Source organism: Lolium rigidum, chromosome 2 (genome assembly GCF_022539505.1).
Source record: "Lolium rigidum isolate FL_2022 chromosome 2, APGP_CSIRO_Lrig_0.1, whole genome shotgun sequence".
Lineage (NCBI taxonomy): Eukaryota > Viridiplantae > Streptophyta > Magnoliopsida > Poales > Poaceae > Lolium > Lolium rigidum.
The window spans coordinates 159,229,166-159,300,824 of record NC_061509.1 but is presented as its reverse complement, the minus strand read 5'-3'; the positions used below and the strand labels follow the sequence as shown (position 1 = coordinate 159,300,824).

Here is a 71,659-nt window from a genome sequence, read left to right as displayed (position 1 = left end):
TTACCACGCGCCTCGTAACTAGAAACCACGCGCGCACGACCTGAGGCGTCGCGGCTGCATGAAACACCGGAATGGCAACGGCCGCCCTCTACCATTACCGCGTTGCCTTGCATACAAGTACGGTGCCAACGCTAGCGATTCGCATATCTTCCAGACCCGCTCCCCACCATCGTCAAACACCCGCGGCGCGACCATGAGTGACGTTTCCTGGCCGTCCGACTCCGACAGCGACGGAAAGCCGCCTGGGTGGCGCCACTGGTGGGAAAGGGAACCACCGCGGAGCGCCGATCAGTCGGACGGTGCTGACGAGGAGGAGGACGCCGCGGACGGCTCGGAGCCCGACGGCTCGGAGCCCGACGACTCGGAGCCCGACGACGCCGACGAAGCGGACGAGGAGGAGGGCGCCGCCGACGACGCGGACGAGGAGGAGGGCGCCGCCGACGACGCGGACGCGGAGGAACATGCCGTGGACGACGCGGAAGAGGACGAGGACTCCGACGCGAAGTGGGCGCGGCTGGAGGAGGCCTTGGCCGCCGATGAGAAGGCGGCCGCGAAAAAGAAGGCTCGCGCGAAGAAGGCAGCCGTGGCGCGGGCGCGGGCGCGGGCCGAGGTGACGGACGAGGAGGAGGAGTACAACGGCTCTTCGGAGTACTCCTCGTCGAAGATGACTCGTCGGAGTCCACCTCGTCGGACGACAGCTCCTCGTCGGAGAAGGCTTCTCGCAAACGGGGCGCCGGACGACGACGAGGCGAGTCGTCGTACAAACGTTCCAAGTAGACGACGAGGCATGTCCTCTATATTTTTATCTGCATTTTTATCTGCATTTGTAGTATTGTGTGCGGACCTTATATTTTCTGCATTTTAATTATTTTAAGAGGTAATTATGCTATGTACTTCTCCTCATCAGCTTTTCACTGTCGAAAAAGAAATTTTTATTTCTGGACATGATCACATTACAGAATTGACTGTTCCCAACCATAACATCTAGGCCGAGCATTTTAAAAGCCCTGACATCGCGATTATAACAGCTACTAGAATAATTATAGCACACAAGGCGTACTGAAGACACAATTCCCGTTGGAGAGCATATTTTTTGACCTTATTTATCTTCAACCTTGTTGTCGCCTTTGTTTCGTTTTTACTAATGTTGTGTTCATCGATGATATCAGCCATCATCAACTCGATTCGGCCTTTCTCTTCCGAAGTGTTTCTATTTTTTTGTTGGTAGTCATCAATGCTTGTTCCATCTTCCGAATTGTCTCATGAGCCACCCCGAGCTTCTCTTTGACAATCCTCAATTCTTCATCAATCTTCATTTTCTCCTCTCTTTTAAAATTTAGTTCTTCTAGGAGAACAATTTTTGCTTGTAGACAATGTTGAAACTGGGCACAGACCATCCCGAATACCACACTCACAGATTGATTCCTACAATAAAACGTGAAAACATATTAAATTCGACATAACTTATGAACTGCACATACCGATGACTCTTCAAGATATTTAGAATCCCATGAGATGAAGACGTTAACTTAGAATCATACCTCATCCGATGAGTTGTGCATGGGTTCGACGCGGTCGATGTCGTCCATAGCCGAAATCACCATGGCGGCGGCGACCTGTAGGTGGAGGCAGGATGGAGATGCTCGATGAGATAACGGGCCGAGGGATCCATCTTTTCGTTTGTGGTATGCTTCTTTATGCTCCTCGTGGGCCGCAATTGAGGCCCATCCTGGCCCAGCCTTTTATTTAGGTATTTAACTGCCGTACTAATTAATCCTCAAATCTAATTCCCAAACGATCTATCCTCCTCCTCAACGCCTCCTCTGATCTACGACTGGACGCCGACTGCGTCCTCGAAGACGTTGGTTACGAGCTGACTCGGATCTCATCGCCATGGATGTAAGTATAGTTCGCTCACCTCGTGCCATGCACCTAATTTTTTTTATGAACTCTTGCCTGACAACATATGTAGACGCGGTAGATCGTCTTTACTTTGATCTGCCCAAGTTAGATCTGGTCGTCTAATCTTACTTCCCTTGGTTGGTTCGCTTGGGAAAAAAATATCGGCCGACTTAATTAGATCTAGTGGTTAATTTGATCGTACGTATATGACATATGAGAACATTGACATTGATCAGCCATTCCTTGCTACGCCTGCCCAGCTTCGTGCTTTACCGAATTGGAGGAAAAGGCCTATTATAAGGGGTAAGTCTGTTTATGGCACTCAATGAGAACACAGTGTTATGAACAACTTAATTTAGAATTAATTGATGTCCCTTATGTTTTTTAATATTACATGTAGGTCCTGGAGAAGAGGAAGAGTATGATTTTGAAGCTTTCATAGAGTATGCAAATCGAGTTAAGATGAATTATGACGATTTTGATGCACTCGAACGACTAGTTGCGAAAACCCTACCAGTAATTCCATTGTACGTGTGCACCATCAAGAAATCACACATCGTGAAGAATAAAGCAAAGATGGTAATTAATTTTGATTTCCATCATTTCTTACTACTAACCAAGATATGCCGATAATTGACTGTCAAATTTATGTGTAGTACTTCTCAAGGAGGTTCACCCTCAAGCACATTCCGCCCAATATTCAGCTACCAGCAACCATAAAGCTTTACTCTCCAGGTGCCAATGTTACAGAAGTTACGATGGTGATGAACATGTCAACGGTGAAAGGAGTACCAAAAGGAGGTGCCATGATAACATCACACTGGATGGATGTGGTGCCATGATAACATTCTGCAATATAGGTACTTTCTCATGTCTGTGCAGTAATATATTTGTTGTTTCGTAGATTGGGCAAATTTCACAGGACATACAAGAAGCAAACAATACTTGTGACACAGAACATCCGGATGTCGAAGAATGGCCTATTAAAAGATATGACATCCCTAAGCAAACCGATGAGTAAGTACCTATATTGCATTACACATAAAGAAAGTCGGTTTTGTATATGCGGACACTTTTAAATTTTGTCACATTATATACCAAGCAATTCATGCGGATTATGGGTATTGCAATGTATGGAGCACTCGGGACGGAGATCAGATGACTTGCCCGGTTTCTCAGGTTGGCTATACTATGTTCCATGCACTCGGTTAATTTTAACAATGTTAACAACCCATGTGTATAACACCTTATAATGTTTTGGCAGGCCACAGTCGATGAATCGAGAGAAAGTACAGTTGCAAACATTGTTTTATCACCACACAACATTCTTGAGAAGGTGAAAAACAAAGTGAGATTGCTAGCAAAGACCAAGAAAATATAAATTTGATAGTGTGATCTGTTCGGTTTGCTCCGACGAAGGTTTCCGGACACATGTAATATTGAATTTTTAATTGTCTTCGGTTGTAAACAATATTTATTCGGTTAAGATTATCTACAAAATTTTGTAACATTGATTTTATTTCCCATTATCGAAAGTATGCAATTATTTTTATCTTTGTACATGCATGCTATGATGATTATAAGGAAATGCCTACTTCACAATATATAATGTCTTTTGCCATTTTTACAAAAGAACACCGAGAGAATTAAGAACATCAGTACAAAATAAAAACATCAATGACGTTGCAAACATTAACAACTCCATCAAATACAAAGCTATAGTCGTCTCATTCATAATTAAGGAAATTTACCGCCCTTTAGATAACTATGAAAGAACTACCCTTCCTGCTGCAGCACATTCCTGCATATGTTTAAATTACACAACAACTCATATGAATCTTTTAAAATATATGAAACAAAATGGCAGAAAAACTTACTTCGGATGAAATATGCATATTGGGTTTCTTCTGTTATGCCCTTCTCCTTGGCATGCCCCGCACACCTGCACCCTGCGTTCCTTGTGTCCTAGTGGTCTTCCATTTTTAGTCATTGGAGATTTCTGCGCTTCTTGCCTAGGTGCACCCTTAGTGGACACTTTCAAAGGATCACCAACAACAATATCGCATGGTCCACTAGCATCTTCATTTTCATGCACCGACCCGAGGGGACCATATGCTTTACCTTTAGCATACCCCTCTCTTCTAGAAATTATGCCATCAATGGTACTGTTCAGCAGATCATATTCCTCCGAATTGTTTAATGCAATATGCATAGCCTCGTGATACCTTAATATTCATCCTGCTGTATTTCATCCGCTCCTCTGCCCCAGACCAACCCCACCCAAACATGTCGCTGGTGCGTTTAGATGGCAACCCTAACCTGGCATTTTTTGTGAATCGTCGTAGAGCACAACATTGTGGAATTTCAGTAAATTTCAAGAAATGCAGCACATGCAGTATGTGCTTGCAAGGGATCCCCTTCCTAATCATCCTTTGACAGCTGCACCTTATAATTTCTGCCTCCTTGGGTCTATATTCCACGTAGAACCTGGTCCTTACATGATTCCTCCATGCCACAATGAAGATGTTTGAGTCTCCCGCCCGCATTTTTTCTAAGATCTCTATGCCGCCAATCTTTGAAAGCTCACCTTGAATAATATAGAACACAAGCAGGAGTGAAGATTTTTGCAGCGAAGCAACCTCTAGTTCTCCGAAATTAGTAATTGCCACTGGTGTAGTCTGTGAAGCCGTGCAGTCGTCGTGGGCTTCGTTCTCACGGAGACGGACAATTGCGTTGTCGTAGTGCATAATCATATCAACAATTGTCATTTCCCCATCTAGGTGCAGGTGCAGACAAGAGTTTAAACTTTCACTCCGCCGGTTACTTTTCATACCCAGCCGGAATCCTTGAGCGAGATACGCCGCAGCCCAAAGTTTCCTCTTGGTGTACATCCTCTTCATCCATGTTCCGGTTTTTGGGGATTGCCATTTTCTGTAAAATGCATGCCATCGCTCCTCAAATACTTGCTCCGAGGTGGTTTAATACAAAAGAGTCCTGAACTCGTTCAGTGACTTGTTAGGTAGATGCATCTCCATATTTTTTTCAATGTGGAAGCTGCAGATGCGATGCGGCACACCGTAAAATACTTCGCCGATTGCGGCGATCATCGCGGCATCCGCATCCGTGATTATCGCCTTTGGCTTCGTTGACACATCGCTTTGAGGAAAGTCTTTAGAAGCCAAACATATGTTTGTTCATTCTCACTTGAAAGGATGGCACACCCAAAAACCGTTGTCCTACGGTGGTTGTTCAAGCCCACAAAAGGAACAAATGGCATCTTATATTTATTCATCTTGTATGTGCTATCAAACACCAGCACATCTCCGTAGTCCCGGTAATCCCTACGTGACTCGGGAATCACACCGTAACATGTGCTTCGTACGGCCTTTTTCATCAACGTCATATTCAAAGAAAAATTCAGGGTCCCTCTTTTTCCTCTTTGACATAATGCGGATGGTCGTGGTAGCGTCACCGTCGAAAAGCAGCCTCCTCCTCTCCCTAGAGCACATGTTGTACAAATCCTTTCTTGTGAATCCAACACCGAGCAAATGAACCGGAGCCTCGCAATGAATTTTCTCATAATGAGGTGCTTCCTGATTCCCATGGATCCCATTGATAATATCTCCGATCTCTGCGCGTCGTTGATCGTCCTATGGGACCGAAGAAACGGAGTCTGACATGGTTCAGCTGGGTCATGGTTATCTTTGTCACGAAAATCTTCAACAACCCGAAACCAGTTCTTCCATCAAACTTGACCACCAAACGTGCCTTGCAGCCGCAGCGAGACTCAGTGTCTGTGCCTATATACACGGCCTTCCGTGGTCAGTTGGTTTTTGGGACGTCTGCCCTGTCTGGAACACACAAAACGCCTTAACCGAATTACTCCATCATCAAACCGCTTAACCTGGTCAAGCCGGATGCTGAACCCATAATCTTTAGCATATCTGTTGTAGAAAGAATATGCTGCTCGCTTCGAAATAAAAAGTCATCTCTTTTATCATCCAAGTATAAATCCCGATCACTATCGGGATATTCATTGCCATTGCTACCTTTGTGTGGTTTCTCAGGCTGACTAGCGCTCGGCGTCGCTCGCAAGTAGAAAACGTAGGCATTAATTAAAACTATAAATTTATGTGTTCCAGCTATATAAGACCGATAAAAAAGAGATAACAACCTGGCTCATGTCAACAGAATCCTCGGGAACCGATGCACCTTCCACATCATCGGTGTGGCCCGTGTCCAAGTCAGATTCACCGTAATAGTCGTACTCAAGCTGCGTGTCAAATTGTTCCTGAAATTTATTAATGCATTTCGAAATTTAGTAACCGTAAATTTTACAGCTTGCCATCATTTCATGCATCATTTTATGTCACTGTATGAGTCACTACACATACCTCACTAGTATTTAGACTCGTTCGTGTGTTCACCATGGTTCTCATCATTTTGATCGTCCGTGTGTTCGCTATGGTTGTCAACATTATCAAATTCATCGTACGCAATCTGCATAAATTATGACATGAGGAACCATATATAATTTGATGATGCTCGGACTGCTGGTAATCGAAATGAAAAATAGTGGCTCACATCAAACTCATCTTCGCTCCAGCCGGCTTCGTGCTGCAAATTATCCTCCATTTCAGAGTCATCGGAATTATAGCCGACGTACTCGTTTTGTTCCTCAATCATACCAGCTATAGAGTTCTCCATATTTTGTAGTATTGGACCATAATTAGAATTGAAAAACCGGCAGAATTGCGTCCTCTTACTATGCTACAAGATGAAGTCATGGTACCTGTAATTTTAAACCCTAGCGGGGAAGATGCCGAGCCGGTGGCGCGCCTTTCCAAGGTCGTCGATCTGCGGGGGCTTCGCGCGCGGTCGGCGGCGTCGACGTGCGAAACAACCACCGGCGGCGACGGACGTGCCGGCAACAACCGCCGACGGCCGGGCCGGCAACAACCGCTTGCGTTCAACCTAGCGACGGCGTGGAACAGCTCGATCAGATCTCCAAGTACGTGCCGATGAAAACGATGCATGCAATGGGAGCTAATCACGGTGATTAGCTTAGCACGTGGGACCCACCCACGTGGGGTCGTCCGTATAGATACGCCCAGGCCCTGTATACCCATACGAGTCTTGCACTGGGCTTGGATATGGGTTTCGGCGGGCAGCACAAACAAAACAAAATCGGGACCACCGTACCCCTTCGGCGATAAGTCGCGAGTTTGGAGAGGGTGCGCACCGAAGCACACCTCTTTTCAGGATAGAAAATTATCTTTTTTACACAAGTCACAAAAATGTCATTTTTTCGCCAAATGTTGTGTGCAGAAATATAATGTCCAGATGTACACTTAGATTTTTTTTTCGATTTTTTAACATTTTGAAATATATTTTTCAAACAATGGGTGCATCTAGACCTATGAGCCAAAAGTGATATCCGCTCATCTGGATCATTAGCTTATTTCATATCTTATTACAAGAAACAAACTTGAGCATTAATTCTTTCAACAAAAACACAATGCTACTGTAGCATGGACAACCTTACGTGCGTACACGCTACTCCAAACAAATGGATGGATCACTCCATTGAGATGTGGTGGGACTTCATGACAAGTCACCCTACTCGAAAATGCAAAGCTACCACCTCCCTCTTGTTACTTATTACATAGGAAATTTAGAATGAACGGAATGCTAGGATATTTCACAACAAACATGCTCCACCCTTTGTCATTGAGAAAATAAAGAGATAAGCCCGTTTATGGGTGTTCGCTGGTGCAAAGCACTTAGGGAAATAATGCAGAAAGAGTAGTCTTTTGTAAATTCGTTTGTAAGAACTATTTTATCCAAAATAAGTTTTAGTTAATTAATAGAATAAGGAAAAACTTTTGCCGCCATTTAAAAAAGGTTTAGCCTATCAGCAAAGATCATGGATGAGTTTGGACAATTGACTATAGCTAGGGCAGGAGGTACTGGCGTTTTAGTTAACTGTGAAAAATTATTCCTCAGATTTCTTTTAGGAGCCTGGTAGTTCTCTGCCCCGTATGGTCCGCGATAGGGACATAATTTTGTAAACTGCATCTCTCTACCTTCTTTAAAAAATAATAGCTCGCATTTTGCGTGCTCTAAAGAAATGTTGCGGTATACCATATAAACACCTTTTTTTTCAAACTGTAATTAGTTTATTCACTGTTTGCTTGTTCCAATGTTGACATTTCTCAAATCAGGTTCTATAAATATGTGCTCAGAACCTATTGTTCAGAGCATCCTTGGCAACCTACACACACACACACACACACACAAAAAAAAGCAATGAAAGGAAGCCTTTGCCACGAGCTCGAGACTGGCCTCCCCGCAGCCGATGTGTGGGAGGTCTATGGAAGCCTTCTCCTTCCGGAGCTGATTCCTCAGGTGCTTCCCACCATTGTTGCCAAGGTCGAGGTTTCAGGAGATGGTGGGGTCGGAACAATCCTGCATGTCACCTTCTGTCCTGGTAATTAAGAATCTAAACTCAGGCACTTTGATCGGTTTTAATGTTGGCTTTTGTATCTTATATATTGGTGATTTTTGTTGCAAGGCCTCCCATTGAAATACCAAAAGGAAAAGTTCATCAAGGTCGACCATGAGAACCTCGTCAAGGAAGCAATCGTCGTGGAAGGAACCGTCCTGGATTTGGGATTTCTGAAGTATCTGATGCGGTTCGAGATCGTAGGGAGCGCAGACAATAATTGCGTAATAAGATCAACCCTGGAATATGAAGTTGCCGACGGGGATACAAACACTGCATCCCTCGCCAGCACCGATACTTTAGCTAGTCTGGCCGAGGCCATCACAAGGCACCTCAAGGAGCAGAAGAGCGCTAACCAAGCTTCATAAGAACAACGAGTCCCACCAGATTTATGTTTAAAATAAGCTCCATCGAACTTCCTTTGTAATTTATTATTCACTTTATTTTCTTGTATGAACTTGGAGACGAGGGTACATGCAGCGCATTCTTTATCAGTTCCTGAGGCATCACAAAGTATATCAAGGTGCAGAAAAGCGCTGAGTAAACTCCCAAGTGAGCTTCATAAGAACAAAGCACCCTGACAGAATGTATCAAATAAGTTAAGAGTGACTACCTTTGTAATTTACTATTCATCTATTTCTCGTATGAACTGTTCGAGGGAGTGGAACCTGGCATAGCAAGATGCCACATCGATTTCTTGTATGTTTTCAAGCTATTTTTGCAATTTATATCATCAATAGTCGACTATTGCCTATGATTTTGATGTTTTCAATCACTTCTAACCCGGTGCTCCTCACCTGAAACTTTTTTGGGCATGTCAAACACAACAACTGTGAAGATCTTTTCATAGTTGTTTGTAAGCGGGGGCATAATTGTAATTTCAGTATAGGTCCACCGTCCGTACAACTATGTACATACCCATATGGCTCGCGTTGTGTTATACCTCGTTTTTGCATGTATGTACGGTCACGTGTGTGTACCAGGTTTTGTTCAAAACAAGACATGCACGACGGGGGTGGTACTTAGGCGGATGAGATCGTTAATTAGTGACCTTTTTTTTCTTATGCAACATACACATACCGTATTGATACATACGGGTATACATGGGTTGGATATGGATTTCGGCGTACCCAACATAGAAAAAAAATAACTATAACTCTTCAACATGATTTAGGGGGGAGCACGGTAGCAGGCCTCGTTTTCAATAGGGTGCAGCTTTGGGGACACAATAATGACACCACAAATGCATTCGACAATTTTCACACATATATAAGAAAAATATGTGTAATAAGAAAGAAAAGTTATTTTACAACACGATAGTAGCATCTATTATATCTATATCTATACCTAACAATAAAAGCAAAAGATATTCTTGTTGGTCCATCTATTATTATCCTTTCTTGTTTGTAAAAAATACACGGACTGCCACCCTAAATGAAAAAACTGCTCGCAACGGTTCGGATATTTTCTTCCCCATCCCGAAGGAACACACCCCCTATCCACCCGAACAGAACCGACATGGCCACCAAGCACCTCAGGCCGCCACCCCTTGATCTCCGACAACCGGCGACCTCCTCCTTTTAAGCCGGTGGAACGGTGCCACGGAAGCCCCAAACTTCTCCACCCCTGAGATATAGGCCCTCTCGTGGCCGAGTAGCCGTCGCTTCTTTCATTTCCCAGCTCCACATCGACCTTGGCCGCAAAGAACACATCGGTCGAGCACCGCCGCTAGCCATCCCTGCCAGAAAACCCTCTCTCCCGGTGTCCGTCCGACCACAACGGCCTCTCGATCTCTTTTTTCCTCAGCAGCGGTACGACCGCTAACTCCATCGAGCAGCAGAACATGGCATGCCTCCACCCCGGTTTTGTAAATTGAAATTGGAACTGAGTGTGGTGGTGGGGAAAAGGTGGGTGTTCGTCTACGTGTGGGCGAGCTGCAAGCGGCTTGTGGTCTTAGAGCATCTCCACCGGCGCTTCTGATAGCGGTTCTGATAGCATTTTACGGGGCGACATCAAAAATAGGCTCACACCAGCGCGCCCCAAAAAGCACCAATGCGTTTTCGAGCCCAATAGAAGCGTCGGCAACCCCGTGTCGACCCCTTCGCGAAGGGTAGAAAACGGGTGCGCTGGCGCCTCACGCAGCGAATAATTTAGTGCATGGGAGCCGCCTATCAGCCACACATCCCAAAATTATACATCCTTCCCCCTAAAACCCCTTCCCCTCCGCCGCTCATTTATCCCGCCCGTCGCTCCATCTCCCATCCAGACTCCAACCCGAAAAACGCTCGCGCCGCCATGTTGCCGAAGAAAAAGGCTCCGGTGAAGGCAGCGAAGGCGCCGCAGAAGCTGCGCACCGTGGCGCCGAAAGGAGAAGCCAGCGAACATGTCGCAGGAGGTTTGGGACGAGGAGAAACGCCGCTGCTCCATGGTGATGGCCGACCGCAAAATACGTCACATCGCCGCTCTCGAAGCCGCGAAAGCGGTGGCTGCCGCCGAAGTGTGCCTCAGCTTGGGCGGCGGTCAGCCCAAAGGGAGCCATCAACTTACCGGCCGCAACTTGGGCGGTGGGTTCTTGAGCTCACTCTCGTCGTTGGGGTACTACGCGGAGGGGCAGTCGCTCTCGTAGATGTGTCTGTCGTAGATGGACGGCCGCGCCTTCTACTCCCCCAAGTACGCCGACAACGACATGACCTTTGACCCCAACGCGCCGTTCTCGCCGGGAAGCACCGACGGCCACGTGACTGACGGCACTGGCCTCCCCCACACCCTTTTCGCTGACGAGAGCAGGAGCACCCACCAGGTGTTCGGTAGCGCGTCCGGCATGTCCAAGGGCGACGATGACGTGAGTTTTCCTTCTCTTTATGTGATATGTGCATTGTAGACACCGCCGACGGCTCAAAGTACGTTATTTGTTGCGTAGATTGCCGGCGGCACCAAAATCCTTAGCGGCTTCATATGCCATGTCCATGGCCACGGCTACGAACCCCCCATCGACGAGTATGAAGAAGAGGCCGACGAGGACGAAGATGAGGAGGAGGAGGAGGAGGTCGAGGAGGAGTTGATCGACGCTGACACCGGCGTGACCACGACGACGACGAGGAATAGGCGGACCGAGGTGGAAGTCTTTGGAGGATGAATGCCTCATCGACGCGTAGAAGCACGTGAGTTTTTGCCCCATAACCTGCACCAATCAATCATCCGACAAGTACTACAAGCGCATCCTTGATTCATTCAACGAGAAGAACTATGGTGAGTACGCCACCATGCACATGATCCGGAACAAGGGCGCCGTCTCTCACCGTTGGAACATCATCAAGGCGGTGGGTAGCAAGTTCCATGGCTACTATGAGAAGATTAAGAACTGGAAGGAGAGCGGCAAGACGATGGTGGATTGGGTATGCTTGATAAGTCTCAAACGTATCTATAATTTTTGATGATTCATGCTTGTTTTACACTAATTCATATATGTTTTGCTTACACTTCGTTGCACTTTTACATGATTTCTGGCACTAACCTATTAACAAGATACCACAATGCCAGTTCCATGTTTTCTGCTGTTTTTGTATTTCAGAAAAGTTGTACAGGAAATATACTCGGAATTGGACGAAACAAAATACCGAAGTCAATATTTTACCGTAACGAAGACGAAGTTCGAAGGGGGGTCGAACAGGCACTAGGCACCCCACCGACCTAAATCCTCTGCCTATTTATACATCTTCTCGGGAAAACCCTGGATACCCGAGCCTCCATCCACGAAAAATTATGTCGCGGCCGCCATCGCCGAACCCATCTCGGGGGGTTCTGAAGCTCTTCCTAGCACCCTGCCGGAGGGGGAAATCATCGCCGGAGGCATCTACATCGCCATGCCCGCCTCCGAAGTGATGCCTGAGTAGTTCATCCCTGGACTATGGGTCCATATCAGTAGCTAGATGGTTGTCTTCTCCACTTTGTGCTTCATGTATATCTTGTGAGCTGCCCTACGTGATCAAGATCATCTTTATGTAATCATATATGTTGTGTTTGTTGGGATCCGATGAATATTGTATACTATGTTGAGATTGATTATCTATTCATGTCATATGTTATTTGTGATCTTACATGCTCTCCGTTGCTACTAGAAACTCTGTCAAGTGGACATTTGTGACTCCAAGAGGGGGTATTTATGCTCGATAGTAGGTTCATGCCTCTAGTTTTCTAGGAGAGTGAATTTAAACTTCTAAGATTGTAGATGTGCTATTGCTACTAGGGAGAAAACAACAATGTTTTATTCGAGGGTAATTCTATATATTGTTTACTTTACACATATTGCTTAATGCGATAGTATGTTGCTTGCAACTTAATACTGAAAGGAGTTTAGACGATAACCTGAAGGTGGGTTATTAGTCATAGACGCAGTTGGATTACGGTCTATGTATTATGTTGTGATACCCATATAAAATCTCATAGTAATCATCTTGTCATGTATGGTCAGTATTCTGTCAATTGCCCAGCTATAATTTGTTCACCCAACATGTTATTTATCTTTATGGAGAGACACCTCTAGTGAACTGTGAACCCCGGTCCTATTTCCTTTACTGATAAATTCTACTGCAATCTTGTTCTGTTTACTTTCTGCAAACATATCTTTCCACTCGATACGTCTAATCCTTTGTGTTCAGCAAACCGGTGAGATGGACAACCTCACTGCAAGTTGGGGCACAGTACTTTGGTTGTGTTGTGTGCAAATTCCATGTTGTTGCTGACGTCGGTAGTGCTCACTGCCACTAGTCAGCTAGCAACACCTTCAGAAGTCACGCCTTTATCCTATTGGTTGATTAAACCTTGGTTTCGTACCGAGGAAAAACTTGCTGTTGTGCTCATCACAACTTTCTCTTGGGGTTTCCCAACCGCTTCCACAACCGCCAACAAGATTGTCTGGCGCCATCACCGGAGCACCATAAAGATTTTCTGGCGCCGTTGCCGGTGAGAAAGAGGATTTCTGCAAGGGGAGTCTCTCATCTCCAATCTCATTACTTTGTTATAGTTTGCTTAGTTTACTTTATTTTGTTTTGTTTGCTTTATTATATCAAAAACACACAAAAAAGTTTCTTTTCATTGTTGTCTTTATATCGAAAACACACAAAAAAATAGTTTCTTACATAATTGTTGTTTTGTTTCTAGTTCATCATGTTGATGTTTCTTGTTTTTCGCTAGTTAGGCCTAATGGAAAACAACAACAAAAAAATAGAGAGCTCTATAGTATCTATCTTGACCTAGGACATGAATTGTTCAAAGAGAAAATTAAAAAACCTATGGAACTTTATTTGCATGCTAGTAGCAATGATATTAGTATGAATTCTTTGAACACCATTATTGCTAATGCTATGGAAAAGCCTAAGCTTGGGGAAGCTAGTTTTTATGAAAATGATCGTTTTACTTCCCTAGCTTTAGAGGAGAAAATTAATTATGATTACAATATGTCTCCTATATCTGATGATTATGGTAATAATGATAGGTATTTTGTTGAATTTGCTCCCACTACAATTAATAAGAATGACTATGCTTATGTGGAGAGTAATAATTATATTATGCATGTGGCTCATGATAAGAATGTGTTATGTGATAGTTATATTGTTGAGTTTATCTATGATGCTACTGAAAATTATTATGAGAAAGGAAAATATGGTTGTAGAAGTTTTCATGGTACTAAAACATCTCTCTATGTGCTGAAAATTTTGAAGTTACTCTTGTTTTATCTTCCTATGCTTGTCACTTTGTTCTTTATGAATTTATTTATGTACAATATTCCTATGCATATGAAGTGGGTTAGACTTAAATTTGTTTTATAGTTGCTTCTTGATGTTCTCTTTTACTTCAATGCATATTTCTTATCTGAGCATCTTCTCAAACTATCAAGCCTAGATAAAAGGCGTTAAAGAAAAACACTCTTGGAAGATAACCCATGTTATTTTCTGTAATTTTTTTTGTTGAGTCTTGGAAGTTATTATCTCTGTAATAACCTCTCTTTATCATTTTATTTCGTTTTTGTGCCAAGAATATCCTCTAATAGGATGAAAGTAAGATTTGTGGAACTTGCTGTCCAGAAACAGATTCTATGCCGTTATCGTAAAAATTCATAAAATTAGCCAGTACGGAATTTTGATCTGTCATTTTTATGCACATTCCCCAGGTTATTACCTAACTTTCGTTAGTTGACCATTTCTCGAGATAAGCAAGAGCGTATTTTCGAAAAAATCGATCTTTACATGTTGTTCTGTTTTAACAAATTTCTGCACTATTTGCATTTTCTTCTTAAATCTCTTTCTTTTTGAGTTCTTCTGATCAAAGAGCTGTTTGAAAGGTTGTTGCAATAGCTTATGATTTAATATATGTTTGATATATATTATTACTGAACCCAAGTGGATTTCTTTATTTTGATTGTACTAATGCTGCTAATGAAGAATTGTGTGAAGTTGTATGAAGGAAGTTTTCAAGTGTAGGGAGAGAAGAATGATGTGAAGAATGGACAAAAGCTCAAGCTTGGGGATGCCCCTGCACCCCAAGACATATTCAATAGGTACAAATGTCAAAACTTGGGGATGTCCAATGCATCCCATCTTCATCAACAAAATAAGAGGTCATCTCTCTATACGCTATATTTTTATTGCTTCATACGCTATATGTTGTTTTTGGAGCGTCTTTATTTTTTTTGGTTTTCTTTTGTTTTTTTTACTGTACAATAATGTTGGATCCCGGCACATTTTTTTAGGAGAAAGATCCGCTTCATTTTAATTGCATAGAACACTCTATTTTTTTTTGTTGTTTTTGTTCTGTGAGTGTTCTAGTTTTCTAGTACTGCGTTTAGCTCTTGTTCTTTCACTTGAATTTTATTCAGAGCTCATTAGTATTATTTGTTTATGTATGATTAGCTCTCTGGTCCATAATGTATTTCATATCTGATAGTTATTTCAAATAAGTTGTTTGGTGTTGGATACGAGTAAAATATTTCATGACTATAGTGATGCAAAAGGAAGCTTGTCTAGACTGTGGGATAGGCTTTGGCATGTCATGTTGGATGTTATTCTTGTCATATTCTTAGTATTTATTGTTGTAGCATGACTTGTCTCAAATGGCTGAGAGTGCATAATGTGCCATTGAAAGAATCATGTGTTGTTTCCATCATAAAAGCATAATATTGTGGTATTCTCCTTGATACTTTATTGGGTTGACTTGGCCCATTTTTACACCATGTTATGACTATAACCAGTCAACTAAAGCCACTATGATCATTTAGTTTTTTACTTGTAATATCACTATATGATTTGTTTGATAATGTTTTGTCGCTATGCATGATTATAGCCATTATTGCTCTCTTAGTTGGCCGCTCCCAGTTTTTTGCTAGCCTCCGCATGTACTGAGTATGATCTCTACTCGTGCATCCAACCACAATGAAATAAAGTTTGTCAATTGTGTCCACCATATCTACCTAGTAGCATTATTGCTATTCCAAGTAATTCAACATGTTTTTATTTATCTTCCAAATTAAATTTTGGCATGAGAAAATTAGTCAGCAAAGCTCTCACGAACTTCATGGCACATTTATTTTCTTGTACTTAATTAATTTGATCATTGTGCTTATCTTATGAAGTTTATATGGTTGCAAATTGCGAGTTGGGAGTTAGTATAACCATGCTTTCATGGGGAACACTTTTAGCATTGCACTTATATTTAGTTGATGTCATGTTATTTTGTTTATGGATGCCTAGCGATGCGAAATAAAATGGAAACTTGTAAGTCCATGGAGTTTGTATACGAGTTAGGGAAAACACTTGGGCCGCTAATCTAAGCCATGCATCATTCATGGTGGAAATTTACAGCGAACCATAGTAAGCATTCTATGAATCATTTGTAATAAAAAAACTACACTCATAGTAAATAATAAATTGCTGAGATGCTCACTGTCGGTTTGTCTTGTCATTTTGGCATGGGATTGCTCCACAAGAGTATCTCCATATCATCGGGCAAGAGGTACCCCATTGGCAGTTCTCAATGATACATGTATACTTACAATGACAAGAACTTATTTGGGACCTAAGTTGAGTACCATGAGGTTTAGATACTCGCATTCAAGGGGCATGAGATTTTCAACTTTTGATTTGCAAGCATATAGATCATGTTTTACTCATATTAACTTTAATCATTCAAGATTCTTATGATAGGGGCAATGAGAGCTCAAATCTAATAAGTACCATACTTTTTGGAAGGTTTATAAAACTTGTTTATCTTGCTTACTCTGCAAAGAGTATGTCTTTTACTATTATGCTGAGTCTTCATCTTCTACTTTACGCACCAATTAAGAGAGCATAGTTGTCATTCTTAGTGCAATGTGCATAGTCCCAAAATTATTATTGATTGATTCATGATTGTGCTATTGTTTGTTCTCAAATTACTTGTATCTAGTCACCCTCTGAACGTTGAAGGTGTCCTAGAATTTATGTTTTGCTATTCCATAAGGACATGTTGAGTACCACTTTGTTATGTTTACTTTATGCTCATAAACAAACAGTTGCTTTCAATACACTATTATTCATGATCATTAATTTGACTTACTCTTCATGTTATTACATAGTTGCTAAGTTCCATTGAATTATATCAATCATGCATATGTTAGAGTACTTAGATCCCAGCTCACAATGCTTTGCATGCTTGATCAAGAGTGTGTTGGCTTCATGTCACCTCAAAAATTATTTTGGTATCACTTACCTACTCGAGGACAAGTAGGAGTTAAGATTGGGGATGTTGATACGTCTCAAACGTATCTATAATTTTTGATGTTGCATGCTTGTTTTACACCAGTTCATATATGTTTTGCTTACACTTCGTTGCACTTTTACATGATTTCCGGCACTAACCTATTAACAAGATGTCACAGTGTCAGTTCTCTGTTTTCTGTGGTTTTTGTATTTTAGAAAAGTTGTACATGAAATATTCTCGGAATTGGACGAAACAAAAGCCGAAGTCAATATTTTACCGTAACGAAGACGAAGTCCGAAGGGGGGTCGAAGAAGCGCAGCACGGCGCCCAAACCACCCCTAGGAGTGGCCTGGACCTGGCCCGCGCCTAGGGTAGGTGTGGGGCCACTAGGCACCCCACCGACCTAAATCCTCCGCCTATTTATATATCTTCTAGGGAAAACCCTAGATACCCGAGCCTCCATCCACGAAAAGTTATGTCACGGCCACCATCGCCGAAACCATCTCGGGGGTTCTGAAGCTCTTCCTGGCACTCTGCTGGAGGGGGAAATCATCACCAGAGGCATCTACATCACCATGTATGCCTCCGAAGTGATGCGTGAGTAGTTCATCCCTAGACTATGGGTCCATAGCAGTAGCTAGATGGTTGTCTCCTCCACTTTGTGCTTCATGTATAGATCTTGTGAGCTGCCCTACATGATCAAGTTCATCTTTATGTAATCCTATATGTTGTGTTTGCTAGGATCTAAGGAATGGTGTATACTATGTTGAGATTGATTATATATTCATGTCATATGTTATTTGTGATCTTGCATGCTCTCTGTTGCTAGTAGAAACTCTGGCCAAGTGGACACTTGTGACTCCAAGTGGGGGTATTTATGCTCGATGGTAGGTTCATGCCTCTAGTTTTCTGGGAGAGTGACATTAAACTTGTACGATTGTAGATGTGTTGTTGCTACTAGGGAGAAAACAACAATGTTTTATCCGAGGCTAATTCAATTGTTTACTTTACACACATTGCTTAATGCGATAGTCTGTTGCTTGCAACTTAATACTGAAAGGGGTTCAGACGATAACCTGAAGGTGGATTATTAGTCATAGACGCCGTTGGATTACGGTCTATGTATTATGTTGTAATGCACATATCAAATCTGATAGTAATCATCTTGTCATGTATGGTCGATATTCTGTCAATTGCCCAACTGTAATTTGTTCACTTAACATGCTATTTATCTTTATGGAGAGACACCTCTAGTGAACTGTGGACCCCGGTCCTATTTCTTTTACTAATAAATTCTACCACAATCATGTTTTGTTTACTTTCTGCAAACATCTCTTTCCACTCGATACGTCTAATCCTTTGTGTTCAGCAAACCGGTGAGATTGACAACCTCACTGCAAGTTGGGGTAAAGTACTTTGGTTGTGTTGTGTGCAGGTTCCACGTTGTTGCTGACGCCGGTAGTGCGCCCTACCACTAGTCAGCTAGCAACACCTTCAGAAGTCACGTCTTTCTCCTACTAGTCGATTAAACCTTGGTTTCGTACTGAGGGAAAACTTGTTGTGCTCATCACACCTTCCTCTTGGGGTTTCCCAACCGCTTCCTGATGGCGCGTGAGACACACGTCTGTTGGGAACCCCAAGAGGAAGGTGTGATGCGTACAGCAGCAAGTTTTCCCTCAGTAAGAAACCAAGGTTATCGAACCAGTAGGAGATGAAGGCCACGTGAAGGTTGTTGGCGGAGGAGTGTAGTGCGGCGCAACACCAGGGATTCCGGCGCCAACGTGGAACCTGCACAACACAATAAAAATACTTTGCCCCAACTTAACAGTGAGGTTGTCAATCTCACCCGCTTGCTGTAAACAAAGGATTAAACGTATGGTGTGAAAAATGATGTTTGTTTGCGAAGAACAACAAAGAATAGAGTTTGCAGTAGATTGTATTTCAGATGTAAAAGAATGGACCGGGGTCCACAGTTCACTAGTGGTGTCTCTCCAATAAGAAATAGCATGTTGGGTGAATAAATTACAGTTGGGCAATTGACAAATAGAGAGGGCATAACAATGCACATACATATCATGATGACTAATATGAGATTTAATTAGGGCATTACGACAAAGTACATAGACCGCTATCCAGCGTGCATCTATGCCTAAAAACTCCACCTTCGGGTTAGCATCCGCACCCCTTCCAGTATTAAGTTGCAAACAACAGACAATTGCATTAAGTATGGTGCGTAATGTAATCAACACAAATATCCTTAGACAAAGCATTGATGTTTTATCCCTAGTGGCAACAACACATCCACAACCTTAGAACTTTCTGTCACTGTCCCAGATTCAATGGAGGCATGAACCCACTATCGAGCATAAATACTCCCTCTTGGAGTCACAAGTATCAACTTGGCCAGAGCCTCTACTAGCAACGGAGAGCATGCAAGAACATAAACAACACATATATGATAGATTGATAATCAACTTGACATTGTATTCCATATTCATCGGATCCCAACAAACACAACATGTAGCATTAGAAATAGATGATCTTGATCATGATAGGCAGCTCACAAGATCTAACATGATAGCACATGAGGAGAAGACAACCATCTAGCTACTGCTATGGACCCATAGTCCAAGGATGAACTACTCACACATCAGTCCGGAGGCGATCATGGTGATGTAGAGTCCTCCGGGTGATGATTCCCCTCTCCGGTAGGGTGCCGGAGGCGATCTCCTGAGTCCCCCGAGATGGGATTGGCGGCGGCGGCGTCTCTGGAACTTTTTCCGTATCGTGGCTCTCGGTAATAGGGTTTTCGCGACGGAGAGTTTAAGTAGGCGGAAGGGCAGAGTCGGGTGGCGCACGAGGGGCCCACACCATAGGGCGGCGCGGGCCCCCCTTGGCCACGCCGCCTTGTGGTGTCGCCACCTCGTGGCCCCACTTCGTATCTCCTTCGGTCTTCTGGAAGCTCCGTGGAAAAATAAGACCCTGGGCATTTGTTTCGTCCAATTCCGAGAGTATTTCTTGTGTAGGATTTCTGAAACCAAAAACAGCACAAAACAGGAACTGGCGCTTCGGCATCTCGTTAATAGGTTAGTGTCGGAAAATGCATAATAATGATGTAAAGTGTGTATAAAACATGTGAGTATTATCATAAAACTAGCATGGAACATAAGAATTTATAGATACGTTTGAGACATATCACTTCCACAACTGCCAACAAGATTGTCTGGCGTCATCACCGGAGCACCATCAATGCTCTATGTCCATTTGATGATGTCCATTTCATAATGCATCATAGTATATCTTGTTAATATAATCATGCATTGTTAGATGATCGATGCCCTCAAGATGTACAAGAGCCAAAACGATCGATGCCCTCAAGATGTACAAGAGCCAAAACGAGGACAAAGATTTCCCCTTCACGCATTGATTCAAGAAACTAGAGGGTTGCAAAAAAATGGGATGCCATCCGCCTCACTCTCAACAAGGATGGCATCAGGGAAGATGGGTCGGTCTATCCCGTCGGCACCTCCACCGGGCGACCCATTGGCAGCAAGTAGGCCAAAGCCGAGAGGAATGCGGCGCCGGGATTGGCCGCCATGGACTTCTCCCTAGAGAAGATGATATCCTCCTTCTCAGCGGAGAACAAGGAAGCGGCGGATAGGGCCGCCGTCGTGTGGAAGGCAATACTGGAGAAGCAAGATATGAAGATTGAGTTGGAGAGGGAGAAGGTGGAGGCGGCGAAGATGGAAGCTCACACCGTCGCCATGAAGGCCACCAATGAAGCGACACATCTTTCATTGGCCAAGATGACTAAGGAATCCAAGATCTTTTTCAAACATAAGGCCCTTGGCCCGACTTTATATATAAAGCCCTCATGGCGAACAGAAGTAGCGATACAACACACACCACATAACAGGTACCTCCATAAGTCTAGTGCCACCATACGAATACATAAGTCTGAAACCCAAAGAAAACAACATAGGGCAAGCGTGGAGCCGCGCAGAGGTAGCAGGAGAGGCAGCATGAACTCGTTGCTCCATCCAGGATGTCGATGACGTCAGTCTCCTCCGGCTTGGATCCTCGCGTGCAGCCTCCTAACCTCGTCCAGCGCCACGTCCAGCAGTGGTCGGTCCCTCGGTCTGACCAGAACCCTCCAACTCTGCATATAGATAGACATTTTGAAGATAGCATCAGCCGGGCTGGAGATCAGGGAGCCCTCAATAGCTAGCTTGTTGCGGATGTTCCAAAGCGCCCAGCTCTGAGCGGCGAAGGTGAACCAAGCTATCCTACAAAGTCTACCCGACAAGCCGCTGGCAATGGCTACGAAGTCCGCAGCCCCTGCTGGGTCCCAAGAGCAGGCAAGGAGTTCCCTAATCCCTGCTGATGCGTGTAGTTGACACGTCCGTTGGGAACCCCAAGAGGAAGGTGTGATGCGCACAGCGGCAAGTTTCCCTCAGTAAGAAACCAAGGTTTAATCGAACCAGAGGGAGTCAAGAAGCACGTTGAAGGTTGATGGCGGCGGGATGTAGTGCGGCGCAACACCAGAGATTCCGGCGCCAACGTGGAACCTGCACAACACAACCAAAGTACTTTGCCCCAACGAAACGAGTGAGGTTGTCAATCTCACCGGCTTGCCGTAAAAAGGATTAACCGTATTGTGTGGAAGATGATTGTTTGCGAGAGAAAATAGTAAAACAAGTATTGCGACAGATTTGTATTTCAAGTATTAAAAGAATGGACCGGGGTCCACAGTTCACTAGAGGTGTCTCTCCCATAAGATAAAAGCATGTTGGGTGAACAAATTACGATCGGGCAATCGACAAATAGAGAGGGCATAACAATGCACATACATGACATGATAAGTATAGTGAGATTTAATTGGGCATTACGACAAAGTACATAGACCGCCATCCAACCGCATCTATACCTAAAAAGTCCACCTTCAGGTTATCATCCGAACCCCCTCCGGCATTAAGTTGCTAACAACGGACAATTGCATTAAGTATGGTGCGTAATGTAATCAACAACTACATCCTCGGACATAGCGCCAATGTTTTATCCCTAGTGGCAACAAGACAACACAACCTTAGAACTTTCTATCAACTGTCCCGGTGTCAATGCGGGCATGAACCCACTATCGAGCATAAATACTCCCTCTTGGAGTTAAAAGCAAAAACTTGGCCAGAGCCTCTACTAGTAACGGAGAGCATGCAAGATCATAAACAACACATATGTAATAACTTGATAATTAACATGACATGGTATTCTCTATCCATCGGATCCCGACAAACACAACATATAGAATTACAGATAGATGATCTTGATCATGTTAAGCAGCTCACAAGATCCAACAATGAAGCACAATGAGGAGAAGACAACCATCTAGCTACTGCTATGGACCCATAGTCCAGGGGTGAACTACTCACTCATCACTCCGGAGGCGACCATGGCGGTGTAGAGTCCTCCGGGAGATGAATCCCCTCTCGGCAGGTGCCGGAGGAGATCTCCGGAATCCCCGAGATGGGATCGGCGGCGGCGGCGTCTCGGTGAGGTTTTCCGTATCGTGGTTTTTCGCCTCGGGGGTTTCGCGACGGAGGCTTTAAGTAGGCGGAAGGGCGCAGTCGGGGCCCGACGAGGGGCCCACACCATAGGGCGGCGCGGGCCCTCCCCAGTGCCGCGCCGCCTTGTGGTGTCGCCACCTCGTGGCCCCACTTCGTATGTTCTTCGGTCTTCGGAAGCTCCGTGGAAAAATAGGCCCCCGGGTCTTCGTTTCGTCCAATTCCGAGAATATTTCGTTACTAGGATTTCGAAACCAAAAACAGCAGAAAACAGGAACCGGCACTTCGGCATCTTGTTAATAGGTTAGTTCCAGAAAATGCACGAATATGACATAAAGTGTGCATAAAACATGTAGGTATCATCAATAATATGGCATAGAACATAAGAAATTATCGATACGTCGGAGACGTATCACCTCCCACATAAATTTTGCGATGTGGCAGCTGAAGAAGATATGGTCACATGTTTCCCATTCTCCACATAGGGCACATCGCCCATTCGATGGCCCATTCCGCTTGAGCAGCTGGTCCCCGGAGGGCAGTCTACCCCGGATAAGTTGCCAGAGGAAGACCCGGATCTTTGGTGGAACCCTCATGCGCCAAATCTATTATACTTGAACCAGGAAACTAGGAGGCGCCAAAATGACTTCATGGCTGCCAGAAACACCCCTGTTCCTCCTCCTGGACCTGAGATGGAGCCTGTGTATGCACCTACTTGGGAGATGCCTCCCATTGATGATGAGATGCTCCAGAACTTTGATCTCTCCATGTACGCTCTCGGTGGTCTTCCTCCTCGATATGCTCAGGAACCTGATACTGATGGATATGGAGAAGATGATAATGAAGGCAACGAACAGTATGATGAGGATGAGGATGATGATGGTGGTGATGGTGGCTCTCCACCCCCAGGGACCGAGTTCTATTGATGGGAGCGCTAGCGTCCCTACTCTTTTCTTCGCCTTTTTGGTGTTCCGATGCCAAAGGGGGAGAAGGGAGTAGAGGCTATGATCACGGGGTCTCTTGGTTGCACAAGCCATGCTTGATACTTTATTTGCTTCTTATTTGGCTTGTGCTTATTTGCTCGCTTTTTATTCCAAGAACCATTTGCTACTTTAGATAATTCGTGTATGGACAAGTACTTGTATGCTTAATCTCTATGTAAGGATGATTATGCGTTATGCTTATATATCTTGATATACACATGTCCATACCATGCTTGTTTCCCAAAGATATTGGGGGAGCTTCTCATATTCCACAAATGGTGCACTTTGCATTCATACGCAAATTCTCCAAGTGCACACATTATGGGGGAGCTGTCTTAATATCTTATCTGGAATCAAGGTTTAAAGCTTATCATAATATCTATATGTGACTCTAGCTCGGTTTGTCATCGTATACCATAAATGGGGAGATTGTAAGGGTATTTTACCCTTATCCATTATTTTGGTAACAATGACACCGTGCTAGAGTATTTGGTCTAATACATGTCTATGAGATTATTCCCAGGTATTAGCCAAAGAGGTAAAATGGTGTATCAATGGAACAAGAAGGCAATAGGAGACCCCCCCACTTCGACGAAAATCAACAAGGTTTTCTTCTGCACCTGGTCGGCCAGAGGCCCGGTCAGACCGACCCTAGCACTGGCCAGCCCGGCGCCGACCGGCCCCTGGTCTAGTGCCAACCGGGTCATATCCAGTAAGCCAGCGGAGCCAACTTGGTCGGGGCCCAGGTCTGGACCGGCCTGGTCCGGTCGTACGCCCGGTCGGACCGGGCGGTGGACTGGGCGCCCCGGCGCCAACCGGGTCATGCCCTGATTTCAACCTGAGGATGTACTGTGGGACAATTCCCTGCTCCGGTCGAGCTCCGGTCCCAGCTCCGGTTTGGACCAGCAGATCCGGTCACAGGTCCGGTCTGGCCGGCCCTGCGCCGGTCTGTCTGGTCCCAGGTCCGGTTGACCGGACTCCTCGAAGAAAAACCTGAGGTGGCAAGTTCCAACGGCCAGATTTCAAGTGGCACTATAAAAACCCCTGGTCCTACCTCTGAACAGTTAGGCACTACACTACAAGTTGTTCTTGAGCTCTCTCTCACATACTCCATTGTTAGAAACACCAAAATCCTCAGATCTCTCTCCTCCTCCACCCAAACTCAAATCCCTCCGGGGAAAAGTTAGACGAGGACCCGATCTACCGTTCTACGAAGCCAAATCTTGTCCCCCCTTGTATTCATCAAGATACTTGCTCTCTAGGGTTCCTTGGAAACCCTAGGTGGGAAAGAGTGGTCCGGAAGCATCCGGGCTGTGGATTTGCTCCTGACAAGATTGTGAAGGTTTGGAGGCTACCTCAAAGTCTACCACGAGTGAGTGAGCTATTCCTTCCTGGGATAGGCTCCGGAGAATAGGGTGAGCCTTCGTGGTGTTGGGGAATCCTTCGTGGGACCTCCACTCCAAACGTGACGTACCTTCTTGCAAAGGAAGGGAACACGGGAATAAACCCTCGTCTCCGCGTGCTATCGGTTATCTCTAACCGAACTCCTTACTTGTGATATAATTGCATGTGAGAGCCTTCGTGCTCGAGTTACTAGTATCATCATATAGGTTGCCTCACCTAGTTTGCATTAGGCTCACCTTTATATTCCGCAAAGCCTAATATTGCAAAGAAAGAATTAAAATTTGTAGAAACCTATTCACCCCCCTCACTCGGCCCATCCCTTTGAAATACATGAGCATCACCTTTATGACCACTCTAATGCAGTGTGGCAGTTGATGATGTCTAAGCAGCCGCCAGTGACATTGATTAGATATGGCCTCACGGTCTAAGGATTAGGTTATACCATTTTTGTTAGTATCGCAACACTTAACTTTGTGACTGGAACACATTGCAATACGTGTGTTTTGAATGTTCATCATATCATTCACTCAATGATATGATCCCATTGCCACTTGACTTATATGTCTATGATCGGTAAACCTCGATCATATGTTGGTCACAATTATCTAGTTCACATAAAGCTTTCTAAGAACACTGGTTTGTTTACATACCACCCATGTACCAATGTTTCTGATTCATACGGTTGTAGCATGTCATACAACTTATTATGAACTATTGATATATTATAATAAATACTCTTTAGTATTTCCTCTAGGGCACCATATCCAACAATTTGTTTTACCATATGAGATGCCCAATATGATTATGGTCATCTATGTAATTTCTATGTGGTGGATCTTTGATTTATGAGTTGATATTTGAGATTGGAATTCTATCATTTGTAAGATGTATTGGTAGATGCATATTATGTGCCCCGTTTTAAGTACTTGTTATGATCAAACTTGTATGGAGAAACATGTGGGGGGGGGGGGACATGGGTATTAGTTGGAGTAACATGGTGGTGGTGATTGGATAGTGACAACAAATTCAAGATCCACTTTGGTTTTGACCTTTCTTTGTTACATCACTAGGGATAAAGTGAATGCATCTATAATCACATGGTGAAAGCCAAGGTGGTCTTGTTTGCTCAAGGTAGCACATTTGATACATTCAAATATAATGTTAAAGTACCTAAGGATATACTCTACTTATTCTTAATTCTAGATTAAGTGGAGTTTTCCCTTTCTAGTGGAGTATAAGTGAGATGTGTTGCATCATATTTATATTAGGACATGAAGCCCATATGAATGCCAATCAAACACATAATTAAGTTTCATCAATATTATATCTTCTTTGATTTTATTTATGTCCATTGCACCTTGAAAGGACAAGATGTAGCCTAGGGGGGTGAAAACTACCACAGATTTGGCTTGTAAGAGTGTGGAATTAAACTAACAGTTATTCTACAAGAAAAATCCTAATTAAGCTAGGCTCAACTAAGTGAAATAACAACAACTCAAGCTAAGAAATATAGGCACAAGATATATGTAACACAAGTGCACTACTAGGAAAAAGCCTACCGTCGGCGGACAAAAATAGGTTACATCCAGCGCACCAACGCCCACAGGTGGTAACATGCCGATGATAATGGCTAATCGCGGGTGCACCAGCCTGGTCCACCGGCGGTAACACGATTTATCGCCGGCACACCACTATGGTGAGCTGGCAGTATTCTTTTTCCAGAATTCAATTTTTATCTAGATCTATATTTTAGCTCGGGAACCGTGGCCGTAGGACCGCACCCCTCGGCTCTGTAGTCATTGTCGTGTCAGTGTAGGAGGTGGAGGCCGGAGGAGGAGCAGGCGAGGCCATCGGTGCGGTGCAGTTGGTGGAGTAGGTGGTCAAGGCTGTCTGTGCAGGAGGAGGAGGTCGTCGATGTAGGAGGAGGAGAAGGAGTTCATCGGTGCCGAAGGAGTTGGAATGTCGTCAGTGAAGCAGCAGCGGGAGGAGGTTGCCGGTGCAGGATAGGAGGAGGAGTCCGTCGGGTGCAGAGGAGGAGGAAGCCATGGGAAACAAAGATGGGAAGAATAGAGAAAAGGAAGACAGGAGGAGAAAAGAAGGAATACGAAGGAGAAGATGAAGAGGAGGAGGAGGAAAAAATGTGGATGAAGGGAGAAAGTGTGAAAGGAGATGAGGCCACGGGCTAGTCTTCAACATATAGCAAATGTTATCACCGTCGCACCGATAGTGGTGCACCGGTGGGTTTTTTTTGCATAAAAATCTAAAACCTCAGAAACTCCATTTTCACTTTTTGATTTTTAAGATTCAAAAAGTCGGTAAACGGCTGTAGGCGGTTGAAATCGGATGTAAATTTTTCATATAAAAAACATTTTCATCAGAGGTCGTATGCAACCTCGAGAGCCATTTTACCGAAACATGACGCCATTTTGCAAAAGAATTCAAAATTCATATTTCTTAATTTTTCTAGCAACTATAACATATAACACATGGGCATCTCAGAATATTTTGAAATTTTAAATTTCTATCATTTTCTTTATTTTTTTGAAAATTTTGAAAGGCGGTCCACTATAGTGGTGTGTCTGATGTAAATGGGGGGCATGGCTCTGCCTTGGCGGGAACTGGGCGACCCTTACTCTCGGCACACTGAAATTTCTATCCACCAGAGGTATTTGGGCATCACTGGCGCTAATAAATTTGGTGCGTCGATGGTAGCTTGGGGCCTATAAGTCTTTTCCTCATAGTGGTGATAGCAAGATATAAGTACGTCAAGCACGATGTCTATCACAAGTAAAGTAAACTCGGGTATAGAGATAACCAAGGCACGTGGAGACGAAGATGTATTCATGTGTTCCCTCACACGAAATAAGGTACATCGCACAAGAGAGATGCGGGATACCACGAATGTCTCCCGAATGCCATGAAGTCTCACCTTCTTCTCCAATCCAATACCACGAAGGACAAAGGGCCTTTCCTTATGGCTACCTTTTCCTCCAGTCCGGATATGGCAAGAATCACAACCACTTCACAACCTCCACGAAGGAGAATCCTGGGTCTCTTCACAAACTTCCACGAAGAGGTCACGAGAGCACCAACCACCAAGACAACTAGGAGATAACCCTCCAAGATTAACAAGCTCACTTTCTCTGACTAAAACAAATTGTAAAAGATGTCTGATGGCTGTGAAATACGCCATATTTTCTCGCGTTTAAACCCCCAGATAAGTCAAGAAATTGAATAAGTTTACCTGTCAACTTGCCACTAATGCCTAATCAATGCAAGATGTGCAATCTCTTATATTTTTGGATGTGGTGCAGGATATCACGTCAAATGGCAAATTGACCTCCAATTATTGAAGAAAATCGCCCCAGAAGTATGGCAAAGTTGACTACGCTCGGAAAGGCGGTTCCAGGGGCTTTAGCGGGCATCGGTACGGGCAAGTCCTGCCCGTACCGTCCGCAAGTACCACCCACGGTTGCGTTCCGAGGTCAAACACTATAAAATTCATGAAGGGACCGACGCAAAAAAGAGAGCCATTCGTCGCCAAACAGTGCCGCCATCCACCAGATCCATCTGCAACACACCGAAGGAGATCCATCCCCATAGTTCATCCATTACATCCTCCATCTCTTCCATGGCCATAGCCATCACCATTATAATAGAGATCCCCTTGAGAATTGGCGACAATTGTAAGAATATTATGATTTCAATCTAAGTATTTTGCACAATGATTTCTATCTTTGTATTTGATCTTGATATTATGTGTGAGTAGTCCTCACGGGCTACGGGTTGGGGTGAATCCTCGCAGCAATTATGTGCATCTAATTTTATGTTATGTGTAAGGATTGAATATGAGTTTTGTGATCTTGTATTCTTGTCTCTTTGCCTCATCTTTGATGATCTGCAGATACCCATATCATTCGAGAGGATCAAGAGAAGAGGTGGGATGAGTGGAGAACGACGTGCTATCGCGAAACCTCAGTGATAGAAAGGGGAAAGTACCGGTACATGTTCAGTGATTCATTCGGGATCATAGTATAATCATCTAGCTTAAGGCTTTGGTCTGTATTTACTTAAAAATTGTTGTTGCTTGCAGTTGTGAGGACAATGGTTGGACCATTAGGCTCTTGTCACCTCTGGCTTTAGGGGCGATGGTATTTACGGATGTACTACTCACAAATCTCTTATATGTATTTTATTTGTTACACATACGGCCTTTATTTATATATGTATGCATCGCTGCAGGTGAAACCTTAACCCTGACATATTTCCATCATTGAACACAACCCCCTTAAAAGTAAACTAGATAGGTCTGGTAAACTGAAGATAAAATACATTAGCAAAGTCTTGTAGCCGTTTCCTTCATAAACCATTTCAAAGTGCTTCCCAAGGTTCGATTAAACCTAGGTCTTCCAGGGAAAAAGTTTACCATACTATAATCCGTAATCCGGATCGAATGTATCAACATCTCAACACTTATGCAAGGATGCAAAACCAAGAATGACATAGGTGTTCAAATCCTTCACACTCAAATCCTACCAAAGAAACAAATGCTAGGGGGATTAGAGAGGAAGAACAAAGGAGGAAATCAATAGACGACTTCAACATCTATATCCCAAGAGTTCCCCTCACTTAGAGGAGGAATTGATTGGTGTAGATTTTAGATCTAGATCTCCTCTTCCAATTCCCTCAAGAAGATGCAAGAATCATAGGAGGGAAGGGAGAGGAAGCAAGCTTTTGAGGTTCAACAATGGAGTAGGAGAGAGAGAGAGAGAGAGAGAGAGAGAGAGAGAGAGAACAGAATGGTTTAACTTACCTCATCAAGGAGGAATAAGATCTATTTATAGTCCAAGGTGGAAAACTAGCCGTTAGGGGGAATTCGTGTGACCCAAACTGGCGACAAGTTTGGCGGTGTCGGTCCTCCCGTTGGAATGGTCCGGCGAGCAAACCGGTGGATCGAAACCCTCGCATGTTTTTTGCAGCGTACAAGGTAGGGCCGATCTGAGACCGACGCGCCGGAACTATTTCGGTTTCGCCAAAACCACTCACAGATGTGCCATTCGGCACATATTGGAGCAATCCGGAGGGAAGCCGGTTTCTGCGTCGATTTCTCCAGAAACCCTCAAACAGTAATTTTCTCGAAAGATCTAATCTTTTACAATCTTACTGAACTCCGATTAAGATGAAACTAATTTTGTTGGAAAGATAACGATGAATAGAACCCCAACAAAAACCTCTCCAAACTAAGAATCGGTAAAATAGTTCAAACTCGAAAACATAATATAAGATGCATACGGTATCCGTTTTCGATGAACTTGGGCTTGTTGACAAGCTATTAACAAGCTCAAGAACTTCAGACAGTGAAACTCCTAGAAGAAACAATAGTAAGGGATTCAAATTATGCAAAGGAATGAGAGCTCTAAGACGATGTGATCAAGTTACCCAATCGAAAGCCTCTCTTGACAGTGTGACTATCTATCCTATAACCCGATCTCTCAACAACCACCTTGAGAATGGTAAGAGGAAAACCTATCAAGGGCATACCTTTGCCTTGAGCATCCCAATAGATCTTGATGATGACAATGCTTCAAGATTCATTCAAGCGAAATGCATCACTTGATCATTGTTGCTTCGTGAAGATTCATAATTTGCTCCACATACACCACTATGGGATAGCTTCATTAAGGTACATCGTTATCACCAAATGGATGGAAAGATTCAAGCACATGATGTTCTCGAGATACTTCTCTTGAACTTGCCCTTCTCAAACGTTGATGACCATCACCACTTGATGCCATCCTCACATGTTATGAGATCTTGATTTTGATGCATGCTCATGAAAAGATACCTAGCTCATATAGAAACACAAATGCACATAAATGATGGATTAGTTCACAAAGCATAATTATCAAGATTTACCATACCACAACATCACATGATCCAATGTGGTACATTCTTTATGCTTCATGTGTTGACCAACTTGAATCCAATGTCCGGTCATAGTATTTCTCAACCTTGTATATCTTCGTGATCTATCATAATAGCTTGCCCATCCTCTTAGAGCTCTAAGATCCCAGTATTGCGAGCGATTCTGGGCGAGTTGCCCATCGCTATAGCGGCCCCACCTTGAGGATGTTCGCTCTATGTTTTATTCGTTTGTCCATGGGCCGTGATTTGGGCCAGTGCATCTGTATTGTTGCGCTTCCGCATGTGCGCTCGCATTTCTTCGACGTTTCGGCGAGGATGCGGGTCGGTCCGCGGTTGCTTTGACCGCGGCTTCCTCCTTCTTTGGTTGCTTCTTGCTTGCGGAGGCGGTTCTTCACCTACCCATGCTCCGCTTCTCCTCTCCGATTGTGGATTTCCGACATCGTGCATCGCCCATCGGTGTGGCCGTCGGTTTTTGCCGTCGCGCCTACTTCTCTGAGCAGGTTCGTTTTCCCTCCTTTATGTGTGTCTTCTTCTTTTATTCCATCGCGTGTGTGCTTGTGATTTTCCCAATCCTCAGTTTATACCGACTCGATCTAACCCTTGATATTTCCTCTTCTCCGGCCGCCCAATGGTGGTGCCATTCCATCCCCACCGCAGGTTGGCGCCGCTCCCTCCTTGCAACCTCCTCTTTGACTTCCCCATTGTCACTGCCAATAGGAGTGCACCGCGCTCCCTTTCAGGCATGACTCGTTGACGGGATCTTGTGTCAACTTCCTTCGCCGGTGGCCAGGAATTGGAGGTCGAGCCGGCGGGATCGAGGTTGCTGGAGACGATGAGTGGTGGCTAGTGCGTTTGTATAAGGGATATGCGAGTCCTCGTGGCTTCTCCATAAATAGTCGTCAATCAAAGAGTGCCTAGGTGGTGGGACACATCAATCAGCGAGCTATGTCTGAAATGGCGCGTGCTTGAGTTTTGTTCAGCGTGGGACCAACTTTTAAGGATGATTAAAATGCACGGCTCAAATTTGTATGCCTCCGTTATTCGAGCCTGGCACTAATAAGCGTCACTTTTGCGTGATAGCAACCACAACACCAATAAGTGCCGGTATGGACTCAGTCACGGCGTATAAATATCCGCCTTCTTATCTAGTCGCCGGGAAATTGCTATATGGCAGGCAACATATTCTGTCAATTGCCTAGCTGTAATTTGTTTACCCATCATGTTATTTATCTTTATGGAGAGACACCTCTAGTGAAATATGGACCCCGGTCCTTTCTTTTACACTGATAAAACCATCTACTGCAAATACCTGTTCTATTTGCCAACTGCATTACCCTGCACAACATTAGTTGCCTCACCTAGTTTGTATTAGGCTCACATTTATATTCCGCAACACCTAATATTGCAAAGAAAGAATTAAAATGTGTAGAAACCTATTCACCCCCTCTAGGTTTACCATCCTTGAACTTTCACATGTTAGTTTGGTATCCGATGTCTCGTGTTAACCTGCAGGATTTCGTCAACCCTAAGCCCCTCATGGTGGGCATTGCCGAGGAGCTCCCTCGTCAGCAGCCATGCCGCTGAAGAAAAAGGCTCTAGTGAAGTTAGCGAAGGCGCCGACGAAGGCGCCGCCAAAGCCACACACTGTGGCACCGATGGAGAAGCCGGCGAACATGTCACAGGAGGTGTGGGACGAGGAGAAACGCCACTGCTGCATGGTGACAGCCGACCGCAGAAGGCGTCGCATCGCCGCTCTCGAAGCCGAGAAAGCGGCGGCTGCCGCCGAAGTGTGCCTCAGCTTGGGCGGCGATCAGCCCGAAGGGAGCTAACAAATCTTCGGCCGCAACTTGGGTGGCGGGTTATCGAGCTCACCCTCGTCGCCAGGGTACTACGCGGAGGTGACATCGCTCTCGCAGATGCATCTGTCGCAGATGGACGGCCGTGCCCGCTACTCCCCCAAGTACGCCGACACCGACATGACCTTCGACCCCAACGTGTTGTTCTTGCCCGATTCGGCGCCGAGGGGCAGCGGCGCCTTTCGCTTCCCCGTCGACCTGAACTCGTCGCCTGATCCACGCCGCCCGGGAAGCACCGACGGCCACGTGACTGACGACACCGGCCTACCCCGCACCCTTTTCACCGACGAGAGCAGGAGTGCCCACCAGGTTTTCGGTAGCGCGTACGGCGTGTCCATGGGCGACGACGACGTGAGTTTTCCTTCTCTTTATGTGTTATGTGCATTGTAGACACCACCGACGAGTCAAAGTAGGTTATTTGTTGCGTAGATTGCCGGCGGCACCGAGATCCTCAGCGGCTTCATACGCCATGGCCACGGCTACGAATCCCCCGTATGAAGAAGAGGCCGATAAGGACGAAGATGAGGAGGAGGAGGAGGAGGTCAAAGAGGAGCTGATCGACGCTGAAACCGGCATGACCACGATGACGATGAGGAATAGGCGGACCGGCGACACTCGTGGACTTAGGTGGAAGTCTTTGGAGGATGAATGCCCGATCGATGCGTGAAAACACAACATAGATAATTAACTTTTACAAGACCTTAATCTTCCTCATCTGATGGATTAAGGGCATGTATCATTCCCAAATTTGTTGCAGCGCCTCTGCCAAATCCTCGCATGTCGACTTAATCAACTTAATCACGTTAACCTGTTCTCGCTTTACCTACCTTGGTTCCTCAAGGGTCTTCTGAAACTCTTACTCAGTCACCTCGATTTCTTTCTTCTCGGCCAACCTCCACATCGACACCAACATACGACAAACCAGCGCTGAGTTCTGTTTACCTGACCACGATAGGAAGTTGCACATCGTGGTTTTGTAGTGGAACCCCATGAACGTGTGGGGAGGTTTCCATTCCCTCGTATGACACATGCTGATGCGGGGATAGGCCACAATTCTCATCGATGCCATACTAGTAGTCGGTCTTGATCCACCTAGGCACCTTGCACTCGTGAGAATAAAACTCCAATTATTTTTTTGTGAAGAAGAAACCGCACCTGGATCGAGATCGAAGAAAACATATCTAGGAAAAAAGACCGTTGATTGAAAAATAAAGCTTACGATGCTAACACCGCGCTCCCTTTCGGGCATGACTCGCTAACTGGATCTTGTGTCAACTTCCTTCGCCGATGGCCGGCAATTGGAGGTGGAGCATGCGGGATTGAGGTTGCTGGAGACGATGAGTGGTGGTTGGTGCGTTTGTATAAGGGATCTGCGAGTCCTCGTGGCTTCTCCATAAATAGTCGTCAATCAAAGAGTGCGAAGGTGGTGGGACACACCGGTCAGCGAGCTATGTCTGAAATGGCGCGTGCATGGCTTTTGTTCAGCGTGGGACCAACTTTTTACGACGATTAAAATGCACGGATCAAATATTTATGCCTCTGTTATTCGAGCCTAGCACTAATAAGTGTCACTCTTGCGTGATAGCAACCACAACACCAATAAGTGCCGGTATGGATTCAGTCACGGCGTATAAATATCCGCCTTCTTATCTGTCACCGGGAAATTGCTATATGGCAGGCAAAAAGTTTTTTTTCATGCGACTACAGTTTGTGTCGTCAAATTCGCGGGCAAGAAGAGATTTGTTGTAGTGATTTAGGACGAAACACTTCTAAAAGAGAAACCACCTCCTTTGTGTTTAATGCGTCTCGCGATTTCTTCAGGGCAAAAAGTATGACTGAAAAGGACAAGAGTGTGACAATGTGAGTAGCTTCAGGTGACCATATGGTAATGCCTATATAAACCTTGGTTTCGCAATAAGTTGTGCATCTCACTATGTGAACCAGGGAATCAAAATAATAAGATTTAGTAGGGCATTGGAGGCAAACAAAATGAGAGAGTATTGACAGCTTCGTGATTGTTTGGCGAGAAAACAAATGCTGACTTCTCTCTCTCTAGTAGGCGTGATTGGCTTAGAAAATTGTCCAGCTTGACCCTTCTATTCCAGGATTTTCGTTATCTTCAGCAAATGCACGATCTACAACAGTTCAATGTGGTCTTCCTTGGAAGTCTACATCCAACCAGTGCCTTGTCATATCCTCAACACCCATTAGATGGAAGTTTGATAAATCGGTACTACATATCAGTATTGATCAGCTCCGGGACATGGTCAACCGATTCACCCATTTGTCCCACTAGACACATAATCAAAGAGCCCACAATCCACTTGTTCAGTTGAATGAAGGTTTTGTGCTCAATCTATGACCCTTTTTACTCGCTGAAACCAGGTACCTACGTACCTACACTGTATGGGAACCGTGTTTTCATTTTTAACGAGGTACATGGAATGGAGTTAGAAAAACTTTTTGGCAAATGTTTTGCAAAAAAAAGTGATCCTTTTTTCATCAACAACATAAAAGCACTTGAATAAGAAAAACTAATAGTAGTTTCGTATTGATTGCCATCAAGGAAAAACATATTTGGACGCCCCTATGCACAAGTGATGACATTTACCCAATTCTCAATCGTTATATTTTTTTTTTACATATTCGTATCTAAAGACCTGAAAAAAGAACTTCACTTCGTTGCAATGGTCTATTCATTAGTGCAAAAAAGCAGCGGTTGTCTTAAGTTCAAACAAACATGGGTTCTTGCATACGGATCTCACGGCCGGGAGCGATGTTTCTCCACATCAACCAGTAGCTAGGAAATTCTCAGGCGATCGAGTATAACAAAACCTTATTAAAATCAAGCAAGAGCTCATGGCGTATGTCTGTATGATTAAGAAATCCACGTTAACTGTCGAAGCTTTCATGTACTCAAGGCGCATACCGCGCGCACACTTCGTTTCCTCAACCGCTCGCTCCTCTCACATGCAACTGATGATCTCCTGCAACGACTTGCATCCAAGGCTGCGCCAGATTAGTTAGCTCACGCATAACAGCATACTGACAGACCCTTCCTATTTCCTATCTCTCATAAACATAGAGTCCTAGCACCTGAAGGAACTCTCAGTCTCAGTTCGATCTAAGCTCTTAGCAATGAAGACGTTTCGCTTTATCTTGATGGTGATTCCGCTCGCCCTCGCCTCAGCGAGCAGAGTCACCTCCCTTGACGCCCGAGAGAGCGGCACCAGCACCGGCACTCCCGCTGCCGTCGACCGCGAGCAGCCGGCGGACGTCCTCCTGCACCAGAGGGCCGTCGACGGCGGCTGGCGGCGGATCGCCGCAAACGAGACAAAGCTGGTCATTGTCAGGGGCAGGCAAGGACGGGGTTTCAGGAAAGGCGCGCCGGCGAAATGCGTCCCGGCGGCGGCGTGCAGGCGGAGGAAGGTGATCTGCGTCAAGCGGTGCTACACGGCGACGTCACGCCTCGCCCGCGTCCCGCCGGCCATCAAGTGCGTCATTAGGTGCAAGAAGTGCGTGCCTACCTGCTGATTTATGTACTACGTGCATTTTGCTCTAGTTTTGCACTGTGATGCGTTTTATTCTTCTCTCCTTTTATCTTTTGCTTAGCCTTCCATGCATTTGACACTTTTCTCGCGGTGCTGAGAAAAATCAGAGCCAATGCAGTACGGGCAGAAGTTCCAATTCAGAATTATAGTTATACTCGAACTGAAAAAAAAAATTCAGTTGCATACAGAGGATCCCATTTTATTATTCAGTTGCATACACATGATCCCGATGCTGAGAAAAAAAGGAATTCAGATGCAATTCAGAATTCAGAAAGATTTGCTCTAGGTTGATTCATGTACGTGCATTTTGCTCTAGGTTAGCACCGTGATGCGTTTTCTTCTTATCCTTTTAACTTTTTTGCTTAGCCTTCCATGCATTTGACACTTTTCTCGCGGTGCTGAGAAATCGAAGCCAGTGCAGTACATGCAGAAGTTCCAATTAAGAATTATAGTTGCACTCGAACTGGAAAAAAAAGGAATTCAGTTGCATACAGATGATCCCATTTTATTATTCAGTTGCATACAGATGTTCCAATTCACAATTATAGTTGTACTCGAACAGGAAAAAAGAAGGAATTCAGTTGCATACACAGGATCCCATTTTATTATTCAGTTGCATACAGATGATCCCGATGCTAATTCAGTTGCAATTCAGAATTCAGAAAGATTTTGGTGCGAAAAATGTAAAAATTAGTGCTTTCATTGAGAGTTGAACTCAAGACCTCCCGCTTACTAAACGGGTGCTCTAACCAACTGAGCTATGAAAGCTTAGCTGATTTAAGACTTACTAAAATTTTCTAATTCTTTATTTACTTCCTAATCATATCTTTCACATTTTTTGAGCTAAAAAAGAGTAATATATAATTGCTTTCATTGAGAGTTGAACTCAAGACCTCCCGCTTACTAAACGGGTGCTCTAACCAACTGAGCTATGAAAGCTTTGCTGATGGAATTCTTAATCATATCCATTCATCGACTAGTGTACTCCCGTTGGCCAATGTCGCAAACAAAAGATTCATCGACTAGTGTACTCCCGTTGGCCAATGTCGCAAACAAAAGATTCATCACCAAAGTCCTCACATCACTACATCAGTGCTGGTGTATACGTACATGACATAGACTACAAAGGTGTTATACAGGCTTGAGAAAAATACCACTGGCAGCTTACTCCGTTATTGATTTGTAGTTTCACCGGTGATGGTAGAAACAAGTAATGGAGCAAGGTTTCGTGGTATTTTCCTAAAGCCCAATCTTTCGATGGTATTTTTGTAAAGTGCGGATCTTTTGATGGTATTGAACCAATTTTCCTTCACTAGAGAAATGACGGTCAAAATGGTTATGCTAGAACGGCAAGAAACAACAGTGCTTATTTCTTATCGGACACATTTGAGGCAATTGTGTTGCATAATGCGAAACATGAGAAACTTTAGAAGAGAATCTCTTCTGCATACGGTCCTTCTGATGATGATCCAGATAACACAATCAACAGGAAAAGGCTGCCCCTGAACAGAGGATACTAGTTTGGACACAAACCATGATCAACAAATGCTAATACTAGCAGATAGGTAAACACGGTACACATTGCTAATGCCAGAGCACGACTACATCTGAACAATGTATCGCCAAACAACAGAAACACAAAACAAATGCGAAAGCAGCAATCCGTCTTGCCGCTAGCAACGCCAACTACAGCTCGGCCTAATTCCCCTCCACTACGAGCTCGCCGAGACGACGCCACGGGCACCCGATCGGCCGCTGGCCACGGCGCCGCTGCCACTGCCGCGATGAGCGCTGCGTCCGCGGTGAGCATTGTTGGCAGCTCCGGAGCTGCCGGCACGCGAGCGAACGCTGGGCTCCGGCTGCGCGGCCGGCCTCTGCTTGCTGCTCTGCCGGGGCTGCTCGACGACCTCGTCGCCGTGGTTGGACGACCGCGACGTGCTCCACGTCCGGTCCGTGGACTCGCACGACGGCGTCCACACGTTGCCGGACAGGGTGTTGCTCCCGGCGGATTCCTGCATCTCGGTCTCCCCACGGCCGCGGATGTCCCGCACCGACACGTACTTGTGCACGCTCGGCTCGGCCAGGTCCACGTCCCCGCCGACCGCCGCGTTGACGGAGCCCTTGTCGTCCGCGCTCCGTCCAGGCCCGAAGGAGCGGCTCTCCGAAGAGGAGGAGTTGAGGTCGGCCACGGCGTCGACGATGGACTGCGCCTTGGAGACGCAGGCTGGCAGCGTGAAGGACGGCGCCGTTGCCGCTGCCGCGGCGGAGGTGTGGTAGCTCTGGATGTCCTCCAGCAGGTACAGGTTGGGGTTCTGGTCGAAGTCGCGCGACGCGCGGCGCGACCGGCAGCCTGACCTCGGGTGGGTGCTCTCGGCCACGACGCTCACCGTGCGCGTCCCGGCGGTGGTCTTCGACGAAGGTGGTGCTCTGGTCTCTGACGGCTTCTCCTTCAGTGAACTCTGCTCCTTTGCACGCTCCGTGGTGGTCTTCCTGGTCGGGGTGGCAACGGCTATCTCCGTCGGTTTCTGGTGTAATTTTGAAGGTTGTGAGCGGGTTGAATACGATGACAGGTGGCGAATTGCAAAAGAAAAGAACTGGCGTTAAAATTCGAGGTTTTGCTGTGTCTTTACCTTCAGGGGCTTGGCATTGGTGCTGCTGATATTGTTGTTGTTGCGGAGGGAATTCTCGTCGATCTCTGCCATGGGGCTGCGCCGGAGCGGCGACTGCTCGGCCTTCCTGGACGAGCTCCGGCTCAGCGACGGCGCTTGCGCCGCGGTCTTCTGCTGCCCGCCACCAGCATTCTCGTTCCCAGCTGCTGCCACCACCCTCGCAGGCGAGCTGGACCGCGGAGACGCGCACCGCTTCCCAGACGACGCGGCGGGCCCCTTCTCCCTCGCCGGCACGGAGACCATCTTCCCAGGCTGCTGCTGCCTGGCACCGCCGCAGCTCGCGGAGGCCGCGCCATCCCCACGCCGTCCAGGCGACCGGCTCGACCTGCGGCTCCCGCCGCCGCTGGTCCTCTCCCGGCTGCCCGACCGCTTCCTCTGCGGCGAGCCGCGGTGTGGCGACGGCCTCGACACCGGGACCCTCTCCCAGTCGCCCTCCTCCTCCGCACCGCTCCTCTCCCGATCGAGGTCGCAGCTCCTCTTCGACCCCGAATGCCTCCGGTGCCCGCCGGTCTCGCTCGACGCCGCGGCCATGCCGGTCCCGGAGGAGCTCCGGCTGAGGCGGCCGCACTGGATCAGGATCGCGTCAACTTCCTCCTTGGTGCAGCTCGACGTGCGCACCGGCGCCGGCCCCTTGGCCACCACTGCCGCCGCAGCCGGCCTCGCCTCCTCCGCGACCGCTGCCGCCTTGGCCTTCACGACGATCGGCGCCGCCTTCTTGGAGTCCTCCGCGTTGGACGCCCGCTTTGGCTGCGGCGGCGCCTTCTTGGCCTTCTCGTCGGTTGGCACCGTCGCCGCGGCGACCTTGCTGGGCTTCTTGGGCTTGGCGCCGGCCACCGCGATAGGCTGCGGTGCCGGGGCCGGCGGTTGTGACGGCGCCTTCTCCGGGTGCTTCTTGCTGAAACAGAGCCCCATGGCTGTGTACTCGTGGCTAGCTCGGGGTGGGAGCAGGAATCGGAAAGAATAAGATCGGAGTTGGAAGGTGTGGAGCCGGTATATATATGCAGAGCTTGGGGGCGAGCGATCGGAGAATTTGTTACGCGATCCGTCTACTGTGGTCTCACAGCTGAGCTGAGCTGAGGCCGGCGAGATTTGAAATCGTCTCTCGCTGGTTTGGTTTCGCCCGAGATGTGCGCGTGCATGCGTGACGTTGAGCGAACCTGGCGTTGCGGCTTTGTTTATTACGTATCTCTCTCTTTTTGCTGCTGCTGATGGTGTTCTTTCTGGTCCACGAGGGAACTGCTCCATGGAGCACGCAGGTGTCCGTTGGAGGAGATCAGGTGGGGCCTGGCTTCGTGGCTCTGATTAGCTCATGATCTCGTGCTTAATTAGGTTGATGATGCATCGCCAGCACAAAGTCACATTACTTTTAGAAACAAAACTCACACCCTCAACTTTAAATTAACAAACCCCTCAACCGGCTAGAAATTACACGCCTACAACGAGCTAAGATAAAACATAAGGATGCCTTGATGAAGAGCATCCCTTCTTGAAGGTGTTGCTTTGGTATGCGGCGCTTTGAAGGGCTAAGCTTGTGCTGGGAATTCTCTGTAGGGCACAACGGCTCCGGATCATTAGCATTTTCGTCAATCCAACTTTGTCAACTTTGCTTCCTTTTTTCTTCTTCTTTTGTTTCTTTTGAGCTTTGTTGTGTTGTTTACCTCAGCGGTGGTCTCAATCTATCGGTTCGTTGCTATATTAATATGGCGGGGTGATCACTGGTACAAAAATGGCCTTTAGTCGCGGTTGCGCAACCGCGACTAACTAAGCGCGACTAAAGGCCCCCCCTTTAGTCGTGGTTGCTTACGAACCGCGACTAAAGGCCCGTCCACGTGGACGCCAGGCGTCCGTCGGGGTGGAGGACCTTTAGTCGTGGTTCTCCTGGCCAACCGCGACTAAAGGCTATTTCGTTAATTTTCTTTAATTCATTTGGGTTTCTAATTTTTTTTCACTCCGTTTTTTTTTTCTTTTTTTTTCAGAATTTCTATTATTTCAGTTATTTGCATAGCTTAGTCTCTATCTCTAACTACACTTATCTCTAGTCAAATTACTTACTCGTGGTCAAACTTCCCGCTCGGTCACCCATCCTCCCACTACTCCACCTCTAGCACGCTTAACTTCCGAGTTCCATTCCGTCCCGCATCCAAATGCTACGCGCGTATGTATGTGATACTAGTATCATATCAATCCTATTAACATGTTGGTCGATGTCACATTTTTTTATTGTTTGAATTTCAAATAATTTTTTTCATAAACAAAAATAATGATGTAATAATAATCGTGAATAAATAAATAAACATTAACTTTTTAATTTTTATTTTTTTTAATTTTTTAATTTTTTTTAGATTTTTTTTTTGCAAAACCTAAAACCTAAAAATTTGAAAATCAAAAAATTTGGTAAAAGTAATAGTAATCTTTATGCTGGATGCCATTATTAATTTTATTTTTTGAAAAATTTTAAAAATATAAAATCCGTAATTTATAGCAAAAATAAAATCTTCCTGCTTTCGTATTTCCATTTGGAATTTTGAGAATCTAAAAATTGGCTAACCGGGTAAACCCAGGTGAATTCGGATGTAACTTTTTTCCAGGATTTTTTTGATATATTATACGTTTTTTTCCGACGTCGTATGCAAAAGTTATTGCGGTTTTACCATTTTTTAAACTTTTTTTTGCAAAAAAGGTGAAAATTCGAATTTCTTAATTTCTCCGAATAGTAGGTTGCATAACATACAAGAATCTGAAAATAATTTTTTTTTGAATTTTCTATCATTTTCTTTTGTATTTTACAAACCAAAAAAAGGCGATCCACGGTGGGGGGTGAGGGGTGTGCAGGGTGCGTGGGAGTATAAAAACTCGGAAAACCTTTAGTCGCGGTTGGGGACACCAACCGGGACTAAAGGGCTACCCTTTAGTCGCGGTTGGTGTTCCCAACCGCGACTAAAGGTTTTTCCGCCGGCCGCGTCCCTCCACCGCCCTTTAGTCCCGGTTGGTAGAGCATTAGTCGCGGGTTGCCTCCCGAACCGCGACTAAAGCCCCCTTTAGTCGCGGTTCGAATATTTCCGGGACTAATGAGGGAGGATGGAAGCCTCTTTTTCTACTAGTGTGAAAGCCTATTTCGAGGATGAAGAGCGGAGGATGTCACCCACTGACAAACACTCGAATCCCCACCAACCAACTTCACCAGTGCATATGCCAGCCATAGGTGACCATGCGGCAGTAAGCAAGCGAAGAGATCTCAAAAGCAACGCCGGGGAGAGCGACACCGAAGCGACGCCGTTGCTCGACCCAAATGGTCTTACCTAGAGACATCCGGCCATGATGGATGCAAAGTTGAGGCGCCCAAGATCGTCACTATCATCGGCAACGGATAGATCAGCCATGGCTTTCACTTGTGCTGTCGGCTTTAACCGCACATCAAGCACTCCGAGAAGACCAAGTGGGGACTGCATCGACATTCATGAGCACCCATTGTGCTACAACCACATCACCAGAGAAGCACCGAGAGATCAGAAAGCCGAGACCTTTCCTCGTTGGACCAGAGGAGGCCGAGCGAGGGCTGAGTGGAGGATGAGACCGAGAAGTCGCTCAGACCGCGCCGGTGCAAGCAAACATGGGAGAGAAGGGGAGCGAGCCCCTGCTCCCGTCCCAACGGCGAGGAGTCATCCTAGAATGCGCCCACACAAACCCTTCTTCCTAGCCCCTCCCACACCGGCCCACATCGAAGACAACCACCCATCCACACGTCACAGAAGCCACCTGCTCGCCACCGCCAGACCTACCGGCCAAACCTACCTCCCATCAGCCGTGAGATCTGGCAATCTGCGCAAGCCGAATGTGGCATCTCTGTCGGTGGCCGAGCCGCACTTTCACAGAATCTGATAAGGACAAAGACGACGACCTCAATCGTCGGCACATAACGACGCCAGGCCCCAATCCACGACCGTTGCGATGAGGTGCCGACCAACCTCGGGGATTGGTAGAGGCTCGTGTCTCCGCCTCACCACAACGAGATGTTGGGAAAAGACCGTGTTCCCCGCCTCCAGATCCGTCGCTGCCTCTTGCGTCGCCACCAACACTCACAAACAGGCTGACCCGACATCGCCCTCTAGGCAGAGGGCACGTGCACACACTTCGTGATGCACACACACACTTTCGAGGAGGCACCCCGCCACCGCTCGGGTCCCAGCAGCCCCAAGCACCGCTCCCCACACCTCCACTTGTAGTAGCCCCCCCTGGCGCACCTCGCCGACCGCTGCCCCGCCAGGCCATGCCGACCTCCGATGGTAGGCACTGCCGCCAAGGAGGACGCCGCCCTGCACAACTCTCATTGCTCCAGGTAAAGAAAGGTGCGCCACCATGTAGTGTCGACGGCGGCCAGGAGGCAGGGAAGAGGAGGTGGGGGCGGGACATAGGGTTTCACCCCTAGTCGCCTGGGGCAACCAAGGAGCGTTTCGGAAGCCCTTAAGTTTTATGATGAAAGGTAAGCTCATCATGATTCATGAATAGATAAATATCACTCGAGGAGAAGGCGTTTAAAGTGACAATTACTGAATGGATCGATCTTAGGGCATGTGCAATGGTTGATAAGATCATCTTATCTTAATTGTGCCACGTAATTTAGATATAATAATAAAACATAATGTACTATATGTTATTTTTTAGTCTTATCTTTAGTAATGAGACATCCTAAATATGTGGTGAGGGAGATTGTACTAAGGGATTATCACTTAGCTAAGAGACGATAAAAAAAAAATTCCATCTCTCTCTTCTCCATCTCAACATTTATCTATCACCATTGTACATGGTTGGTCGCTAAGACTGCTCATAGTGGGAGTAACATAGCTAGTAACATCACACATCTCAAGGCATTTTGGTGACATGCCATGCTAATAAATGAAGAAAGAGAGTGAGGTGGTAACTAGCTATGTTACCATAACATCATACACCTCAAGGCAAGATGAGTCTACAACATAATAAATGATATAATGCATGATACCACAAGTTACTACCCACTATGAAGGTAGTAACCTAGACTAGTAACATGACATATGTTACTAGTGTAAGTTACTTCCCACTATGAGCAGCCTCAGAAGCACACCGCCGCCGCATCTGCCGAGGATTCAAACGCCTCAACGGCTACGAGGCGCAGGTGCACACACACTCCTGGATTCCTTTTGCCGCCGTCATCCGCCAGAACGATCCGACCGTTGCCGCAATAAAAATTGTTGTTCTTTTCGGACGGCGGGAGCAGCCGACCGTTGGAGACCGGAGCAGGTCGCGCGGCTGATGCGTGGCCGAGCGTGCACGCATGGTGACTACGCCATGCACCGAGCTCTCTCACTTTTGATGATCCGATCGGATCTGGATCGGCGACAGGGGGCCAAGTTAATTAATTGCACAATTTGCAACCGGGCCAGGGTGGTGGGGATCAGATACTGTCACGTACTCACGTGATGGGTGTGACTTGTGAGGAATGGTGGGCACGTGAGCAGCAGCCCCGTACGTACTGTAGCTGTTGTACATCATCAGGCCATTGATTGATTCGCTCAAGCACTGATGGCTTCTTAACTGCGTGTCGGCCGGGCAAGCAGTAATTAGCCAGTGATTGGTTCTCCTTGGTCAGGTGGTGGGCCTCATGTCCCAGGTGGCAATCATGGTTTGCGACGGGACCACCCGCAGCGAATGGTACGTTCGAATGAATTGATGGTTTGCCGGCTCTTCTTCATGTCGAATTGGGCAGAGCAAACCACAGCAGAGAAGAGGGTGATGTTTTTCTTTTTTCTTTGGTAAGGCTAGTATAGGTCCGACCTTGGGTTATCATGCCGGAAATCAAGACTTGGTGCCCAAGAGCATCACCAAGAAAAAAGTTCCACTCTATTGCCACCACCACTTACTGAGACTGCTGCAAAACATTAATCATCTGGCTCACAGACTTCACCGCATCCAAACTAACCTCCGCCATCACTTCTGATCACAAACTGATCCATCAAGATTCAATGGTTAACCAACACAATCGTCTTCATATTCCTCATGATTGGCAGCACCCAACTTAAGATGTCTTGGCGTACAAGAAGGTGCTGACAATAGTGGAGCACTGATGGTAGATCCATAGCTGGCATGGCAGCGTCAAGATTAGGTCGAGGAGCCGAGCCGCGCCGACCCCTACCCCGCAAAGCTTCCTGCCATGTACTATACTACATGATGCTTGTAACATGTAGTTGCTCAGGATTGCTTTTTCCAGGCTACTGGATGGCGGCATCTTAATAGAATAGCCAATGCATAGCTCTTCTATAGGCAGTGTTTTCTTTTGGTTGATCTTAGTATCGACTCTACATTTTGATTGATTGTAATGATTGATCTTCGTTGAACTCGTATGTTTGATTAATAATAAAGAAGCCGTGTGCATCAATTGATGCAGAGACTGGGGCGATGCTCCCTTATCGAAAAAAAAATGATGCTTGTAACAAGGATGATCTCTCTCGGCGCAAGACTGGTGCCCACGAACTTGCCGCCGTCTTGGAGACCATGCGTGCGTCCATGGGCAGCCACTGATTTCCAGCACCACCTTGCTTGGAGGCAAATCGATGGGGATGGGGACCAACTCAAGAAAAAAAAACAAGCACGGTGTCCCGCCGTCTCCGTCCGCCGGAGGAGCCAGGGGATGTCGGGGGGTGGGGGGTGTTACCAACTGGGGCGGTAGGGTTCCCCCAAGTCGCCATGAAGGTGATGCATGGTAACAAATTTGGCTGAGACTCCAAAGTTAAGACAACAAGGAAGGAATCCAAAGCTAAAATCTCCCTAGGAATGTTCAAGTTGACCGTTACTCTTTTATTTTCCCGAAAGCAGCCGAGCGTTTGGGAGAGCCATGCCAAACGTGACATAAGGAAGAAAAGCGACCCAACACAAGCAAAAGGAAAACATGTCAACTGAATAAATTAAAGGCAAAAGGTAAATTTAAAAAGAAACAGAAGTGGCTGCTTTCTGGTAACCAAAAGAAAGCGAACTTTTTTATGTCTCATGGTCTCAAGATTTGCTCATGGAAATTCATGGCAGTTTTTACCACGGCTAAGCCGGATGTGCAATGTCAGAACTGGCAGTAAACCTCATGAAAGGGCACCATTCTGCAGTTTAATCAAGCCGAATTTGATGTCACCTGAACAAATCTTTGCCATAGATCCCTTGCATCTATGGCGAAGATATGTTCCAATGAATTGTTGGTTTGCCGGTTGTTCATGTAGACCTGGGCAGGGCTGAGGGAGATGCACTCATGCACGGTAATAAATCTGCCTGAGACTCCAAAGCAAGGTAAACAAGGAATCCTAAGCTGGAATCTCATTTAGGAGCTTCAAAGTTGACTGGTACTCTCTTTTTAAAGCAGCCCAGCGTTTAGGAGAGCGACACCGAAAAGTGAGGCGAGGAAAAAATCCGAAGAAATGCAACACAATGCAAGCAAAACTGAAAACAAGTCAACTGAATAAAAGAAACGCAAAAGTTAAAAGAAAATGGAAAGGAAAAAAGAAGCAGAAGTGACTGGTTTCTTCAGACTACAATGGCAGGAGTGACTAGCAGGCTGGCAGGTGGCAGTAATCCTCAAGAAGGGAGTTTAATCAAGCTGAATTGCACATCACACAGACACATATACAGGGAGGACGCATCAAGGATAGTTATAGGCAAACAAACTGTTTCCAGATTTTAGGAGAGCTCTTCATTCGGCCCGGTGTATTCTGCTAACAACAATGCTAAACGTGTGAAGCAAACACAGGTGTTCAGAGTGAAGGAGCACTGCTGCTAATGACCTGGCAACCCCACAAAAACCAATTACTTGTCAATAAGATGCTCTTAAAAGCGTGTTATTTGGAACTTGGATGAGAACTAAAAAAGAAAAAAACTGAAATTCAGAAGAGTCGGAGATCAATGTGTCTACTTACGAGTTACGATTATGATAGATGTGCAGATTCAAAGAGAGGAAAACTAATCATAGTATTTGCACACTGAAAATACAAAGTAAACAGAGGAGAGAAGTTAACTGAATAAATGAAACGCAAAAGGTAAAAACAGAAGGAACAGACCCAACAGAAAGTGACTGTTCACTTCAGACTAACCAAAAGAAAGCGAACTTATGCCTCATGGTCTCAAGATTTACTCATGGAAATCCATGACAGATTTACCTCAGTTAAGCCGGGTGCGCAATGGCACACCTTATGCTATGCTAAAGGTGTCAACAAACGCAGATGTTCAGAGTTAAGGAACACTGCTGCTGTAGGTATTACCGTATTTGTTGACCTGGCTAACCCCACCAGAAAAAAATATAGGATAGATTATTTTGAAACAAAAGCATATTATTTGAAGCTTAGATGAGATTAACAGAATAACAACTGAGCCAGCAAGACCTTAGGGGTAACTTTGGGGTAAAGGAGAACGGAAGTTCAGAAGAGTTGGAGCTCAATGTATCTACTTATAAGTTACGGTTATGATAGATATTCAGATTCAATGAGAAGAAAACTTATCATACTATTTTCACACTGAAAATAAAAGTAAACAGAGGATGCAGCAGATTATGAATCTCTGCAAAATAAATTGATACACTGAGACCTGCTTATCATGAAGATATGAGCAATACTGAGATCCTTTGTATCTGTCAGAAATTCTATCTACAATGCCATCTAGTGTACAGGAGCATCATGAGACTGAAAACCATGCCGAGGTGCATAATGGTATGAATTATTTCTCGCTGTATGAGTCGTGACTGCGAGCCCTACTGCACAGAGGATGGACTGTCAATGTACGTGCTGCAGCCAATTAAACTCAAACTTCTATACAAAATGAATGATACCTGATAGTGGGATGGTCGTCAGACAATTACATAGCACCTCAGAATCTAAGGGCATGATAAATATACAACCTGAAGTTTGATTGCCAGTTTGCCACACTCTGCATTATTCCTTCAGCAAAATCCATATACTCCTAGTGACTATGATTTTCTGGAACAGATGGTGCTGACTAATTACTATGTTTATGAGATGAAATTAAGCAAATCAACCAAAGCAAGGTATTAACTTTGTTTTGGCTCTCTTTTCCTTCACTATGCTCAAGCTTAAACAGCATTTTTTTTTGTATAGAATGGTAATTTTCTTGAATGTTACGAAAACCACATGAACAAGTTTAAATGCCAGAACTCAGCACATTTATCAGTTCTGCACAACCCAAGATGCTAAAATAAAACTTCGGCGCATTCAACATTAACATCTTAACCAGAAAGTTCTGCAAATCCAATCCTTTATTGAGGCCATATTTTGAGTTATTAACAAACGGTGTTGACGAATCAAAGGAATCTTGTTGTAGTTGTAGGTATGCTGGCAACTTCCAAATAACCTCCACCATATTGTGTTGCCAGATAGCATTTTATGGTAGCATTAGATAACCAGAAGGTTCAGATTTGGTGTTCGAACACTTACACCATGAACAAATCCAAAGCACTCTTTTTGCTGTAATATAATTTGTGGGTACTGGAAAATGTTAGCTCTATAATATCAATGTGTTGGGGAAATAGATATTACCATCAATAACTCCTATATTTACTTAGTCCATTTGATTGATTCTATATACAACTAACGAAACTATACACTTAATAAAATTGTTCAAATGTACCCTTGTGGACCATACCGACTTAGAATATACAAGATGTCAGATTTTTTTTTAAAGTAATGTAATTTATAAACGCGGTTAGGTTACGTGCACATCCTAGAACATGAAAGATATTTTTTATAACCAGGAGCAGCGATCCTTACATCTGATTGCTAAAAAAATACTACTTGGTACACAAGGGTTAGGTTAGTAAATAAAGCACCATCCTGCTAGCTAGCAGTGTGAGCGGCCACTCTGCCCACCAGCTTTGAGGCCTATCCTCTGTTCGGTACCTTCAGGCTGTCTTCTCTCTATAAGCCACTAAGTGGTAGGGTGCCTCAGGATTAGTTTATAATCAGATGAAGTAGGCTGTATATATTTCACTTAGAAGATATTGATGTAAATCTGTCCTGTGTGCTATTTTAAATAGTTTACATAGTTGTTCAATATGGAAGTATGAGCTAATATAAAAAAAAATCCATGAGATTACTCTGAACATTCCACTGCATAGAAAACTATATACTGTGGATGAATGGAAGTTGGAAGCTAATAGATGTTAGGATTAACCAAGATCTGCCAAGAGTCTTGGCAGTTTGTTCACTCTACAAGTCACAAGTTGTGCTTTATGTATCAGAATGTTCTTGTAATAATTTGGCAGTTCCGAGGATTCAGCATAACAATAACATAGATCGTCCGAATTCAGACGAAATTTAGCATTCAAGTTCAATAGGTCTTTCTGTGAAGTAAAAGGGAACGGAGGGAAAATTCCTGTATGTAGTATTTTACTCCAAATGCTTCTCGTACTGCCAAGATACTTGTTCCCTAACCGGACTTCCCTCGTAAACGCAAAAAAAATATGTGCTGTCTTAATTATAAAAAGCCTAGATTCATAGAAAAAAAGACATGTATTCCTAGTAGCAACAATAACACATATACCAATCAGATAAAGGGAAGTTCTTGGAACAATCACCAAACTAGCTATAAGCATAGGCAACAAGGAACAGCAAAATTATCGCTATTATGTTATAGCTATGGATCATCATCGGAACAATTCCCCACATCTGAGAAAAATAGATGTCGAAGTGGGGGCAGGAACAAGGGCAGAAGAAGCAAGCAATCAACTTGCTTCCCATGAGTTCCTAATCCCTACCCTCTTCAGCCTTTTAATCCTTTTCAGTCTCTCACCGCACACCGGAACAACAATATACACACGGCTGGCTACACTGCGGCCATCGTTATTGCAGTACATAAGGAAGGCGCTCCGCTTACTTGGGCCATGTACAGGTGATGATTGATGAAAGAGGTGTTGTCAATCGATGTACTCGAACTCGTCCTCCCGCAGGTGGACGAAGAGCTTGACGGGCTTGGGCTGGGTGTCGACGGCGACCTGGAACTCGACCTTGAAGGGGAAGTTGGCGGTGATGCGCTTGCCCTTCCAGACGCCCACGTACTGCTTGATGACGCCCTCCAGGCCCTGCACGTCCAGGTCGGGCGCCTTGACGACGTGGTAGACGCGGAGCGGCGCCGTGACGCGCACGCGCCTGCCGATCTTGGGCGCGTGCTCGGCCTCCTCCGCGGCCACGTCGGAGGAGGAGGAGACGTCGCTGGTGAGGGAGACCTGCAGGCGCGCGGTGCGGAGGCGCGGGGCGCGGGGCGGGAGTGGCCCGCCGAGGCCGCGGGTGGCCGGGGAGGGGAGGCGGCGGAGGAAGAGGACGGAGGAGGTGGAGGTGGACGGTGGCGCCATGGTCGTTGCCATCGTGCGCGGCGAATTGGAATGTGTAGTGCGTGTGTGTTGGGGTCGAACAGGTGGTGGGCGCGCGGGAGAGGAGTGTAGGATAGGAGCTGGCTGGGTAACGAGAGGTGGAGGAAAGGATAGAATACAACAGAGCGCCGAGTTGCGTAGCGTTTCTGGCGAGGTGGATGCTTCCGTTTTGTTCGATCTCGGCTTCGGAAATGTCGAGAATTTTGCAGGTTTCTTACTGTAAGCTTCCAGAAGATCACAGAGCCGATAACGTACCCTGTGGTCACTGGTCAGTGTTAAGGCGATGTTCCCAATCTATCTCAGGAACGCGGTGCAAATGAATGAATAGACACGATAAACTGTACGAACAATGATTCATGATAACTTAATTAGTGAGCTTCTGTGGACTGTGAATTTTTCAGATTCTTTTTATTTGCTATTAATCAGTTCTGCCAACAAATTTTCAAGTGATGTTGGTGTTCACACATCCTGTACTTTATCCATAACAACGGATGAACGGAACCCATTGGATATCTGAGCGGTATGCCGAAATAAACAGTACCAAAGGGCAAGTATATTCTTTTGCTAAAACATGAAAACTGGCCACTTACTGAAATGTATTATGCAGATGAACACTTCACTGCGGCACAAATGGAGGCAGAACCGCGGGTAACTCCAGTAGTAAGACAACTCTTGACCATTTCACAAGGCTCAACGAGAATGGTCCTGGCTTGGCAAGCCAACTGACACTGGCTACAATACTAGATACAAAGACCAATGTACAAGACCTCTGCAAGAATCTTTGTTTCAGCAGACAATCTTCACCATGCAGATGCAGCATCACATCTTTACCATGCTTCATCGCAGCATTCAGTTATGAGGACTGAAGGCCAGTTTCCGTCTTCGCATCTAAGACCTCACTCGTGGAAGCAGATCGGACAAGCGAAGCTGCAGGCAAAGGCCACAACGTTTTGGCTGCTGGGATCCGCATAAGGTAGATGCGGTTGTTCTCGTTCACTGCCCTCTCCAGGCTCCGGTTCATATCTTGCTCTAGCCTGGTAACAGAATCGTAAAGGGGCGCAGGGGCTCCCCTGGCAGTTCTCTTCGCATCAGCAACTGCGTTGATCCCAACCTGTAGCCGAGCTATCTCCTCGCCGATTTCTGTCTTCTCGTGCAGTTCCATAGCATACCTATAGCAAGCTTCTGCATTGAATTGAGCTGCCTTCAACTGGATGTGAGATAACCATGATCTATCAAAGTGGTTCTGCAGCGGAGGGATAACCAGTGCAGCATAAGCTTCTTCGTAGTACAAGGCAGCCTGTATAAAGACAGAGGCCAAAGGTTATGGTATTTTGTGCTGTCAATTTTTTTTACTATGAATGCAAACAGAATAACATTAGAAACGTCCAGCTATGCAAACGACGTGTACTCTTTGCCACTTCAATAACAGGATAGAAATAAGTCGTACCAACTCGACAAGTTTTTAATATAAACTCCCAAGCTTTACTGAACCTGCTGATACAATCCTAATACTTTTATAGCGTATCACAACAATTATATTAAGTTCAGTGTTTTGCTACTCCAAGAAACATACTTCAGCACTTTTCTCATGGGACGTGACATCATGCAAAAAAGATCTGCCACGCATAATCACACCAATCTTGCACTCAGGTAGCTATATATCTTAACTGAGAGTGAAATCTCTCTTCTACAGCCTACTCTGGAACTCGCCATTCACTTTGCAACTGTTAGAGCACCCACAGCGCTAATTTGCAGGTGCTAGGAAAGAAAACCCAGCCGTTTTGGCAGTTTCAGTATCATTCCTGGCTCTTTTTCTAGCATCGGCACATAAAGTGGAGGCCGACGCTTGAATAGCCCGTGGAAATTAGAGCTTCTAGGCGGTGGGCGCTTGTTGCATGCAGTAACAGACTCCATCCAAAGGAATTTAAGCGCCTCTTCATTAACCATGCTCTTATGTGGGAATAGACCTACCACTACCAGCAGCAAAGGTGCTGCAACTTCACTTGCTTGCAAAAAGGTTATCAATCTCTCCCTCCCATCAACATACGCATACAACCTGCGAGGCTGCGACCCTCATCAACCAGTAACATCAGAATATGTTACAGTACCTTAACAGCCCCAACATGAGCAGTACAAGTATGACGGCTTGGTGGCAACCAGGACCTGTGATAAATTGACAGAAATTGATCTGACAAATTAAGTCTAATATGGTCTTAATTTCCATTCAGGAAGTTCTAGTATGATCGGATGAATGCACCACCGATCTTCAATTAGTACTAGATGTTCTGACTTGATTGGCTAGTTGGAACTAGTTAAAAGGTTTTTCATTTAGATTTAATAAGTTAAGATGGAGGGTGATAAGACAAGTTATGAGCTGAGACATACAAGGTAACACCATTAGAACAGTTGTTGTAGTTTTTGCAGCACCTGTAAAGCTGCTCCTCAACTTTCTTCCGAACTGTTTTTATGTTTTCCTTGCCTTTGGAGTATTATTTATAGATGTATATTCTTGAATATTGATTCGTATCCCACAATAAATGGTCTAGAGTCCGAAACTCCAGAATATATAGATATGGCAACGATAAGCAATCATACTTAACATACTACACTAAAGTTCTTAGCAATTCTTCGAATAAATGTACTAACCCAAGATCAATTGTGATTTATGAGAGTACTCTCATCGACAAATATAAGTTGGCAAAAGTATTAAACTGAATCACAGCCTTGCCTGCATATAACAGAAATAAAGGGGGCTAGGCAGAGTTGGATACTGCAATTGGACAAACCTCAAATTAGTGCCTCACAAAGTCAACTTAGGTCTATCTAGCAAACCTAGAACAACTCCCACAAAACATCCGCACACACTCTATACAGATTATAGCATAATAATACAGACTCTATACAAAAAGAAATACAGTCGAACCCCCAAAAGGCGACAGACATGTATCACTACAAGGCCAACACCAAGCAGGGACAGCAAAGCTCCTCCTCGACTTCTTTTTCAGAATTTTCAAATTGTTTTCCTTATCCAGATGGATGTTCTTGAAAATTAAACTGTATTCCACAAAAGACGATATTGAAGTCTGAAACTCAAAACTATATCACCATGGCAATGTTGAAGCAATTATGGAACATAGCATAGTACCGTGAATTCCTAGCATATAGAGGTGCTATAAAAAAAATATGAAAGTTATTTCATCTACTAATCTAAGTTCACCTGCGTCGGGATCTCATGGGAAAGTTAGGCTGTTAGGGAGAGGAGCTGGATACTGCAATTGGCGCAAATGACAGATTAGTAACTACAACCTCTAGTTTGCACCTTGTAGCAAAACATTCTCCTGACAGTCTCAATGGTTTAAGCCTTTTTATGTACATTGTACAGATCTAGAACTTGTTTACCGTCAAAACCATCAGAGGGCGACAGATGCGTACCAATGCAATACCACTACGGAAGAAGTAAAGCAATCTCACCTGCCTGGCCACCTTGGAGCACGCCGCCGCCGATGTTCCGGCCGCGAGAGCGCGCTCGAAGCAGCACTCCTGCGCCTGCGCGAGCATGAGCCGCTCCAGCATCGCCGAGGCCTCCGGGCTCATATCCAGCGTCCCCTCCTGCCCCTCCATCATCTCCCCCACCGCCCGGAACGCCCCCGCGGCGCGCTGGAACTCCCCGCACGCCGCCTTGACCCCGCCCTCCGCCGCCCGGTCCACGGCCGCCGCGATCCTCGAGGAGGCGGCGCCGACGTTGAACACGACGGCGGCCTTCTCGAACCGGAGGAGCGCGGAGGTGTGCTTGAGGTTGGGCCGGAAGGCGTCGTGCCAGGTGAAGGCTAGGTTGTCGTCGAAGGCGCAGGGGTCGTCGCGCGCGGAGTAGAGGAGGCGGTGGTACCGGAGGAGGAGCGCGCGGCTGGATGAGGGCGGCTGGGTTTGGGGGTTTGGGGCGGAGAGGCACGCGCGGGCGTCGCGTAGATCGGTGAAGAAGGGGGAGTTGAAGAAGTGGCGGTCGCGGAAGAGCTCGGCGGCGGCCGTCTTCTTCTCCGGCACGGAGAGCATCGGGGGCAGCTGCTGCGACATGACAGGCTTGGATGGCGAAGAGGAAATTTTCTCAGTTTTCCCCTTCGTCAGAACAAAAAAGAGTCAGTTTTCCCCACGTTTTCAGTAATATAGATGCAAATGCCACTTGAATTCAATTTGACATCGCCTAGCGGCGCCACGCATTTTAGAATTCCGCGCACGTCCGTTTGCGTCAACCCCTTTTGTCGAAATCGACCGCGCGTCCGTTTGCGTCCGGTCAGCTCCAACGGCACGATACATTTTTTAGGATGAATCATTTTTTTAAAACATGAAACATAGGTTTACATACTTAAAAAATAAACCTAAAACGCCTACTGCTCCTCGCCGCTGTGCTGCTCCTCGTCGCTGTCGAGCACGATGAGCTCCGGTACGACCCAAGGCCAGTTGGCATCCGGGGGAGCGTACGCCGGGCGTGCCGCCGCCGGTGCTCGAGGTTGAGGAGGCTACGGCTGTGGCGGCGGTGGAGGCGCCCAGTACTGCGGCTGTGGCGGCGGTTGAGGCGCCCAAGCCTGCGGCTGTGGCGGCGGTTGAGGCGCCCAGTGCTGCGGCTGTGGTGGCGGTGGCGGAGGCGCCGCCGACTCCAGGAGCGCCTGTCGAAGTGCTTCATCCGCCGACAGGCCCGGCGGCATGACGGCGATGGCGTAGCGGGGCAGCGGCGGCTGCACAGGCGCGTCGTGCTCGGAGACGAGGACGGCGACCTTCGCCATCTCGCCGTCCGTCATGTTGTCCGGGAAGTTGAAGTTTCGGCCCTCCGCCAAGGCCTGCTGCCATTCGTGGAAGACGACAGCGACGTAGTCGTCGCTGTCGTCCTTCACCTCCTCGCTATGGTACGCGAGCACCTCGACGTAGTCGTCGTCGTCGTACACGGCGTAGGCTTCGTCGTTGTCGTCGGCGTCGTTGTGCTGCGTCTGCTGACATCGTGTCGGCGCCTGCTGACGATGCGTCGGCGCCTGCTGACGACGAGCCGGCGGTGCAGGGCCGAAGGGGTAATCCCTGTCGCCCATGAAGCCTGCCCTTCGTCTCCTGTCCGTCTCCGTGGACAGGTACGTACGCCAAAGCTCCGAGTCGATGGCGTACGCCGGATCGTCGCGGAGGTCCGCCGGCGGATACCGCCTCTGCGCCGGATCTCCGCGGTCCCGATCAGTGCTCGCGCGCGGTACTAGAGGGATAGGCACCCGGCGGCAGCCGAGCCGCCGCCGCCGAGCACGTGCACGCCGGACCATGCGTCGTCGCACGGCATCCATTGGCCGTGCATGAGCCTCCCCACCGAGACGGGGAGCGGGATCTTCTTGCTGCCGCTGCCGGAGGCCTCGAAGTCATTCTTCTTCCCCATGACGCTGCGGCAGTGGTGGTGGTTGTGGAGGTGTGGGCGAAGGGGCGACGCGGCCGGTGGACTTTTATGGGCGGGCGCGCGCGGGATACGATGCCATTGAAGGCGCCGCAGAAGCCCAGCCGCCGCCCGCTAGTGCGCGCGCAGAACAGTCAGCCGCGCCATTGATGGCGAAGGCTGCGGCGCAGACGCGGAAGCGTTGACCGCCTGAATCGATGCCCTCGATGCGGACTCGGCCGCCAGGCGGGCCCGGTGGGGAAGCGAGCGGACACTTTGCGCGTCCGCCGAGCGTCCGCCGAGACGCAAACCTGGCGCATATTTGGGCCAGGTTTGCGTCTCCGCGGACTTCCCGGTTACTTTGCATCGCCCCACTGGAATAGGCCCCAGACGCATTTCCGGTCACGGCGGACGCAAACGGTCGCTCAGCGTCGGTTTGCGTCGCGCCGCTGGAGATGCCCTAACTAACATAGATTTTCAGAGGTCGTTTGGTATCCATCATTTGAGCCTGGAATCCCGTAATTCATTTTAAAATTTCATAGGTGGGCTGTTTGGTAGCCACAGAATTGGGCCATCATTTCATTTAGGAAATCCAGCAAAATGATGCCATGTGTAATCACAATTCCAAGCTGAAACCTATCATTCACAATTCCTGTAGCAACCAAATAAATTCAATATTGAATTCTACTGTCATTTATAATTCCTGTGGCAACCAAACAAGTGTCCATTTCTGGAATTACAATGTAAATAAATTCATTTCAAAATGCTACAAATGAAATAAAAACCTGGCTTCCAAACGACTTCTTAGTTCTAGACATCGAGTTTATGAAAAATGATGTGTAGCGAGATTCGTGTTTCTAGCTAGACGAAGTTGAAATGTCCTGCATCCTGAATTTCTACATGAACCAAAACTATAGAAAAGTTTCTACATGAACCAAAACCATAGAAAAGTTTCAAGCACGTCTTTTGGGGGTTACACAGGAATTACACACACGGGTGGATGAAAACATGAGGTGGGTTTTGAAACCTCATGTTAGGCTATGTTTGGTAGCAACTTATTTTTGAAGTATTTCAAGAATACTTTAGTTTCTAAAATTACTGCAGTTTACAATAGTTTACAATACTTCAATGCGTTTGGCAATGGCCAAAAACTACAGTATAAATACTGAAGTATCCCTCATACTGCAGTTTTTTCAAAGTATTAAAAAATCAACCCCAGACCTCTTTTTTCTAAAATGGAGAAGCGAGAAAAACGACCTGCCCTACTTGCTATGTTGGTTCGCACCTGTTGCCGCCCTGTTTACTCAAGACTCGGGAGATTCGATCATGCGCAATCATGGACAAACAAAAAGAGCGATGGAGAGAAGAAAGGTGAGCCCTGCCTCTACCACCAGAGTTTCATCGATGAGGACCTCGCGCCTCCTCTGCTCCTCTTGATGGTGGTTTATCAATACGAAGGAGTGGTGGCGCTAGAGTTCGAGAATGAGATTGGTGCATGCTGCTTGTACGTGATGGAGTCGATCACAAGCTGGCGTGTAATATCCCAGGTTTAGAGGCAATAAAATGAGAGAACACCAAAGTGTGCATTGCATTCATGCATAGAAAATCCGGGGAATTTTCGCGCTTCAAATAAAACTTACCACAGTAACTGAAGTTTCACTTGACTTGCTGGAATTGAAGTAGATCATCAAGTCAAGCGTTATAAACTCCACTGTGATCTTTGCTAAAACTTTATTTTTGGTAGAGATGATTTGATCTATGTATTAGATCAAATGGGATTAGATTTACAACAACACATTCTTTAAGAATCAAACCCTAACTTATTAACACTTAAAAGTTAGCAACTACCTTTGTGTGTAAATTAATTCACTTATAAATAAGTTAAACCACAGGGTCTAAAGTGCATAAAAGCCACACATTCTTATTTAAATCATAACTTATTAAGTATATGGAATATCATAAAACTAAATCCATTTACATTACGAATTATAGTTCAAACTATTTGAATAAAATTAACTATGAGTACTTTGAAAATCATATGATCATGCCTTGGTGAAATCAAATAAAAACTATCCAAACTTGAGAAATAAACCTCAACATAACCTTTTCACCAATATTATAATATAAATCCAATCAAATATGATATGATGACTCATCCACAATAATAAAACCATCCACAAGATATTTAGTAGCAAATGCCACTTGGCTATCCAAAAATAAATCATATGAGAGGATAATCTCTATGCCATGTGGGATGAAAATATCTACATGACTTGCTTTCCAAGCTATGCCACCTCATGCTCAAAGGATTGCTATGGATGAGGGCATGACAACCAAGCACCTTACTCATCAAACCAACACAAGAGTCACCACCTATGTGTCATGATACTAGAGCTTGCCCAAGCCTATAAATAGAGCCACACCCTTCATCCATTTGCTCATCAAGTACCATGATACATGGGAACAAACACATAGAGCCACTCGATGTGAATTAGTTAGGATCAAGATGAAGAAGCTAGGAGGTGGAGGCATACCACAAGATGCAGGTTTATCGATTTCTCGAAGAACAAGCTACAGAAGATTGCAAGGTAGAATTCCTAGGAAAACCATATATTTAGAGGATCATATCATCATCTCTTAAGTAGGACCTTAGGATATTCCAAGATATTGAGAAGTGAGAGAGGTTATAGATGCTAACCATATCCATGTCTATCCTAGAGAATATTAGAGTAGTATTAAATTCTACTTGTTGAAACCAACCTTTAATCTTGGAGGTGAGAACCCTATTCCAATAACAATACCTTAGGAAACCAATTCCATAATCATCACAACTTGGTATTAATTATAAACCCTAAGAATCTAGGATAAGTGTGATGAGAGGAATATTAAGGAGGGATTAGTGAGGAATGAGTAGATCTTGTCTAATGCATGATCATATCTTGTAGACCTAGATGATAAGTTAAACCATATGATTAATAGATCTCATCTATCACATAAAATAATAAGTATACCATTAGTAGTTAACCTCAAGCCATGCCTCATGCCTATTTTATACTTCAATTAGTGAAGTATTCCCAAAACCATAAACCTTGTCATATGGAACCAATCTACATAAAATGATATGCCATAACTTGTGTATCATGGATCACCAGTATAATCCAAGTTAGAAGTTTCTAAGCAAGATTAGTAATTATAGAGTTTAATCAACCATTTTCTCAAACCTTAAGAACTATCATTCACTTAAAATCATGAACCAATTCCATTTCCTTTACCATTTGTTAAACCCTAGCCATAATTCAACTATATGTGAGTAATCACTATGGTTAAGCAATAGAAAAATATAATATGTTCACCATGCACATGTTCTAAATTTTAAAAGCATTTAAATAGATTTGATTTCTAAATTTAAAAGCAATTGAGGTAAACCCTAAAATAATATCTATTTGAATCTTAACTTGTACCTCATAAGAACCAAAATTAATCAATTATAAATGGTTGTTTAAAAACAAAACAAGGCAGTGAGTATCATTATCAAATTGTTATGATATTCAAACAATTTAGAATCTGCAAAACAAAACAGAAATTAGATTTGAATTCAAATAACAAAATTCAAAATAGAAAATAAAAACAGAAAAATAGAGAGAGGAGGAGCTTACCTGATGGACTGAAGCAGCCCACGTTGCAGCCCAGCACACGACGGCGGCCTTCTCGAACCGGAGGAGCGCGGAGGTGTGCTTGAGGTTGGGCCGGAAGGCGTCGTGCCAGGTGAAGGCTAGGTTGTCGTCGAAGGCGCAGGGGTCGTCGCGCGCGGAGTAGAGGAGGCGGTGGTAGCGGAGGAGGAGGGCGCGGCTGGATGAGGGCGGCTGGGTTTGGGGGCTTGGGACGGAGAGGGACGCGCGGGCGTCGCGCAGATCGGTGAAGAAGGGGGAGTTGAAGAAGTGGCGGTCGCGGAAGAGCTCGGCGGCGGCCGTCTTCTTCTCCGGCACGGAGAGCATCGGAGGCAGCTGGTGCGACATGACCTTGCTTGGATGGCGAAGAGGAAATTTTCTCAGTTTTCCCCTTTGTCAAAACAAAAGGAGTCGGTTTTCCCCCAAGTTCTTTTAGTACTGTAATAACAGTAGATGCAAATGTCCCTTGAATTCAATTTGACATTGCCTAACTAACATTTTTTTAGGGTGAAACAGTGGGAAACCCCACTGCAATTTTTATATTATAATAAGAACATACTAGTAGTACTTACAAAGGAGAGAGAGGATCTCTTCTAGAACAAATAAAGAGAAAAGGAAACAACTATAGAAAAACTTAGTTTGAGATTGCAACAATTCTTTGAATGAACGTCCATGCTTCTTCTTCATTCTGTATGAAAGTAATTTTGCCTCCTGAAGGAAAATAATTTTCCAACTTGCCAAACTTGGTGGTTGATTATTAAAAATCTTGTTATTTCTGATTATTCATATGCTCCAAGCCGCCAAGATAATGATCTCCATTGCAAAAGGCAGTTTCGGTTTTCTCTTCATGTCAGAAATGGTTTGAAAGATTGAACCATCTCTTCTTCTTTGCGGGCATATAAGATTCCAACGTTGGTTTGCAAATGGATATGTCCAGAATAGGTGAACGAGGGTTTCTTCATGCTGAGTATTGATTAAAAATACAGTCATAAGATTGTAGCTGTAGATTTTTCTTTCTCAAGAGATTTCTGCTATTAACTCTACCATGTAGAAGTAACCAGAAGAAAAACTTATGCTTTGGCTGACATGATGTACTCCACAACCAACTGAAATGAGGTTGTACAATTTGGCAACCAATCATGGTATTATAGGAATTTTTGGCAATAAAAGTATTGTTTCCCCAAATATAACTCAACATGTCATAGTTACCTTCTTGTATCTTTACTCTTGCATTTTGGCAAATAATTTCCATCTGCTCAAATTTAGAAAATGCTTGCTAATAGAGAGGTAAATGAAAAAGATCCTCTAGAAATTCACTGTGTACCACTTCATCTACAGTCATGAGATGATTCTTTGTGTAAGTAAGCAGATGAGGGAATTTATGTTGCAGACAATTTTCATCCCAATAATCGGTCCAAAACATACTTGATTTTCCATCCCCCAAATTGCATTTGGTCATTCCTTTGTAAATATCAATAAGCTTCAAGTGAGCTCTCCACCAGAATCAACCCTCACCAGGCAAACTTCCATTATCATAATAAGATGCTTTGAAAAGCTTAGCCCAAGGGATGTCTTGATTGTTAAAACAATTATCCAGATTTTTTAGCAGCAGAGCTGTTCTGGGTTTCAAGATTTAACAACCCCAGTCCCCCTTGATTCTTTGGTCTTGCAATCTTTTCCCAAGCAATGAGGGCTGACCCCTTTGCTTGTACTTCATTATTTTTCTTTCTCCAGAGACAATGCCTCATATGTTTGATCACTTGCTCCTTTATAGTGATGGGAACATCAAAGCAGCACATAAATAATATTGGAAAAGAGGAGAGAACTGACTTAACTTGCTGTAATTTTCCACCATAATTAAGGAAATCAGCAATACCTTCCAGCCGTGGTTACACTCTCTGGATCATGGGTAGAAAATATTTCATGGAAGGTTTAGTGATGCTAAGGGGAAGACCCAGATAAGTGAAAGGAAAGCTTCCTTTTCTGCAATTCAAAGTGGAAGTAAAATGTAACAGTCTCTCATTTTCCATGTTAATTGGTATCATAATGGATTTATGATAATTTACTCTCAATCATGTTGATTCAGCAAAAGTATGAAGCAAAGCCTTAAGGCACATAAGATGAGCTGCCTCTGCTTTCAAGACAACTAAAGTGTCATCATTATATTGGATTACAGGGAAATCAAGGCATGGACAAGGAATTGGTTTCAAAATGAGATCTTGAGCCATTGCTTTGTTTAAAAATGATTGAAGCAAATCTGTAACCAAGACAAAAAGCAAGGGAGAAAGAGGATATCTTTAGCTAACTCCTCTTCTACAATGAAATTTCTTCCGAGGAACACCATTTAGTAAAACAACAGAAGTACCACTGCTAAAAATTATATTAATTCAATCACTAAAGCCCTTTGCTCTTAAAATATCCATAATGGAGTTGTGCTCAATCTTGTTAAAATCTTTTTCAAAGTCCAATTTTAGCACTAGAATTTCCTTGTTTGATTTGTGATATTGATATAGGTATTCAAAAGTCGAGCCCAGGCAATCTTGAATTGACCCATTTTTGAGAACGCCATTTTTTTTTGTGCACCAATTTAAGAATGTTTTTTTGCAGTCTACTAGCCAAAAGCTTTGTCACAGTTTTGAGTACACTATTGAGAAGAAATATTGGTCTAAATTCTCGAGGTAAAAGAGGGGTGTCAATTTTTGGAATCGAAGTGATATAAGAGGAGTTGATACTTTCCAGGCAAATGTTCCCCTCATAAAAATTCTTTATTACTTTTTAATATATGCTCCAATAATATTCCAACAATTCTTGATAAATTCATTGTTAAATCCATCTACTCCTGGAGGTTTCTCATTGGGCAGGCCTTTAATTACTTCATCAATCTCAGTATCAGAAAAAGGAGTTTCCAATTCTTCTCTCATTCTGTGTCCATGGTGTTCTCATAAATTTCTTGCAAGTTGAAGTGCATTTTTGGATTATCAGATTTTTCCATTCTCTCTTTGAAGGCATTCCAAAGAATTTCATCCTTGCCAACATGATCTGCAATGTCATTGTTTACATCATTTATCAGAAAAGAAATGTAGTTTTTTCTGTAGGTGATTATGGCTCTGGTATGAAAGAATTTTGTATTTGCATCACCAAGTTTTACCCAGATGATTTTTGCTCTTTGCTTCCAGTAAGATTTTTGGTTCTGTAAAAGAGTGATGACATGAGATTTTAAAATGTCTCTAAGATTTCATTCCTCAAGGGACAAGGTTCTGAATTCTTCCATAGTATCAAGCATATAAATCACTGAATTCACTTTGGCAATTAGATCTTTCAAGCAAGGAAGATTCTTTGCCCACAACTTTAGAGCTCTCCACAAATTCTTGAATTTAGCATTAATCATTTTTGCACTATCTGTAAATCCAACAGGTATATTTTAGGCATTTTGAAAAATCCCATTAAACTGGCTGTGATGTAACCAATAGTTTTCAAATCTGAAGATATTTGCTCTGTGAATCTTGGAACCAATTGAAATTACACAAGGGACATGACCAGTAGTTGGCTTTGACATGGAGCATACAAAAGTGGAAGGATAAGAGTTAGCCCAAGAAGCTGAAGTAAAAAAAACCAATAATGTGTAGTGAGATTTGTGTTTCTAGCTAGACGAAGTTGAGACAGTGATTTCATAGTACTTATTGAGAACCCAAGAGAAGAATTACAAAAATAAAAGATAAAAGCATTCCACAACCCCATCAAACTTTTTGAAGTTTGACTAGCTAATAAAAAAAGTGTTGATATTTACAATTCCAAATCATTATAGTTAGAAACATCATGAAATATATTTTCATATTATGTTGATATATTTTTCAATAGAGTTAGTCAAATTCAAATTAGTTTGACTTTGACCAAAAAATTATATGCATCCTATTCCAGGTAGGGATTACCATACCGTTCTATGTTTTTTTGGGGATATTAAGCTTCCAGATATTATATCGTTCAACTGAAGACACTCTCCAGCTCTTGGAGCTTGCAACCTTGCATAAGTGGCCCCCGTGCACCAACATAAGGCTTGGCTCTCTCGAAGGGATCAAGCAAACAAGGAGTTTTGTTGTTCGGTTAATTTTGCTTGGATCATGTACATTTTACAACATTTTGTAGTTGTACTCTTTTATGTGCTTGTAATCTAAAGCTGGCAACTTTATACTTGGGACTTGGCTGAGTAAGCTAAGCTTGTTTGGAGACATGTAATATCATGTTATGAAATACTAACCACAAGGTTTCATTTAACAGAACAACTCTAAACATCATTCCATCGCAAAGAAATAAAGAGTCAATAAGGGTTTGAAATAAACTCGTTTGACGGCTATAACCCCATTTTCACTAGCCGAAGAGCAATTCATTTCTTCGACTCGATGCCTCCTCTCTCTCTCTCTCTCTCTCTCTCTTTTTCCAATCTGAGTGCCATGTACTGGTGTTAGACATGTATTTGCGCCATATTTAGGTCACTCTGAATGCAACATCATGTCACAAAAACAGTATGAAACCCTTGGTTCTTCTTCTGAAGTCTCAAAATCTTGGCTGCTCGAATATGTGGACACGGTGAGTTGAAGACGAAACAGAAGAATCCAACAAAAGAAATCATGAGCTATCAATTCACCAATCATGGAACCAATGATACACAAATAGAAGTACATGGTACAATACTGCATAAAACACAATTTTCATGGTAAGAACAAGAGGAGATCATAAAATTCGTCTCCTCTTCCCAAACCTTTATTGGCAATCCCTAGAGCCATACATAACATTTTGAAAAATGCAGGAAACAGTTGATGAACACTAGCTATCTATACTATCTACGATCTAAAAACAATCATCATCAGGAAATGATCTACAAGGACGGGAGCTGAAATATAGCCCATCCTTGTCCCAGCCTAAAAAATGCAGCCGGGGGCTTGTGATTTTCAGGAGAAAATCGATCAGGGTTTAGGGAGAAGAAAGAAAAGGTCATGAGATGTTCCTATGACGTGATCATGCCGCAGGCTGTCCGTTAAAAATCTGCAGCCTGCGTGCATCTCACAGCTTAGGGAAGTTCTGTGTGTGTGGAGATGTTCAGAGATGGGAGGAGGAAGGCGTGTTCAGTCCTTCCAGGAGAAGGGAGCACGAGGAGGGAGAGGAGAAGGCGACGGCGCCGGCGCCATGTGGACTTCCGGCGCGCCGGGGACGTACTCCATGCCGGCCGCCTGATCGCCGGCGAAGCGAGACTGGAGGAGGAGCCCGTGGGCGCTGTCCATGTCGTAGTCCCAGACGGAGCTGCCGGGACCCCACGCGCTGAACCACGCGTCGTCGGCCGGCCCCCAGACGCCGCCGGGCGTGGATGGAGGCTGATGCATCATGGCCGTGTTGACGTCGCCGCATTGGTGTCCTGCCTTGAGGAGCAGAGGGTTTCGGTCGGGTTCGAGGGTGACGTCCTGCTCTGCCGCGGAGAGCAGAGGTTTGGGCTCGGCGTCGGATGGCTCGTCTCCGCGCTGTTGGTGTTGTTCGCCTAGAAGAAGCTGGGTTGTTTGCTGTGTTTGGGCCTCGTCCGGCGTCGACGGAGCGGGAGCGGACAGGGAGGAGGGGAGGAAACCGAGGCTGCGGCGGCGCTGGCAGCGCTGGTGCGTCCGCTCCCGCCTGCGCGGCCCTTGCCGAGGAAGAGGTCGGGGAAGTTGAGCCTGGCGTTGTCGCCGCGCAGCTTGAATGCCTCGCGGTCGTACGCCATGGCTGCGTCCTCGGCGGTGTCGAAGGTGCCGAGCCAGAGGCGGGTGCGGTTGCGCGGGAGGCGGATCTCCGCCACCCACTTGCCCCAGTGGCGCTGGCGGACGCCGCGGTAGAGCTTGGCCGGGCCCGGCGCGGGCCCCGCAGCAGCAGGTGTTGGTACAGCGCCGGTGGCACGACCCCGCCGAGCGCGCCCCGGGGGCTCAGGTTCAGCGCCTGGCTCCAGTAGCGCAGCGCGTCCGGGGACATGTACTGCGGCGGGACCATGGAGGCCGCCGCCGCCGCCGTCTCGAACTGTTGTTGTTGGTGCTGGGCGTCGCCGAAGGATATCATCTGCGGATGCTGCGGGCGCGTCTGTTGCTGTTGTTGGTGTTGCGGGAGCAGAGGCGCCTGCTGGTAGAGGCTGGAGGAGTAGTGCAGCAGCTGCAGCAGCCTCGGCGCCGCCGCCGGGGACGGGTCGTACGCGAACGGGAATATCTGCCGCGTGGACGCGGGCGGCGAGATGGGGTTGGAGACGGAGGAGGAGTCCGGGGAGGCGGGGGCCGACGAGAGCGAAGACGCCGAGCGGCGTAGGCGGCAGTTCTTCTTGAGCGGCCGGAGCAATGCGGCCGCTGGCGCCTCATCTAAAACTGGCGCCAGCTGCTGCTCCGAGCTCACGGCCTTCCCCTTCCACCTCCGCCCGCGGGGGCCGCCACAATTACTCGTCGTATCCATTGCAACTTTGCAAGAACACGCCGCAGCCCCTCCGCTTCCACCACAGCTCGCTCAATTGTTGTCAGTTCCGCCGGTGGAACCAGCCCGCCGCCGCCCGCCGCAAGTGAGGCCAAGCTTAAGCCAAGTGGAAGGTGCGGCAAGAGCACGAGAGACGCGGCAGGCGAAGCGGGGAGCGGGAGAGGGAGGAGCCAATGGGGAGCGGGGTTCTGATCTGATTCGGCGATCGTCCGGCCGGAACGGGGCTTATAAAGGTACGGCGATCGGCGAAGCAAAACACGGGGCGCGAGATCTTTCCGAGCGCTCGCGGGTGTTCCACGGGGAAGAAAGGAAACGAAAAGGCAGCTGTCGTTGTGTGGCCGGAACGGATCGTGGTCGGTGCCCGGGCCCCACGCGGATTGACCCGTCAGCGGGCGCCCCTCACACGCCACGGAGGATCCCACGATCGGTGCGACGGCTACGGAGGATCGCACGAATCGCGAGGCGTGCGCTGGCGACCCGGGGTAGCTTTCGGTCCCTTGTCGCGGGTCTGCACGGACGGCACTGCTCGTAGAAAAGTAGGCTTGGAGAGTTGGACTGATCCGCCCGTTGCTTTCCTTGCACTCCAATCCAATCTCATCACGTTCGTTCGGCTAGTCATAGTGGGGAGTAACTTAGACTAGTAACATGACATATGTTACTAGTCTAAGTTACTACCTCCATAGTGGGTAGTAACTAATATGTGGTGTACATGCATCAGTATCGGCGCCGGCCTCGGGGGTCAGCGAGGGCGCCGCCCGGCCCAAAAAATTTAGGGGCCCAAAATTTTTATATGGGCTTACTATAAGTTGCAAAAAAAATTAACGTTTTTAGATGGGCTTTCTATACTTTGGGCCTTTCTTTTTTTTTCTTTCAGTTGCCGATCCGGCCGGCCGGCCATGAATACGTACAGGCACGACCGCACGTTCGCACGAGCAGGCAAGATCGGCAGATCATTGATCGATTATCGATAGTTGGATCGTAAGAAGATACGCGGAAGTGCGGAACAGAAACGTCGCCTCGTGCCCGGCGTCCTCGCCCAGGCAGTTTCCAGCTCTCTCGCGTCCTGCCGGCCGCCGCCGGCTGCGGTGCTTGCCCCTGCGTGACTGCTCGCATGCGACGCTGCTGCTCGGTCCGCTGGTTCCGGTTGCCGCGATCCCAATCGGCCAATCCCCTGCAGTGAATCTGCATAGAAGGTAAGAAAAGAACGCCGGCCGCCACCGTTCTCTTGAAATTTAACTATCTCTAATTCGTGTTCTAAATTTTGATTAGTAGTTGTTGTTCTTATTTGTAGGAGCTAGGTTAACTGATCATGGCGCCCGAATTCGGTGCTAAAAAAAGAAGAAGGAAAAAACAAGAAGAAAAATTAATTGAATCACGGAGATTGATATTGATTCCATCGTCGGTGACTTTGCTTCTAGGAATTGGCGCGAGAAAATTTTAAGGTATCATGTAAACATTATTATTTTTATATGAATATTGCAATTGGATATACTTAAAGTATTTATTTTTCATCATCTCATACATGTGGGTAAAAAAGTTATAGTAATTAGTAAGAGGGGCCCAAAATTTAGTTCCGCCCCGGGCCTTCGAAATCTCAGGACCGGCCCTGATTGTATCATTTACTATGGTGTAGACTCAACTTGTTTTGGGGTGTGTGATGTTATGGTAACATAGCTAGTTACCACCTCACTCTCTTTCTTCATTCATTGTCATGCCATGTCACCAAAATGCCTTGGATTGTGTGATGTTACTAGCTAAGTTACTCCCACTATGAGCAGTCTTCCCCATTATTATTCTCCGCTGCCAGAAATTGCCTTCTTGCTGGCGAGCTGACCGGGCTGAGCATATCAGTTCCTGTTGGCTGGAGCTCAGAATATTTTATGCTAATGGCTGCTGGATACACCATTCAATACTTTGTGAGCTTACAATCAATGGGACGAAACCAGGTGTGTGGTCTGGAGACGACGCAGGGGTAGGGGAAAGATATTTTGGCGTTTGTTATGGAACACTGTTGCATCATTGCATGCATGATTAGGCTTATGTGAGGGCTGCATGCCGAAAGGGCAGCGGAGTATTAAGGGCATCTCCAACCGGGCGACCCATCCCGCGCCCGTCTGGATGGATCGAAACGGACAAAACCGCGGCCCAGCGCGCGGCCCCATCCCTAAAACGGATGGCCGCGGCGTCCGAGACGACCCAAATCCGGCCCAAATCTTGGACGAGTTTGCGTGGCCGCGGACGCGAAAGGCTGGTCGCTCGCGTCCTCCCTTGTCCGCCCCTGGCCCACCTGTCTGCCTCCCAAAACACAAGCCCGTCGCCCACATCTCCCCACCGCTCCGCCGCCACCCACGGACCGGCGATTTGGGAGCGCGTCGCCGCCGGCCATCGTCGTCGAGACGCCGGCAAGCGGGGCGGAAGCATAGGTCGAGGTCCCGCGCTGCTTTCGCCGCGTCGTAGCGAAGTCGGAGGACGCCGCCGCCGGCGCCGTTGTCCTCTCACCGTCGCGACACCTCCCGCCGTTCGCAGCCGCGCCGTTTCCGCCGGAGGTGAGCTCTCCTGCACCGTGTATCCGGACCGGACGTCGTCTCGAGACGGCCGCTTGCTGCAGTCGCTGCGAAGCATTTGGATCGCCTCCGCTCTGCGAGGTGTTCGGTCAAATGCTCGAACTAAAATGTGTCCCTTTTCGGATCATGGTGGACAGCGACGACGAGTACTACTTCAAGAACTTCATCGACACGTCGTCGTCGAAGAGGAGTCCGACGACGATTTTTTCACGGATGTCTGCGCTGCTCATCCACGAGCACGTCGTCTCGCAAATCCCCGTGCATCGGGGGTCCTTGCCGGGGCGCGCGGCCGCCTTGGACCGCAAAAGAGAACGCGGCCACGACCAGCTCTACAACGACTACTTCAAACCGAAGCCATTGTTTGTGCCGCCCATGTTTCGCCGTCGTTTTGGGATGACCAGGCCGCTGTTCCGCCGGATAATGGATGCCGTGAAGATCTACGACGACTACTTCTGTGCGAAAGTGGATGCAATTGGCAAGGTAGGCCTCTCTTCGTACCAGAAATGCACGGCGGCGATTAGGATGCTCGCATATGGCGTTGCCGGTGATTTCGTAGATGAGTACACGCGCATGAGTGAGTCAACCGGCTTGGAATCGATGTACGGGTTCTGCAGAGCTGTGATCGCTTCGTTCGGAGAACGAGTACCTCCGGCAACCTAATGCGGAGGACACAGCTCGTCTGTTGTCGATCAACGCTCCGGGGGTTTTCCTGGGATGCTTGGCAGCATAGACTGCATGCACCGGGAGTGGAAGAACTGCCCCTTTGGTTGGCAGGGGGTATACAGCGGCCATTCCGAGGGGTGCACGATCATTCTTGAAGCCGTTGCTTCCCATGACACATGGATTTGGCACTCATTCTTCGGAATGGCTGGCTCGCACAATGACATCAATGTCGCTGCGGCGCTCTCCGGTGTTTGATGGGCTAGCGTACGGTCAGTCCCCGATGTGGATTTTGAGATCAATGGCCACCACTACACGAAGGGGTACTACCTTGCCGATGGTATCTATCCACCTTGGGCTACACTTGTTAAGACAATCCGGAACGCCAACTCGTAGAGCAGGAGGCAAGGTTTGCCAAAGAGCGAGGAGGCAGCCCGGAAAGATGTCGAGCGGGCGTTTGGCATCCTCCAAGCTCGTTGGGCTATCGTCGTACACCCCGCCGCAGCCCGGGATGTGCAAACTCTGTGGGAGGTGATGACCGCTTGTGTAATCATGCATAACATGATTGTTGAGGTAGAGCGGGATGATTCACTCTTTGATAATGACTCGGGAAGGCCAAGGAGAGTTGGTTACTCCTCAGCAAGGAGCTCCGGCATCATTCCGGGACATTCTTCATGCGCACCATGAAATTCGAGATCTAGCTGTACACAACCAGCTTCGAGCTGATTTGGTCGAGCACATGTGGCAGCACGTAGGCAACAATGCTGCAAACAACAATGATGATGGAAATCCTCGAAGCCTAGAGCATTTGTATCGTTTTTTCATTTTATTTCAATAATACTTTATCCTTGATTACATGGACTATGTAATGTGTAATACATTTTGAGCATTTGTACTATTTTATATAATATTTTTTTGCGTTTTTCTAGTGAATTTACAAGAAAAACATACCATATGGCGCCGCGACCCAAATCTGCCGCGTTGGGCGCACCGCGCGACCCAAACGGACGCGCGGTCGCGGGGCGCTGTCCGCGCGTCCGCTCGGGCACGCAAACGGCCCAAAACGGACGGCCCAGCGCGTCCGTTTGGGTCGCCAGGTTGGAGATGCCCTAACTAGTCAATCACCTTATCGGGTTTAAGAGAAAATGGCTGAGGAATTTTCCGGTAGGTTAGGCCATCTCCAACGGCCACTCGCAAAACAGTCCGTTTCGGTCTGAATGCGGCGGCCAGCGGACAAGGGAAAAAAGCCGCCCCGGTAGTACGTGTCGTAATTTTTTTCTTGCTAAAGTTGTTGACCGACAATGTAACAAATTGGTGAAACTAAAAAAAAAAACAATAGAAAAGAACACAAATAAAGTAGAACGAACCAAAGTCTCCAAAGGAGAAGAAATCTGGGAGCAATTGAATTTTGGTAATTTGCAATTGTTTGGACTATGGTATCAAAGACAATTGGAGTTACTTCCCTTCATTATAGTTTTTTGGAATAATTTCGTGCAACAACCGCAAGGCAAAAAACTTAAAATTTATTCATCGAATTTCCATAACTTGTGATTTTTCCCCTACTGTGCATGCTCAGACGTTGTTAGTAAGAAAATCAAACGTTAAATAAAAACAATGGAACTTGAAAGATGTACATTTTTTCTCTTTTTTACGGTAGGGTCAAGATGAGCCCAACTTTAACTTAGTAAAGCCACAACATGGCAGAGTACAACGTTTTTCCTCTTTAGAATTGTTAATTATTCAAAAACAAACTTGCATACATGATGCAACCACGTTATGCGCCTTGACTGTGAAATCATGCGTGCAGTATGTGACTTGGTTTTCGAAGTTGAATGTCTTGCATGTATGCGGTGCAAATCGAGAGGTATAACTTAGGATACAATCGTATCTTAATTAGTTATGGATCAAAACATGGTTTGATCTCCTTTACTAAAGCCCACAAATGTGAGAGTCGCATCTATTTGCGCAAAACCTGCGCTCAACAACCCATGTAAATTAAATCGTGGAGATTCACGCTTCGATGCGCCATGCAATTTTTAGTGTTTTATTTACTTAGTTTCTCAATGCATTGCATATAATTTTTCATCAGATCCAAAATTCCAAAAGTTTTTAGTGTTTTATTTACGTTGCTTTCCTTGCACTGCAATCCAATCTCAGCACGTTCGTTCCCCATTATTCTTCTTCTTCTCCTCTTGGCAAGCTGACCGGGCAGAGGATATCAGTTCCCGTTGGCCCGAGCTCAGAATATTTTAAGCTAATGGCTGCTGGTTCCATCTTCCATCATTCAATACTTTGTTGAGCTTACAATCAACGGGAGGAAACCAGGTGTGTGGTTTGTAGGCGACGCAGGGGCAGGGGAAAGATATTTTGTTTGCGTTTGTTACGGAACATTATTGCATGAATGATTAGGCTTATGTAAGGGCTGC

General features: G+C 45.9%; 4 protein-coding genes, 2 non-coding genes and 1 pseudogene across 6 annotated transcripts; 1 reads left to right on the top strand and 6 right to left on the bottom strand.

Moving 5' to 3' along the window:
- Nucleotides 1-8,211: 8,211 nt before the first annotated feature.
- Nucleotides 8,212-8,775, top strand: LOC124690257 (norbelladine synthase-like). The gene is made up of 2 exons (XM_047223664.1): nt 8,212-8,392; nt 8,477-8,775. The coding sequence occupies exons 1-2, from the start codon at nt 8,212-8,214 to the stop codon at nt 8,773-8,775; spliced, it is 480 nt and encodes a 159-aa protein (XP_047079620.1).
- A 28,336-nt stretch (nt 8,776-37,111) lies between these two features.
- Nucleotides 37,112-37,185, bottom strand: TRNAT-AGU. The gene has a single exon. It is a non-coding gene; the product is annotated as a tRNA-Thr (tRNA).
- Nucleotides 37,186-37,282: 97 nt separating this feature from the next.
- TRNAT-AGU lies at nt 37,283-37,356 on the bottom strand. The gene has a single exon. It is a non-coding gene; the product is annotated as a tRNA-Thr (tRNA).
- Nucleotides 37,357-38,129: 773 nt separating this feature from the next.
- LOC124687556 (uncharacterized protein At1g65710-like) lies at nt 38,130-39,998 on the bottom strand. The gene is made up of 2 exons (XM_047221329.1): nt 39,048-39,998; nt 38,130-38,942 (listed from the first exon to the last, which is right to left on the bottom strand). The coding sequence occupies exons 1-2, from the start codon at nt 39,996-39,998 to the stop codon at nt 38,130-38,132; spliced, it is 1,764 nt and encodes a 587-aa protein (XP_047077285.1).
- A 9,598-nt stretch (nt 39,999-49,596) lies between these two features.
- Nucleotides 49,597-50,576, bottom strand: LOC124687555 (ferredoxin-thioredoxin reductase, variable chain-like). The gene has a single exon (XM_047221328.1). It carries the CDS (start codon nt 50,464-50,466, stop codon nt 50,020-50,022), a length of 447 nt encoding a protein of 148 aa, XP_047077284.1. The 5' UTR covers nt 50,467-50,576; the 3' UTR covers nt 49,597-50,019.
- A 492-nt stretch (nt 50,577-51,068) lies between these two features.
- On the bottom strand, nt 51,069-54,549 carry LOC124687554 (vacuolar-sorting protein BRO1-like). The gene is made up of 2 exons (XM_047221326.1): nt 53,944-54,549; nt 51,069-51,769 (listed from the first exon to the last, which is right to left on the bottom strand). Exons 1-2 carry the CDS (start codon nt 54,541-54,543, stop codon nt 51,326-51,328), a joined length of 1,044 nt encoding a protein of 347 aa, XP_047077282.1. The 5' UTR covers nt 54,544-54,549; the 3' UTR covers nt 51,069-51,325.
- A 9,639-nt stretch (nt 54,550-64,188) lies between these two features.
- Nucleotides 64,189-66,094, bottom strand: LOC124687553 (annotated as a pseudogene).
- Between the last annotated feature and the right edge of the window lie 5,565 nt (nt 66,095-71,659).

What these genes read in the sequence shown, in the direction of transcription:
- LOC124687554 (XM_047221326.1), bottom strand. Translation starts at nt 54,543, where the DNA reads ATGTCGCAGCAGCTGCCCCCGATGCTCTCCGTGCCGGAGAAGAAGACG. An exon ending in GCTCCAAGGTGGCCAGGCAG is followed by an intron (nt 51,770 to 53,943) that starts GTGAGATTGCTT and finishes GTCTTTATACAG; the next exon opens with GCTGCCTTGTACTACGAAGA.
- LOC124687556 (XM_047221329.1), bottom strand. Translation starts at nt 39,998, where the DNA reads ATGGGGCTCTGTTTCAGCAAGAAGCACCCGGAGAAGGCGCCGTCACAA. An exon ending in CCAATGCCAAGCCCCTGAAG is followed by an intron (nt 38,943 to 39,047) that starts GTAAAGACACAG and finishes AAATTACACCAG; the next exon opens with AAACCGACGGAGATAGCCGT.
- LOC124690257 (XM_047223664.1), top strand. Translation starts at nt 8,212, where the DNA reads ATGAAAGGAAGCCTTTGCCACGAGCTCGAGACTGGCCTCCCCGCAGCC. An exon ending in GCATGTCACCTTCTGTCCTG is followed by an intron (nt 8,393 to 8,476) that starts GTAATTAAGAAT and finishes TTTTGTTGCAAG; the next exon opens with GCCTCCCATTGAAATACCAA.
- LOC124687555 (XM_047221328.1), bottom strand. Translation starts at nt 50,466, where the DNA reads ATGGCAACGACCATGGCGCCACCGTCCACCTCCACCTCCTCCGTCCTC.